This window comes from Dipteris shenzhenensis, chromosome 26 (genome assembly GCF_047967505.1).
Source record: "Dipteris shenzhenensis isolate YYH24624 ecotype China chromosome 26, Dip_SZ_1.0, whole genome shotgun sequence".
NCBI lineage: Eukaryota > Viridiplantae > Streptophyta > Polypodiopsida > Gleicheniales > Dipteridaceae > Dipteris > Dipteris shenzhenensis.
Window position 1 is genome coordinate 28,844,058 of NC_141621.1, and position 72,089 is coordinate 28,916,146.

The 72,089-nt window shown below is 41.3% G+C and overlaps 1 protein-coding gene and 1 pseudogene across 1 annotated transcript; both read right to left on the reverse strand.

Moving 5' to 3' along the window:
- Positions 1-22,423: 22,423 nt before the first annotated feature.
- LOC147884921 (uncharacterized) lies at positions 22,424-23,122 on the reverse strand (annotated as a pseudogene).
- Positions 23,123-32,882: 9,760 nt separating this feature from the next.
- LOC147884922 (DEA(D/H)-box RNA helicase family protein) lies at positions 32,883-36,989 on the reverse strand. Its single transcript, XM_087397772.1, has 8 exons — positions 36,439-36,989; positions 35,065-35,504; positions 34,730-34,924; positions 34,435-34,622; positions 34,108-34,321; positions 33,862-33,987; positions 33,232-33,404; positions 32,883-33,130 (listed from the first exon to the last, which is right to left on the reverse strand). Exons 1-8 carry the CDS (start codon positions 36,815-36,817, stop codon positions 32,905-32,907), a joined length of 1,941 nt encoding a protein of 646 aa, XP_087253898.1. The 5' UTR covers positions 36,818-36,989; the 3' UTR covers positions 32,883-32,904.
- Positions 36,990-72,089: the final 35,100 nt, after the last annotated feature.

The following is a 72,089-nucleotide window of genomic DNA, read 5'->3' on the forward strand; positions in this document are numbered from 1 at the left end:
GCCCTTAACTTTTTAGGCTTGGGAAGAGTAGAAGCCCGTTTCCCATGCCACTTGGACATGACGCTGTTGGCAAAATTCCTCAAGACATACGATAGCAACACCAACATTGGTGTCTTGGGTGATGCAGTCGGTAATCTCCACCACTACCAGATCAATGAAGACACAGTGCGGGCAATATTCAACCTACTAGTGGTGGCAGAGAAATATTCCAAGAAAAAGAAGAAGCTCAACTCCCTAAAGACGGTCTGTCCCTACTACGACCACCACAAGTGCAAAGGCTGCATCCAATTCACCACCATCTACAAGCCTGAGGTAGAGCGCCTAGCAAATATCCCTACAATGGCTCACTCAAGTGAAGCACATGGATGATCATCAATCCATTGTGCCCAATATCTTGCTGTGAATGGTGAACTTTTAGGAGACAAACTGGGCTAACTACTACTGCAGCCAGATGAGAGATGATCTCAACACCACAGGGACATCATCGAGAATCCCATGTTGTACATGCCGGTCCTCTATTACCTAAAAAGTCAGCATCTGCTAATCGGCTTCGGACTCGCCAAGAAATCCACCATTGGCAGACCGAGTAGGAAGAGATAGAAATAAGGCCCAAGAGAGCAAGGACAATGCCAAGTGCCACTCTGGCCACCCAGGTGCAACTGAAACCAAGACTGCTGCTCAACCAATATGACAAAAGCTAGTTGCATGAATTTGTGCAAGGACAACTACGCATGCAGTGGTTAGGTCCTCAGTATAAGGGAAAACAAGTGCAAGGAGGGCCTATTGTCATTGAAGACCTCGAGGGCGATGACACCATTGAAATCAGCCTCCATACAAGAGCCAAAACTACACCGACAACCCTCGCTACACCCTTCGTCTCAATCTCCACCACCCCTCAGAAGACATCATCCTTCACCACAGGCACCTCTTCCACGCCATGAGTAGGCCTAGCAGAGGCTATACAATTTTGCAGTGTGCCCCAGTACAAGGCAATGGGAGGCTATAGCCATATGATGGCAGAACAGTTGTCACGCACCAACGTCATGGAGATGAACCTCTTTGAAGCCATGGCACAACTACCGCAAGTCGCCCGCACAATCTTACAATGGAGGCAAGAGCAGGCCTCACAACTCTCCTCCAATCTCATCCAAGCTCAGCTCTCGACACATGAAAGCGAGTCAACAATGGTCACAGCTCAAGCAATGGGCCATGTCACACTAAATTGAGCGAATGAATATCGAGCAAAGGTGGAAGAGCTCAAGCTCACTCTAATGAACATCAAAGATGACCTCGCCACCAATGAATCCTGAGTCTAGATGTTTATGGAACAGGTGGAAAAGGCAGAATCAGCCCTACACACGACACTAGAGTAGTAAGCACAGGCAGAGTAGTGGTATGCCCGCACCCAAGCTCCACCCAAGAGACCCACAACCAATAGATCCTCTCCCTATAGGATCTCTTGGCACAAGAAAGGAGTCTCACGGTCTCCCTCCAAGAGGAAATCGAAAGACAGTGCGCCACTGGCCACTCGGAGGAGTCAGGGTTGGAAGACCACGAGCAGTAGGAGTTCAAGATGTACCGAGAGGTGTCTGCACAGTTAGCCACGTATACATTTGCACCACACACCATCACCCAAACCCTGCATATGCACTTCAATGCACTCTGCACACAAAACCTTACTTTCCACCTAGACCTCACTAATCCACTACCACCTAACGCCCTTCAAACTATTCTCTGTTGTAATCCTGACCACTGCCACCCCATCTTAGCCATGTCTTATTTTTCTCTTGACCTTCAACACACCTCCCTATCTCTTCTCTGCCCCTACAATCTCCAAACCCTATCCACCCATACCATTCTTCTCAATTTTCAAGGCTAGTGCCGGGTCATCACTAAGTCCCTTAATTATCCTGCGAATGATGAAGTGATGCAACTCGCAAAGCCCAGGGATCTCATGCCATGGATCTACACTCCTGAAAGTCTGCATGCAAACATAACTTGGATGCAGATCTACGACTGAGCCTCCGCAGTCCAAGCTCAAGGACACCTTACGGCCTACCAGTCCACCACCTACCAACCCTTCGAATAATAATACTCTTTAATCGGGTGCTACAAGCTCTCCAAGACTCACTTGAGTCCTTGGTGAGCAATTTTGAAACAATTTACGTAGCATACCCTAAGGAAATAATCGAGGTGAGGAACAAAATGCAATCACCCTCTTTCATACCACCGCCCCCCCTCAAGATATTCCATTAACATTAACGCCTTCGCTAGATCCCGCCCAATCCACCCAACAACCTACCCAGCCTCCTCTCCCTCGGACAACATTGCCCAAGTACTCGTCCAATGCCTCCAACAGCACCATCGACAGCACGGGCCGTCCCCATCCATCACCTCCAACGCTTCGGTCGCCCTCCCTGACGAGGCCTTCAACATGTTGCTCAAAGCAACACACTTTGTACAAAGCACCGATGCTGCAACTCCTACCGACCCACCAAAGACAGAGCCAATGCGGCTTGCCGATGATGAAACTCCGCCATCCCCACCAAGGTCTCCTCCTGAATATGTTCATTAGCATCCAGACTTATAGTCCTTCTCAGAGTTACCGAACAGTGCACTAATGCACCATTGAAAGCACCAGCTCAAGGGCTCCATCTCCACCTCTACGAAATTCTTGAGGTGCGCCCTCACACAGTTCATAGTGTAGTCATTGGATGACTGGCGCCGAGCGCATCCCAAGTGAACAAGAGGAGGATACAACCTTGCCCCCGACACCCCTGCTCCTGCGACCGATCCAGATACTGGTCTACAACCAAATTGGCAGCTCCCATTTTTTAAGCTAGAGAAATTTTGGTGCTACTACTGCAGTGCATCCATCGATCATCGAGTCCACCCACTCTACATGCCCATGGAATGACATTGGACTTGGGCTGCCTTTTGAGCTCTCCAGCAACAGGACGCCAATGTGTTGTACAATTTCCTAAGTACAACTTCCCAAAAGAAATGATGCAGGAAGGTTTTTGCTTTTGCCTCCAGTCATTCAATGACACCTACGGCTTAGTCCTAGATCTCGCCATCGTATCTCCACCATCCACTTTAATCACCTCATCCTCTTACTCCTTTGCGATCTTCTTGTCCACAGCCACCCCATCGACGATCGCATCCACAATCTGACCAACCAAATTGTCTTCAACCTCGATGTTGATCCAACTCACCAGGACCTCCGCTTCTACCTCCACATCCGCAATCTCCACGGGCATCACCTCCTCACTTACAAGGATATGCATGCCACCCATCTTTGGAAGTACCACCCGTACCTACCCATCGCCTCATGCCCAGATAGTTGGACCGCTACGCCATCCTACAATCAGTCCTCTCCACCATGCGACTGACCCAAGGACAAATCAGCAACAGGGGAAAGAGGGCATGTTAGTTCATCCACAGAGTACAACCACCAAATGCAGGGTAATCGATGAGTAAAGGTGACCAAGCCGAATGATCTACCGAATGATCTACTTCAACAAGACAAGCTCAAGGGAGTTTGATACCCAAATAGACCAAGGTCAATGATTACAAGCAATGTGCACACGGAAGGAGTATAGCTCAAACTCAGGGAGTTTGATCCCCAAATACCCTAAGCCCGCCCCAAAGTCCAAAGATTCCTGGCAATGTGCACAGGCTGTATGTTCTAGCTGCCCCCGCCCGGAACAAGGAGATGCACACTTCTGGGCCATGAAGAGTGCATGCGCCTTGCACTTTTTAGCTCCACATCCACAAGAAATAGTGACACCAATGAAAATAGCCATGAAAGGAGCACAACTCAAACTCAGGGAGTTTGTTCCCCAAATATCATCCCTAGACAGGGTTACCATTGAGTGTCTCGACGAAGCTGCTATTCCAAGTCTGAGTCTCATGCATCATGCATGACCACAAACAGATGAAGGTGCGAGGCCCTCAGGGAGTTTGAGCCCCAAATCACCCAAGCATAGGAGTGGCGAGGCTAACACAAGCACTATTTGGGAACCACTGGTTAGGACCACCTCCTAATACTAGGTTTGTCCCAAGCACTTTAATATGGTTGACACAAGCGCTATTTCCACTAGTAGGGAGAGTTGGTAAGAATAGCAATATGCCTTGGTGCCCTACGAGCCCAAGAGCCCATGGTTGTAAAGTGAGGGAGAGTACTAAAAAGGAAAAGGGTTGGCCCTCCCTTCAAAAGCTGACTTGTATAAAAGGCCAAATGTTTGACTTTGGTCTTCATTGTTATTTGCACAAGTTTGAATACAAGCTCCCTCTTCTCTTACAAGAGAGTGTTTTGGGTGTTCTCTTGTTTCCATTGTAGTGCCTTTGTGGTTCTCACTCCATCCCCCTTCACTCCCTTCTCCTTCTTCCCTCCCTCCTCCTTCCTTCTCCCTCTTCTCCCTCTCCTCTCCCCTCTTCCCCTTCCCTCTTCCTCACATGAAACCACACTGCAACAATCCAGAGGCCGCTTGAGTGACACTTGCGGATGACTCATGCTATGCATTTCTCCCATAGGGAGTAGCTAGGAGTGGAAGCTCCATCGGCATATATTCAACTACCCCACGACATGTGAGTCACCGCAGAGACCAGGCTATAGCTAGTTGTAAGAACACAGGTCAAAGCATCTCATACCTTGCATATGTTGTGTCCTCTTTTTCTGTTGGCTCTCAAAGGTTTTTTGCCCCCTTTTTTTCTTCTTTAAACATTGCGTCTCAATTTGTTTATCGAATGGATCAAGTGTCGTCAAGGCGCATTCTAGTTGTGGCACAACACCTTGCCTTGGCCATTTTCTCCAAGTGGAAAGTGTGCCAATGAGCCTTTGTCATGGTGGTCACGGTCCTAAATTTGCAACAACTACGTAGTGATCACAGTTTCGATGATGAAGAAAACCACATGCATCCTGAGGAAACATGATGCAACATATTTTGGAGGCTATGATCAGACAGTTCAAGAAGAAATAGTCCTCTCCCAAGCTTTAGGGTGTCATCATAGGATTGTTTACAAGATTTCATCCTCTTGAGATCGGGTGAGTGACGTTCTAAACGGATGCTATGCATCGCATGTGTAGAGCAAAAATCATCATTTGTTAGAATTGTTGTGTGGATGCCACTATTGGCAAGGGGGGTAGAGTGTCCATTATTAGGAGAAACCAATTTCACAAGTTCTTTGTTATGTTCTCAGCCCAAATTTCTTGGAGAAGTTGTTTGTGATTTCTATCTAAATTTCTTAGCGAAAGGCATTTGTGTGAAGAAATCTATGCATATTGTAATCCTAGATTCATCAACTTGGGGCCAGGACTGCATGTATGCATCATTTTTGTATATCAAGTCTATGTTGTGGGAAAGTTCTTTCTACATTGCTTATGACTCTGACTTTGCCACCTCCTTCTACTTCATGTTTTGGACAAGTAAGAAGTGGTTGGTACACATCCTGTCAAAAGTTGTAGCCGAAACTGCAGCTGGCTATGGCATCCAGGTGAGCTTGCTTTTACGTGGCATTTTTGTATTTACTATCTACTGAAGCTAGAGCAACTATCATTGCAATAGAGAAGATGTGTTCTATGGAGCATTTCCTATAATTCAAGTCTTACAAATTGCATGGCAGGACAAAATATTTACTGGCCCATTACAATCAAGTATGAAAGAGATTTCAGGTTTTTTTTCTATAACATTGCATAGAGGAGCTACTTATTTTTACTTGCTCTATTGAAAATTATGACTTTCTATAGGTTATGGGATTAGAAGAATGTCGAGCATATCACTTGACAAGATGAGGTTTACTTCATATGATTTAGCTTTCTAGAAAGTAAGCTCTTACTAGTTGTTGTGGCAATTGGAGTAGTTGGCAAGATTCTTTTGGGGATGAGCATGATTTGGATGCTTGGCTACTTCAATAGTACCACAATTGGAAAATACCCAGGCCACATGGTGATGGGACTTCTAATAACATTGACAAGCCGTATCCAAAACAACACATACCTGATTGTCAAGACACGGAGATGAGACTACTTTCACTCCATGTGGTGGATTTACTACCCAAAGTCAAGACAGAGTTATGTAGATTTATCCAATGAATGCAGAGGCTTGAATGCTAATAGGGTTTCTCTCATGGATTTGTAGAAGCCACTAAGGATACTTCTTATAACTTAATCCTTCCATATGAGTAAGGCAACATCATCAATATTATGACCACAGCACGCTGATCATGCCAATTTCATCAAGTTGAATAACTTATTGGATTGGCTGCCCAAAAACTGGCCATCTAGCCTAAAGAGCAGTACTTCAAATGATGCAACCCCCATGATGCATGCTATTGAAGTAAACAACGCTTGCATATATAAACTTTGTTATCTCAGATCTCATATGATACCAATCCTCTCATTATTTTGTTGATTTCAATGATTACTTGTATGTTTTACATAATATAATTTTTAGCAAGTATTCAATGTTTATGGACACATGGGCTTATCATGGCTTGGATGCTATCATGGTTTGCATACATGGGCTTGTGGCTTGCCATGGCTTGGATGCTATTTGATCACATGAGCTAGTGGCCTATCATAGCCTATTAGAGATAATGGTGGCTTGGCGTATCCTAGGACCCATTTTTTGAACTTTGATGGACACGTCGGCTGGTGGCATGTCATGGTTTAGACACATGGGGTGGTGGCTTGTCATGGGTTCTAAGAGATAATAGTGTCTTGTCATATCCTAGGTCCCTAGTTTTTCTTGGACACGGGGGCTGGTCATTGGTGGCTTGTCATTGTTGGGATCCCCACTGCTTAAGATGTTTTTTGGGTGTGGAAATGTTAGAATTACAGATATGGTGGGATGCATTTGGATGCTTGTTCATGAGCTAGTGGTTTTATGTCCACTTCTTTGGATGTTGTTTGAGAGCAGATATGAGATTTTCACACATATGTTGGGCTTCATTTAGATGGTTGGCTTTTATGTGCAAGTTTTTTTCTAGAGCCAAAATGTAAACCCTCTTTTCCTTTCCTATAAGAAGTAGTCATCGAGGCATTTCCCTTCAATACCAGAGCTATTATTTGGTTTCCTTGAATTTGGTAAGGCATCGGGAGCTCTTTTCTTCTTCTACAAACTATTTTGAAGGGATCAAGCCTTTGTTGAGAGTTCATGCTCAACGTCATGTGATCATGTGTGCATAGCACCATCAGGTGATCATATGTGCATAGCACTAACCTTATAGAGTGCTATAAAGGAAAGGGTTAGATCCCTTAACCCTAACCCTAAAAGGGTTTGTATATATTCTATTTTTTCAACGAAATCTAGTGTACAGTTAGTCATTTGTGGTGCACTCTCTAGCTGTGCCCTCTCTCCTCATGTCCACTCTTCTCCTCTCCTCTCTTCATATTTTGTCATGGTATCAGAGCTCCCTTGCCTTCCGCTGATGCATTGTGATTCTTGAGAGTGTGAGAGAGATTGTGAGATTGAGAGTTCTCTTGAGTGATCATGAGTTTCTTCTGTTCACTTCCGTTGAGAGAATTTCCGTCCACTTTGAGAGAATTTCAATTCATCTCCTTCGAGAGTTTGTGAGAGATGACACAATTCTTCCTTGTTCGAGTGAGAAAAATCTTGTTGAGAGATAGTTCATTTGTTGGACTTCATTCTTTGTTTGGAGAGAGAGTTGTGTTATAGGAACTCTCAACACCTTCCCTCAAGATCAACATCATGAAGTAGGTGGTATCAGAGCAACCCCAGGTCAAGTTAACTCTGGGTCAAGTTAACCCCTGGCTGGGTCACCACGTGGTGAACATTGTGACATGTGGCAACCGATTGCCACATCATCTTATCCACTGGACACGTCATCAGCTTATCTCCAACTGCCACATCAGTAGTCCAGCTCAATTGCCACATCATCAGTGCCACATCACCTTGCTGACATCATCATTTGTGCCACCTCAACTATCCAGTCAGCACTGACCCTCTACAAGCATAGTCCCTTGTCAGGCACATTGTGTACATAGTTGCCACCTCAGCACAGGGCTTCACATGCACACCTCCACACGCACACCTCTTGCTAGGCACAGTGCCACATCATCACTACATGTGACTCACAGTGACACATCATCATTGAGCACCATTTGCACTCCTTTTGCCCCTTCATCTAGATCAAGTCATATCTCTTGATCCAGGAAGAATTTGAGGGTGCTCCAAAAAGGAAAGTCGCTCATTTTTTTGTGTTCTTCGCACTCATCACATCATGCACACATTTTGGTGCAACTTACATTCACATTTGAGCCTCGCCGACAAAACCACTTCTTTCATGCACATTTTCCTCTACATCGATGCATTTGACCCAGTACTTAAAAAGAATAAAAGAAAAGGAATTATTTGATGTTCTTTCATCGATCGATGGTTGGTTTAGATCTAGATCAGAGTAGACTAGATCGCCATAAAGGGGATGCTTTGAATTTCCCCAAGTTGCCAATCTAAGCCATGCCCAAAATTCCCGACTAGTACCTACTCGGATTCAGTCCATACACTCACATACGGTTTCACATCATTACATTACCTAAAACCTTACATTCATCAGTTCAGTGAGCAGACTTCGGAGTTCAGAGGCATTGCAGATTGTTTCAGTGGGCATATAGCATTTGATTTCACACACACATGCCACCATTGTAAAGCCTATTCGGCTATCTCACGGCATCGTGCACATCATTTCAGCCTTATAAAGCCTCTTGGCTATTCCCGGCATCATTGCCACAAGCCTTGTAATACATATGAGATTTTATATACTGCAGTTCTATCTTCACCGACGGTTCAGAGATTTCACTTGGCATAGTCATTGTATTTGTAGTTGATTCATACAGAGATTTTCACGACACTTTTGAGTACATTTCTTGCACCATGTCGACTAGCAACCTCAATCTGCAGGCATCTGCTAAGTTAGACAACTCCAATTACGAGACATGGAAATACCGAATGGAGACCATTCTTGTACTTCAGGACAAATGGGAGTATGTCGATGGGTCTACACCTAGACCATTGGCTGATCTAGCTGCCAGTAGCTTACTCCATCTGTTGTCACAGCACTAGCAACGGGATCTACATCAGGATCTACATCTACACAAACAGTTTTCGCACCAGTAGCAGATCCTACCATTGCCTGAGCTCAAGCAGAATGGGATAAGAAAAACAAGTACGCCTATCACCTGATCAAGCGGAATGTGCAAGATGTCATGCTAGGACAACTCAACACAGTCAAGACATCAAAAGAAGCATGGGAGATGTTCACAGCTCTCTACAAGTCCAAGAACACATCCATGATTCTCACCCTAAGAAACCAGATTAACCAGAGTTTTTGCAACAGCAGTGAGACCAGTCATGCTTATGTACTCCGCATAAAAGACTACAACAATCAACTTGCAGCAGCAGGAGAGACTATGAACCCCGCAGAAATGGTTCAAGTAATTCTGAATGGACTAGGAGAGGGATACAAGAATCTAGTCCAGAGTATTGCCATCCAATGGCAAATTCCAACACTGGAAGAACTTCAATCAATTCTACTTGGTGAAGAACTCAGGACTCAGGCCATTCAAGCACGTAAAGGTCATTCTAATGATCAGGCATTCACAGCTTCAGAAAGAAGCAGAGGCAGAGGCAAAGGCAGAGGCAAATCATATCAAAAAAGTGGTCATCAACAACAAAATCAAAGTCAGAATCAGCATCAGCATCAGCATCATCCTCAGCAGCATCAGAATCAGCGAAGAGAAAATCATTCCAACCGAGGAAGATTCCAAGGATGAGGGAATGCATCCACCAATGTGTCAAACATTCAGCGCAACTACTATCACAAGTTTGGACACTATGAAAGAGATTGCCTTAAGAAGCCGTACGACCAAGGCATTCAATCCAGCAGTAATCGAGGGAATTCCCAAGGAAGAGGAAATCATTGTAGTGAACATTCTAGTCACAGTCATTTTGCAAATGAACATGGGAATATGTTTCTTGCAAGCGAGAAATTGCATCAGACTGATACAGTGTACCTAGACATGTACCTAGACACTGATTTCGATCCCAAAGAGGATTTTAGTTATCAAGTCGATCAAGTGGAACAGGATCCTTAGTACATCGACAGCGGTGCATCATCTCACATGACAAATCATCAAGAATGGTTCACAAAAATGAAGCCATTAGAAGGTCAGCAGAATGTCATCTACACAGTAGACAATACACCAAATCCAGTTCAAGGGACAGGTGTTATGCCTATGAACAATTTCACTGGTACAAAAGGATTGGTCAAAGATGTGCTCTATGTTCCGAACCTCAGCAAGAACCTTTTGTCAGTAGGTCAAATGACAGAACACAACTACAAAATCATCTTCGACAGTGATGAATGCACTATCAAAGACAAATCCAAAAGATGTCAGCTAGTAGCAAAAGGTGTCAAAGAAGGACGCTTATACAGAATCCTAGCTACAGCACCAGATAAGCATGCCATGTCAGCTCAACCACAACAGATGCCACTATCTGCGAAATGGCACAAGAGATATGGTCATGTCAACTTCAAGTACTTGTTAGATCTTAGGAATCAGAATATGGCAATTGGGATTCCGAAGCTACAGTCTCTTGAGAAGGTTTGTGAAGCATGCTGCTTCGGCAAACAAAAGTGAACCAACTTTGTCAGAAGTACCTCTCGTGCATGAGGTATTCTTGATTTGATACATACACATGTATGGGGTTATGCCCAGACCCGCAGCATCAATGGTTCGCTTTACTACTTGACCTTCATCGACGACTATAGCAGATATTGTTGGGTCTACTTTCTGAAAGAGAAATCTGAAGTGTTTTCTAGATTTCAAGAATTCAAAGCCATGGTAAAAAACCAAACAAGCAGAAAGATCAAGGTCATGAGATCATATAGAGGAGGTGAATACATGTCTTCAGCATTCATGAACTTTTGCAAAAGTCACGGCATATGAAGACAATTCACATGTGCAAATACTCCTCAATAGAATCCAAGAGCTGAAAGGAAGAATGGGACTTTAGCAGACAGTGCTAGAGCAATGCTTAGTGAAAAGCATCTTCCAAATCAGTATTGGGTAGAAGCAATAGCTACAACTAACTACTTGCTTAATCGGCTTCCTACCGAACTGATACAGGGTATGACTCCTTATGAAGCATTCACTAGACAAAAGCCACACATTGGGCATCTCCACATATTTGGTTGCATAGCATATGCCCACATACATGATGACCATCGTAGAAAATTGGATGCAAAGTCACGCAAATGCATCATGGTTGGCTATAGTGAAGAAAGCAAAGCATACAACTTGTATGATCCCATCAACCGCAAAGTCATTATCTCCAAAGATGTAATCTTTGATGAGGAATCAAAATGGAAAATCTCACCTACACAGGAGATAGAAGCATCGACTTCACAGTCATCTTCAGAACAGGTTGATGAAGAAGAGCAAGAATTGCCAGCAACACCCCAAGCAGAGCCACAGCAGCTCAGACGGTCTACTAGGGAAAGCAGACCACCAGCCAGATTGACATATGCTTAGAAAGGCAAAGCAATTCAGGTGGAAACCACCAACTATGCTCTTATGACTACCATCATGGCTACAGAAGAGCCAGTGTGCTTCGAAGATGCAGTAGACAAGCCAGAATGGCAAACTGCTATGAATGAAGAAATGGATGCTTTGTATCAGAATAATACTTGGGAATTATGCGACCTTCCACAAGGAAAGAAGGCCATAGCAAACAAATGGGTATACAAAGTGAAGTACAATCCAGATGGTAGTATTCAAAGATACAAAGCCAGACTAGTTGCATAAGGATTTGCACAACAATATGGTCAAGACTATGATGAGATTTATGCTCCAGTAGCAAAGATGGATTCCATACGGTTCTTGATATCACTAGCGACACTCAGCAAATGGAATGCGTATCAGCTTGATGTCAAGAATGCATTTCTCAATAGTTATCTAGACGAGGAAGTATACATGCAACAACCAACAGGTTATGTTGAACCAGGAAAGGAGAATCACGTTTGACATCTCAAGAAAAGTCTCTACGACTTAAAGCAAGCACCCAAAAGTTGGTACAGCAGAATTGACAAGTATTTTGCTGATCTAGGATACATGAAGTCCAATGCAAATCATACTCTCTACTACCAAGTTCAAGGGGAAGACATTACTATTGCACTTTTGTACGTAGATGATCTGATTGTGATAGGAAGCAAGGATAGCTTCATCAAAAAATTGAAACAAGACTTATCTGTAGAGTTCGACATGAAAGATCTTGGACTTATGCACTATTGTCTTGGAATTGAGTTCTGGAGAGATTCAGATAGCACATTCATGAGTCAGCTCAAGTATGTTGACAGTCTCCTGAAGAAGTTTCATATGGCAGATTGCAAGATTGCAGCCACTCCCATGGAACAGAGTTTGAAACTTATTAAAGATTCAGAAAAGCCTACAGTCAATGACAGATACTACAGGCAGCTCATCGGATCTCTTATATATCTAACAATCACATGACCAGATATTTGTTATGTAGTAAGCTCACTAGCATAGTTTATGGCAAATCCAAAACAGTCTCATTGGAATGTAGCCAAAAGAGTCTTGAGATACATCAGAGGTACAAGAAAGTTTGGGATAGAATACAGAGGAAGTCATCCACGGTTGCATGGGATACTGTGATAGTGACTATGCCGGAGATCATGAGACTGGGAGATCGACACAAGGATATGAATTTTTCCTTGGTCAAGGTGCTATATCGTGGTTGTCAAACAAACAGCCAACTGTTTCTTTGTCTTTGATTGAAGCAGAATATAGAGCACTCACTACAGGTGCATGTGAGGCTTTATGGCTCAGAAGACTATTGTCAAAAATAGATTACTTTGATGAGTCAAAGCCAACAACAATATACTGTGATAATCAATCGGCTCAAGCATTGGCCAAAAATCTAGTATATCACTCCAGGACAAAGCACATTGACGTTAGAGAGCACTTCATTAGAGAAAGAGTGTTACTTGGTGGCATCACATCGTAGCATTATGATGGCAAAGAAAATGTTGCAGACATCTTTACCAAACCACTCGGTAAAGAGCTATTCGAGAAACACCGACTAGCTCTTGGTTTGACGCAGAGGAAGGACATTCCCATTAAAGGGTTGTGATGGAATGTAATGCTCAGTCCTTCTTCGATTCCCCAGAATCATCATCTTGAGGGAAGGCCTACTTCATGATGTTGATCTTGAGGGAAGGTATTGAGAGTTCACGCTCAACATCATGTGATGATGTGTGCATAGCACCATCATGTGATCATATGTGCATAGCACTAACCTTATAGAGTGCTATAAAGGAAAGGGGTAGATCCCCTAACCCTAACCCTAAAAGGGTTTGTATATATTCTATTTTTTCAACTAAATCTAGTGTACAGTTAGTCATTTGTGGTGTGCTCTCTAGCTGTGCCCTCTCTCCTCATCTCCACTCTTCTCCTCTCCTGTCTTCATATTTTGTCAACCTTAGGACTAGTATATCCAACAATATGCTTGGAATTGACACAGCATTAGGCCTTATGCAAAAGAGGTAAGCTCTTTAAGTTGCATCACTTTGTAGGGAGCCTATGCCAAAGGGGTAATCTCTTTAAGTTGCATCATTGAACAAGAGAGGGAATGGAACACAACTCCTATGCATGTGTTCTACTGGAAAGTAATAAGACATTTGGATCTCAAAGAGTACACAGATGTACAACCAAAAGAATACTTTAGAATCAATCTCTAAGATAAGGCACCAGACAAGAATACTTTGGAATCAATCTCTGAGATAAGGCACCAAAGAAGACATTGTTTGCTATTGCCTCTAATGAGAACAACTCCTCTTGCTATGTGCATTTCTATGTAGGCTTTAGTAACAGCTTAAGTCTAAGCACAGTTTCAAAGTTATGCTATTCAGTGGACAAAGCTCCATCTGTAGCACCATGTTATGCTCTCCTTTAAGGTGAAGCTCTGCACCTATGTGTGCTCTAAACTTGTGGATCTTGTCCTATTGGAACTGTTCTAATGGTGCCTCCTTCTTCTCTGAACAATTTCTACGATGGTTTTAGGGTGCAGACGTGCTCCACCCTGCCTCTGATGGTTGCTAGCTATTCCATACCAGATCTTTCCTCCAAGAGAGCTTCCATTTCCAGGTACTCCTTCAAACCTACTGCCCACGTGGCAGCCCATGTGCTGCCCATGTGGTAGCCACATGCTTCCATGGCTAGGTGTGAGCTTGCTGCCCGCATGGTAGCCAAAGCTCTACCAATGTGTTAGCCACATCACCCCTCCATGCTCTCTTCATATGGGTGACTTACAGATGGAGAGGTGACCATTCAAATTCCACCTTCGCCTTAGTAATTTTGTCTTAAGGGAAATAAATATTTTGGGTGAAAGAATGACAAAAACGTAATGTACATGATGTAATATTTCCATGATGATTATGGCTTGGCTTTTATGCTTGACTTCTAGCTTATCAATGAGCTAGGGGTTGCAGGGCATCAGAGCTAAGTTGCAATCATTCAAGTAATTTAAAATAACATTGTCTTACATATTGTGGTTTTCATGGGGATTATGGCTTTGCCTTTATGCTTGACTTCTAGCTTATCAATGAGCTAGGAGTTGTGGGGCATTAGGGTAAAGTTGCAATCCTTCTACTTGCTAAAATCTCTCCATGGGATTATGGCTTGGACTTTATGGAATAATTTTTTTTGGGTGAAATAATGACAAAAACATGATGCACTTGCCATTTCTTACACAGTTGGTCTCAAATGTAGTGCCATTTCATGCATTAAAATAGCAAAAATGTACGGTACTTTTGGTTTCCATTTCGATTATGGAAATGGAAAAACTATATGGCACTTTTAGTTGCCATTTCATACGTAAAAATGGCAAAATATATGGCACTTTTGGTTGCCGTTTTAGACATCAAAATGGCAAAAATATATGGCACTTTTGGTTGCCATTTCATACAAAAAATGGCAAAATATATGGCACTTTTGGTTGCCATTTAAGACATAAAATGGCAAAAATATATGGCACTTTTGGTTGCCATTTTGCATGTGGAAATGGCAAAACTATATGGCACTTTTAGTTGCCATTTAATACGTAAAAATGGCAAAATATATGGCACTTTTGGTTGCCATTTTAGACACAAAAATGGTAGAAACAAAAATGGCATAACTATATGGGACTTTTAGTTGCCATTTCATACGTAAAAATGGAAAATATATGGCACTTTTGGTTGCCATTATGGACATAGAAATGGCAAAAATATATGGCACTTTTGGTTGCCATTTCAAAAAAATGGCACATGTGGAAATGGCGGCAAGAAAGTGCCATTTAATAAATTAAATGTAAAAATGTCACTTTTGGGCTGCCATTTCTACCTAGTTTTATAGTAGTGTGCAAGCTCTGAATGACTTGAGATCTGGTTGTATTAGAGCATTGCTCCATGGGAATCGATGCACATGTCTCCCCAATGAATGTGCAATCTATAGGCCACCTAGAACCTCATCATGTGTCACAAGAAAGGCAACATGGATCCTCATCATGTGTCTTAAACAACCACCGCACTTGTTTTTGTCCAAACGATAGATTAACCCCACACTTGTTTTTAGTATATCCCAAACAACCACTGTGCTTGTTTTTAGTCATCTAATTGCATGTCATGGAATCCAATTGCATTTTCCTTGGTTATACACAAGGAAAACAGCTCCCACAAATAGGTTGGTTCTCTTTAACTATTGTCAGATTTCAACCACTAGGCTGGTGAAATATTAGAAAATGCAACTTTTTATGGCATCCCCTTTAGGCTGGTTCTCTTTAACTAATGTCAAATTTCAACCACCGGGATGTGACCACGAATCCATAGGTGACCACAAATCCTAAACGAATGAATTGCATGCCATTCATCTTGTAATTATAGAAGCAAACCACCTTGTTGGGGGCATAATATATCCTAGTGTGCAACCAACCCTATTGCACTGGCGACTAGTTATCCTGCACTACCGCCTTGCTATCCTAAAATGGATCGTATTGTTGCAAAGTGCTACACTAAATCAATCTTTTTTAGGATGGTTCTCTTTATCTATTATTAGAATTCAACCACCGAGCTGGTGACCACAAATCCTAAATGAATTGCAAGCTATAGAATTGTACTGTATTATTGGAAAATGTCCATCAAATTATAAAGTCCAACTCAGGGAAACATTTTGAAATTATAAAGCCCAATTGAGTGAGGCAGTCACATAAGAAAATAGAACCTTCGAATCCAACTAAATTCAACATTTTCAAATTATAAAGTCCATCTGAGTGAAGTAGTCATATCCAAGGATGGATAAATGGTGAATTATTGCTTTAAAACTGAAATTATATAGAAAAGCCAAATGTATAGTCAGTCCCTAAAATTATATACTTGGGAAGTATACGACCAAGTTTTACTCTTCTACGTTTTGAAGAGAGACCACCATTGTATCTAAGGATGGATAAATACAAAGACAATTTATTACTTCCTTTTTTTTTCAAAGAGGACAATTTACTACTTAACTCAAGTTCTATTAAAAAGCCGACTGTATTAGAGGGGTGGTCAGCCCCTAAAAAAGTCTGGATCCATAATATATTTCCAAAACTCCAAGAGATCAAGTCTGAGATATTTGAAGGACTTTATATCTTTGCAAGGATTCCAGGACAAGGGCTCAACACTTCACACAATGGGAGCTTCAGCAACATACTTTGCAAACTATGGGTTTTTATAATATTGAAGGCCTTCCCACTGTTCCTCCTACAATATGACCATCTTGTAAATTACACTCTTGGGAACTCTATGTTCCTCCTCCAAGTGATCAATCTCATCTACAACAATCTTGGGTTACCGAGGGACCCCTTGCGAAATGGCTTCAGCAAGCTCAGGACAAGCGGCAAAAAAAATGTCATTGTTGTCGTGGCTTTCCATCCCTGTTCCTTCAATGTTCCTTCACTCGAGACCTATCACGTTTTTAAACTAGTTTGCTCTGCTACTATACAATCTATAATTGTTCACATATTCTAATCTATCAAATCAATCCGTCTTGACATGCTCAACGATATAATCTAGTGAGATATTTGTCATCTTTGAAGACTCGTGTACCTAAAGACTCGTGTATCGATAGATTCCCCACACATTACATTGATGAATATGATAGGTTAGTTGTATGATAGTTAAGGCTAGAGGAGGTAGGCAATGGTCATTAGGGGAGAATCGGCGTCTCCAAAAGGGCCCCCTTAGGGTTTCCTAATTTCAAGAGATTAGTGAGGTATTTGAGGTGTACCAATGGGAGTGCTCCTTTTGGTGGGGCAATGCCATGTTGAGGTGGAGGGTGGGCAAACCTGCAAACAACCCCTATTAGCTACTCCTCTTACACCGGGGACCACTCAAACCATCTCCGCCCTCCCCCCTCAACCCATGCTTCACCCTCCTCCCATATGCACCTCCCCCAGACAATCCTACAATTCATTGAAGAAGTGATGGGCCCTTCTGGGTGAGAATTTCCCCCCTCTCAGCTTATTGTAGGCCTGCCCCCTCTGTTGAGAGTTCACGGTCAACATCATGTGATCACGTGTGCATAGCACCATCATGTGATCATATGTGCATAGCACTAACCCAATAGAGTGCTATAAAGGAAAGGGTTAGATCCATTAACCCTAACCCTAAATGGGTTTGTATATATTCTACATTTTCAACCAAATCTAGTGTACAGTTAGTCATTTGTGGTGTGCTCTCTAGTTGTGCCCTCTCTCCTCATCTCCACTCTTCTCCTCTCCCCTCTTCATATTTTATCATGGTATCAAGCATGGTTCTGCCTTCCACTAAGGCACCATCCTTCTTGTGAGAAAGAGATTGAGTGATTGAGAGATTGAGAGATCGAGAGTTCTTTCACTTCTGATGAGTGATAGAATTTCCATCCATTTGAAAAGTTTCCATCCATATTTCTGTTCATTGTGATTGAGAGATTTCTATTGAGAGACCAATTGAGAGAGATTCACTCTGAGAGATTGTGTGAAAGAGAGAGAGAGATCATTGAGAGATTTGTTTGATGAATAGAGAGAACACTCTCTGAGAGAGAATAGAGAGATTGGCTTCCTTCTTAACAAGCCTCAAACCTAATAGAACTCTGCACCTAAGGAGAGACCTAAGGAGATCTCGGCTCCTTCAAGTTCACAAGCCTCAGCTCTCCAGACAACCGCCTTGCTCTATAGTCCAACAGAAAGGAACAGCCTCCCTCTTCAATGACAAACTCCAAGCCACCCCATAGCAATGAGGACCTCCAACAACATCGGCTTTATAACCTTGGCCAAAAGTGTCCAACAGCAATAGCATCAGCTCGCCCTCATGATTGATATGGTTTCGTTGAGGAAGTGAGTTCCTCGGTCCCTGACTAACTCCAACAGACATCCAAACCACGTAATGACTAGTTCATATAATAATTTGGCAATGGATCTTGCATCAGCCTTTACCATGGCTCTTCCTTCCACCCACTTGGTGAAGTAATCGGTGGCCAAGATGATGGATCATGCCCTGGTCCTCGAAAACTGCCAGTACTTGGCCAATGGACTACCCCTAAGACAAGACCTTAAGAAGGATAGAGCCCATAAACTCATTAAGGACACATCACCATATCAGCTGTGATAGTAGGACAACTATACCGCATGGGCAAGGATGGCATACTGCAAAGATGCATGTGCGAACACAAATACACCGGGCGGTGGGATAGATGTATTGCAACAACAATCGGTGTGATAAATATTTCCACGTGTTCAGCGCGAACAGTCGCAAGGGCTATCCCCACAGGCATAGGGATGCGAAATAATAGCGAGCAGTGGGATAAGGAATCAATGGGATCTTACTAACGCATCAGTTGGCAAGATAGTATCGCGACGGGCATGGGGATCAAAATGGCGATGATTGGTGGAATAAATGTATCATGATTGATGACAACAGAGTAAGTGTAAAAAACCGAACAACAGGATCAAAACAACGATGGTCGACTGAATGAAAACAACGATGGGCGACATGATGGGAGTAACGCGATGAGCGGAGGGGAATGATTATGACCACGTGCGTGGGGGTGGGTTCACCACACCAGCAGTGGAGTAATAGGATAGCAACGATCAGTGAGGTAACTCTACAACGCCGCTCAATGGCTATCAAATTGGCACGGAAGTAACTCTGACACGCATTCAATCAGTGATGTGGGATAGACCGTGGTCAAAGGTTAGGTCGATGGGTAGCTCTACGGAATTGGGTCAATGCACGTTGATCGGCGGGATACAGCTAACGCACCAGTTGATAGGGTATTTGGTCGGTGCGATAGGGCTACAGCACCGACTCAGTGGGATAGTCACACACAGTGTCATCGACTGAGTTTTGATGATTTTTGAAGATTTTGCAGTTTGTGTTCATGATTTTTTGTGATGGGGGGATGCTACACTACCTAATCTACCTACTCAATGAAAAAAACTTGAAAAAAAAACACTTTTTGAAAGCCAAAATTCAAAATTTCAGAAACTTGGGTGAGTTCTAAGACACAAAACTACTTCAAAACTTGGCAAGAATCCTTATTTTTGTTGTTTTTTTAGGTGTTTGGACCTCACACACACCTTAGCAATCAAGCCCACTAAGTTTCTATCAACTTGAAATACCAAAAAACATCAAAGACAAGCTTCCAATGCTCACAAATGACTTTCCTACAAGAAAAAACGGTTTTCCGTACTCTCTCTCACTTTCCACCTCTCTTCTCTCCTACAACACTAACAAGCTCCAAGGTATGCTTGAAGATTTGTGCAATGGGAATATATCAAAGGAAGACACGCATAAGTGCAAAAGCATACCTTTTTTCCTTGGTAGTAGTGCCAAAAATGTAATGGGCTGTGATATGCGTTGAACTTAACTTTTCTTCTAGTGGATATGGAAATCATAATTTTATTGTTGGTGCTTCATTTAGATTGTGAAGGGATAGTAAATTGCTTTTTATAACTTGGATTGTATAAATTTTTTGAAATATGCTTCATTTCGATTGTGGAGAGAGACAATAAATTGCTTTTCATAACTTGGTTTTGTGTAACTTATTGAAGTTGCAAGGGCTAGCAAGAAGGAGAGAAATGATAAAATTGAGCTAGCAAGTGTTCCAAGGATGTCTTTTGTAAAAACAACAGTCCCGTTGAAGGGGAAGACATTAAAAGAAGTGCAAAAGCCTACAGATTTGTTACTTTTTTATTTCCTTGAGAAGTGTGATGCTCAGCAAGATTACCATTTGTTTTATGACATGTGGAATAAAGAGCTCGATTATGCTACAATTTTGGAGAAGCCACAAAGATTTTTTAGCAGACGAGCTAGAAGAATTTCAAAAATTTTCAAAGAAACAGAAAGTAACCATATCTGGGAAGTTGTGAGGAAGTTGTATGTCCATGCCAAGGATTTGATTACATACAAAAAGCTTCGGATTCCCATCAATAGGAGGTTTGATAGCTTTCCAGAAAAATACAAAGCGGTTTGTAACATTCCTAGTGAAGGATGCAGGCTATTGGAGGTAAGCCTTGCTTTTGCTATGTTTTTAAATCTTTGTCATGAAGGTATGGAAGACATGGCAGAAGAGGCCATGGAAGATCCTGGGGAAGAACCTGATATTGAAGACAAAGGCAAAAATATAGAAGAGGCACAAGAACTAGATGAGGAGGATATTAATCTTGAGGAAGAGAGCAAGGAGGCTGTAGCCTTGGATCTTGTAGCCTGAAAGTCACAAACAATAAATGTATCTATGTCTACTGAAGGACTAGATTTTGAGACATGTAGTCTAGCTATACCTATATTTCCTTCCTTCAGTATTAAAGGTCGAGAGTATTATCTGCTCTTAGATATACACGTCATCTTTGACCTTAGAGAAGATTATGCCTTGGCCTTAATTGCTCAAATATGTAGCATAGATAAGGATGTTGGAATTGAAGATGATGAATTAATGGTACTAGAAGATACATTTAATCCCAAGGAGGCACTCTCAATGTGCTTTAAGAAAACTTTAGATGAGAAGGATATGGATGATGAGACCTTTAACAAGATCAAAACACAAAAGTTGGAGGAGGAGAAGGATATTCAGCCAAAGGTGAAGGAGAAAAGGAAAAGACAAAGTAGAGCGGAAAGAAGCACTGATCTTTGGACCGATAAAATTTTCGAGGATGATGAGAATATGAAGGTACGCCATCTTACTATTTTATCTGCTAGATCTTTTTTATCATGACTCGTATATATTTCTCATTGCTTCTTTTTTTATACTATCTCACTATTTTCTCTGCTAGATCTTTTTTATCATGACTTGTATATATTTCTCATTACCTCTTTTTTGATACTGTATCTCTATATTGAAGATGACATTTTTTTTAGAAGGTCCTATGGGAGCCGAGAAAGGGGACTTGGACAATCGTCTTCCCTTCCATAGTACATGAATAAGATGTCATCTGCCAAGACTCTAATATACCACAAACAATTAAGTAACAATGAAGAGACAGCTATCTACTTTTTTAAATGTTTGTCAAAGTTTTTTGGTGGGTACCAAGTAAATTGGCGGAATGACAAAGTTATATTAATTGAGAAATTATCTGCTTTGGACATTTTTGGGTATGGCCCTGGCAAACAATGCTCAAGGGAAGGGTACTTTTTAACATACACTGCTTACGCTTTAGCACTTGGAATCAAAGGTCCTAGCCAATTAGATGGTTATGGAAAGCATCATTTGATTACGTTTAGAGATCCGCTTCTTCTAGATTCTAACGCTAAATAGATCGAAGGAGAGAAGCTCAATGTAAAAGAAGTATAAGAGTAAACTCAAGTATATTGTATTGTCAAAAGTTACAAAGAATTTGTACTGATTTTTTTTTTAATATTACAAAGTCTCTTCTTTATTGTTATAAATCTCCATAAGGTTTCCAACTCTATCAATCCACTTATGATTCACAAAGACCTTTGACTGCCTCCACTCTGTGTGTTTCTGTGCAGCTGTTGAATTATCAAGAATCAGCCTTCTTCTTTTCTTTTGTGCCATATTAAAGGCAAGTTTAACCTTAGACAATGAAACTTTTTAGGGATTTGCAACCTTCGAAGTATACCTCTAAAAAACCATTGAAATACTTCTTTGAGACTATTTGCCTTATGTGCTCCTCCAAAATGATGTGTATGTCGAAAAAAAGCATTTCTTGCTGTGAAATGAGACTTTTCCATTCCTTGTGTGGACCATATTTCAGGGCATCCATCCTTTTTAACAAAATATGGAAGGTGGTTGTATAAAATATGCCAAAATATTACGTCAAAATTTTGTAAACCATGTTTGAAAGCACAAACTATGCATACAAAACGAATTAATTCAACTTACCATGTAGTGTGTTATATTGCAGCTTGTCCATGCTTGTTTCATTGATTTTCCAAAAATTTTAAGCTCCTCTTCTAACACACGATGATCGTTCTTGGTCCATGTCTTTTTGTCACAAAGTTGGAAAAGCTTGTCTAAGGATTTCCATACCTCTGCTTTAACATTTTGAGAAACACCATCTGCCATATCATCTTTAACCGCATTATGCACATGCTTCTAAAGGCCGTATCTCACTCTGGAAACATATCTTGATCGTTTACCAAGTTTCCCTTCTCTTTGTGGTTCTCATAAAAATCTTCTTGCTTTGACTCCACCAATTGATGGTTTGATAGGAACATCCTTTCCATTTCAGGACTTCTTAATATTTGTTACGATATGAACATCTCCTCCATGGAGACCCATGTCCGATAATACTTTTTCTAATGCACCAATTGATTTTTTCCTTTTTTTTCTGGTCGAAGCTTCCAAGAATCCAATATACAAAAAGACCAACTTTTCGATGATTCTACATAAAGCATGCAATGTGCATATATGTACATTGCACAAAGGAATATCAAGAACTGCTTTGAATTCAGGATCAATCTTGTCCCTATTAGAAGCTTTTCTCCACCATTTAGGATCCATGACATGGGCTGGCTCCTTGCAGTAAAGGCATGGAGATTTTGAATTACCTCCTTTGTTTATGTTGAACATACATTTGAGGGTCTTGAGGTCCCTTGCCATATGCCAATCAACTTGGAAATCACCCTTTCCTTCAACATGAAGTTGCCCTCCTTGCACCTAGTTTTTTAAGACTTCTAGTATTTTGGTATGGTGAAACACCCAAAACAAGGTTTGGTGGTCCTCTGTCTATACCTGCCATCAAGAAGAAACTATATTGAAGCATCTAGATCTAATAAATGAAATCAAATAGCAATAGATTTGAAAAATGAAAGTTCACACTTACCTCAAATGCTCCCAACCACCAAATGTGCTTCTCTGATTGTACAGTGAAATGCTTTGAGTTTTCTTTAGTGATTGATGGTTTCTCTGATTGTACACTGAAATGTTTTGAGTTTTCTTTAGTGATTGATGTATCGCGTGCCCTATTCATAAGTGTGATGGTCACTCTTTCAATCTTTTTCTTATTCACAATTTCACATTCATCCAACTTTATGACAAATATAAGCTGTCCCTGATACTCTTCAAATGTGATTCCATAGAATTCAACCATCCTTTTTTATAATTGTTCAAGATCAACAAAAATATTATTCCAAGGATTATACACAGTGGTCCCCTTACTACCTTCAAATACATTCTCAATATGCAACCACTGACCAATAAAATCATCTACTTGTTCGTTGAGTGGCGCTCTTAAATTCCATGCTCTGATACCATGACAAAATATGAAGAGGGGAGAGGAGAAGAGTGGAGATGAGGAGAGAGGGCACAGCTAGAGAGTACACCACAAATGACTAACTATACACTAGATTTAGTTCAAAATGTGGAATACATACAAACCCATTTAGGGTTAGGATTAGGGTTAGTGCATCTAACCCTTTCCTTTATAGCACTATATATGTGTTAGTGCTATGCACATGTGATCACATGATGTTGAGTGTGGTCTCTCAATGGCAAGTGTAAATCCTCCTTGCATGGTTTCTTTGATTCCGCCATGTTCATGAGGCCCGCAAACATAATGAAAACCTTAGAATGGAACCAAAAGATGGATTCAAAATTAGAAAGGAATCACAAAAAACCGTACGAATTGAGACCTCTCGATTGAAGGCCATTTTTATACCACAATCTCAAGACTCCTATTTTGGGAAGGATATGGGTCTAGCCATCCATCTTGACATGCTTCTGCCAATGTGATCAAGTCCCTGCCTTATCGAGAACGTACGACCTCCACAAAAATATCACACAATTACCTGAGACAATCTTCCATGCATAGAGGTAAGAAAGACTACCAAAAACGATGAATTTAGACTAGAGACTTGCTCGACAAATGCAACCAATGCATCTTGCTTTCCATGAACCGCCGGCCATGAACTACGAGGCTACAAAACCAAGCCCAATCACCTCACTATTTCAAGATCCACTTACGAGCTTCTCCCAATCTTTCCCATGAAGATCACGTGCTATGGCTCTCTGCTATTACAAACTTGTCTTGTGTAAAATGCCCTCCACCACCGATTCCCGATGAACCAAGAGTCAAGCCCAAAGCTACAGGGTTCGAGGGGTACTGATTCCTCGTAGCGAACCAATGTGGACGTGCACCTACAATGATGTTAATGCAGTTTTGTGAATATTAACAACGGTTGAGTAGATTTCAAAAACCTCAGATCTAGAATTCTTGGAATATTAGAGATGCTTCCTAATGAACAAAATGAAATGTGGGAGCTACGATTCCACGATCCTGAAGTAGACAACAACTGTATATTATGGAGGTTCTTAGGTAGGATCAGAGATCAAATGCAAATGGAGAAATCAAGGTGAGCAGGAGAAGGATAAATTGCAAATGGAGAGATGAGGATGAGCCGGAGAAGGAACTGTGCAAGGTGCAAATTTGTATAAACGTGAATTTCAAGTGGGTAACAACCATTTAAACACAATCACAAGAAAACTATTCCCGATCCAAGCTGCAGCCACCAGTAGAACAATCCATCATTCGCAAGGCCTCACCATGGAGTCGCTCGCATTTGACCCTTCAGGAATAAAAACACATGGCCTCATATACACTACTCTATCGAGGGTCCGAAACCCAAACAACCTTTTCTTTCTCTCAAAATTAGAAAAGAAACACATAAAAGTAGACCAGTAGGTACTACACGAACTATCAAGGTTAAGAACAGAATGCAAATGAGAATGCAAACAAGCCACCTTTGGACATGAACAAAACTGCGACAAAACACTGCAAAGCCTAAATACAAGATCAATAGAGAGTCACAAATCAGATTTTCTATCCTCAAGGAGCATTATCATGGCATCCATCTCATGCTTACAAGAAACACATAATCAAACAAAAACACCGATTGAACTACTCGGGTTTCATAACATCACAACAACGACAGGCCTAGCCACATATTACAACAACACACTCACACTACTGGAACAAGAAAGCTTTTACAGATGACGGGTGTGAATCGCTACTCACACAATTCGAAATGGGATAAAAGCAACAAACAATAATTATAAACACATACAAATCACCAAAAGCCAAAACACAAACTTTGAAAAGAACAATCCACAAATTATTAGATGCAATACCATCTAAAACACAAACATATATTGCAAGGGACTTCAACATTAAGTACAACTCCAAAGCAAAACCAAAGCAAAAGATACAGGAAACAATGGAAATCTACAGCATGGAACAACTTATCACAACACCGACAACAACATACGGATCCACAATTGACCAAATATGGACCAACCACAACACACAAGATCCAAAGCATGGAACGAACTACGTTTACTGGCCAGACCATTCCCTACTCTACACAATGATACCGGCATAGTAAGACAAGAAAAACAGGACCAAATTACGAGCTAAACATACCCTATCTAGGCAGGCCCAATAAAGATACTTCATCTTGTTACGGCAGGCAGCCTAGGGAGAAGTTTGGGTTTTTTGTGCTCTACTTGAACCACTTGTCACAATCTTGAGCGTTGATTTGACTCAAATCTAATGGTGTGAATTTTTTACCCAAATTTAAATATTTTAAGATGAAATGCATAGATGCTTTTTTAGGATTTTCATGTGAGTTTTCCCCATGGAGTTAGGTAGTGGTGGCAGCCATTATCAAGAATTCAGTTGTTGGTAGTATCCATACGCGAGCTTTACGAGGTATAGTGTTCTTAATCTTTTTGTGAAATTCTCCAAGATTGCTTTATTTCTTTCAAAATGATGTTCTTCCTAAAGTTTAACGTTCTCAGTGAAAGTAGCACACAGTAGTGGTAACTCAATTCCGCTATAATTGTGATCACTTCTCTAAGTGGGAACGGCTAGAAACTTTGGCTTTGGTTTGTCCAAATCATGATCTTCTTCTCTTTTGAGCATTGCAAGAGAAGTTTGAGTGGTCGGTTTGTGTCAGCCTGAATCAATGTCAAACCTTTACGATATTGTGATGGCTATGAGTCCATAACCCGCAAGGGCAATTTCTAGTGGTTGAAAATCGTCGAACATAAGTTGTTCGTCTGTTGGCATGGGTAAAGGATATGGCAATGAATTAGTGCTGCTCCTCAGAGACAACGAATTGTGTAACCATGAACACCAATCCAAAGTACAAGAAGATCCTTAGAAATCTGCCAGAATGAGAACAAGATCAATATTTACAACATGTACCACGAAGCAAAATGAGAAGAGTGTATGCTGCCATGATGGCACATGGTTGCGAAATTCCTAGAGACATATCACCAATCTGTTCTCTTGAAATTTGAGGAGTTTTCCCTAGGAGACCCCCTTGGATGAGATATCGGCTAAAGTAACTTGTCCTCATAGGTTCAAAGGGACACCAATGGCATCAGGAGGCGAAAGGTTAGACATGGGTTCTTGTGATGGGATGGTAACCTGCTTATTGGGTGAATTTGTAAAGAAAAAAGAGTACTCTGTAGTTGAAATTGGATAATCATTTGCAGCATGACTAGATCTGATCATTCAGCATGGACTGGTACCAACCTTTGTAGATCAAGCAAGTATTTCTTTGAATTGGGCAAGTAGGCGAGCGATTGTGATCCCTCTGTCTAACATCAATCCAAGAGTTGTGTGGTCCATGTCCCTCAAGCAATATACAAAGCTCCTAAATGGCACAAGAAAAGAACAAATGTAGCCATCGAACACACAAAAGCAAAGATATAGCATTCCAAGGCCGAAACTTGTGAAGTAGACCGCATCCAGCTATAGCCCATGGAACGATGGAGAAGCAGAACCTGCCCAGCAAAGGCCGCATCAACCGAACATAGATATGACAATGCTCGCAGGCCCTAGGCAATGGATCTTGGAACTAGGCAAAATGGCCAAATCCAACAAAGACCTTCCAAACCAAAATAGCACAAAGTAGAAGACAAGCCAGAACCTCCATGGAACAACATGAATGTGGAGGCAAAAGCATAAGTCATCAAATTGACTAGTAACTGTCTCTATAAGGCAAGGAAAACAAATTATGTTGTAGCTCGTCTCCATGAAAGTGGAGGTTTATGGTCGTGAAGGGAGGAGGCCATCCTTCACGTAATTTTGCTTAGAGGCACATAACACTAGCTAAGTGGAGTGAGAATGTTATGTGCTTTACTTCTTCCTCTAATGATTGTTGTCTTTTTGTGCTATCCAGAGTCTACTAACCAATCTGAGAATGTTGGAATCATCCCACTCAAGAACACATGCAGATTCTCTCGGACTCACATTGGCAAGATTTTAGGATATTGTCTCTAAGATCAAAGAAATTGCCAAAAGACGACGAGAATTTGAATTTTTCCTATTACGCAACTCGTAGTGATTTTACCAACGTTCGACTACTGCGATTATGACTATTGACATTAAGGTAATATGCCACTTTCTTATCCATTCGCGAGACTTATCCTCAGCGCTAATATTCTTGGTGTTTATATTCTCGACGTTATCTTGGCACCCAGGGAAGGGACCACTCTCGGATTATAACTCTTTGGGGAAGGAAGCACGCCACCTCCCCGTCCTACACTATGTATGGTTATAATAATTATATATTATATATTATCATATAAATATTTTCAATTGCTCACCATTCAAAATTGCTTGTTTTCAATCTGAATTCTTATAACATTCCTCTCTTTTAATGCATGTTATCAATGCGAGGGAGCAACGAAATCCAAGATGGATGCAAGATCGAAAGATGACGACACCTTTGTCACATGGTTGTAGTCCATGTGACAATATTGTATAAATTGTTTTTGTATCGCCTTATTCATGTATTTGATGGACTGCAGCTTCCAAAATATGGACATCACGAAATCAATAATAAATTACTATTCCTAACAATTTGCAGGGAGGATCAGGTCCTAACGGACCCTGTGTCGTGTCTCATGTCCACGATTTTACTCATTCTCTTTTTTCCTTTTAAAATTGATAAAATACTAGGCTGCCTGCCGCAAATCCACTTTCTATGATAAGCTTTAGGCATCTCCACATCCACCACCCTTGCTTCTTGGAAATCGGCCATCGGCTCCCCTCTAGGCATGTATCACACTTGCAACGTTGATTCTAGACCTCATCTCTCGATGTCTCGGAGGCTGATTCCATAGGATGACCCTCTAGCGATGCCTTATTGCATCGGTCGGTCGTGGGTCATCGTCCACGTCCACCACCATGGCTTTCCCCATCCGACCCACTTCCTTCCAGGGTTCTTGAGTGTATGCAACTGTGTTATCAATTTCACTAGGCTTCCTTGACGCACCACATTCCCTTCCTCCGACATATGTTGACACTTTTTAGCCTCGACCTTTGAGTCACCTTCTTCCTGATTCTCTTTCTGAGATTGCTGAGAAAGTCGTTGTTATCTCCACTAGCCATGGATGCCTTCCATGAACAGTTCCGGGCAAAGTGCGTAGTCGCTTTGCAAATGAAAGAAGCATTAGGAAACGTACCAAACGTGACCTCATGTTGTCATGGATGCCGCGTGTCATCTCTCCATGAAGAACGTCGCGTGTCCATCACATTGTCCCTGTCCATGTGGCAGCACCTGACCACACCATTAAGAGCTAATTTTGCATGCACATGGCAACCCTTGACCTCGCTCTAACAGTGACCTTGCACGACTGTGAGAGCGGGCAGATGATCTATGCTCTGACATGTGGCGAGTGAGCAGCCTGGGGCACATAGGCAAACTGTTGACACGTGGCATGACGGTGCCTTTGCAGTATGACATCACGCCTTTAAAGTAGCAAATCCCCTCTGACCCCTCTCATTCTGTGGCACGTTGCTCGACCTACCCGGGTAAGCCATCCCAACTCCCAGCATCTTGGAGCGCGACACATGGCAGGTAAGCCATCCCGAACCGCCTCCTCCTTCCGTGGCACTCCTCCGATCCTCAGCGTATGCCCGAACCACCCGCGAAGCTCCTTGGCTCATCCCAAACCTCCATAAATCCTCCACGTGGATTCTCTCCTTAAAGGATAGTGTAGAAGAGGGAGGATGTAAAAGGCCCTATGGATGGAATTGTGCTGAGAGCTAGCACACTTGATCAATATCATCTTATCTCAAAGGCTCTGAATGACATGCAAGAGAAGACAAGGTCTGGCGGGTCAATTAAGGCTGCTCCAAAGTCGGGGGAGGATTCTTGGAATATTTCGAGATGGAAGTGGAAGGTCACCACTTGAATGCATGATGATCCTAGTTGGATCGGGCAAGCCAAAGATCCTCCTCTGGCCATCCATCAAGATCTGCAACAAGTGAGCACTTCTGGTGATACTCAACATGTCTCGAATGATGAGGAACAGATAGCTAGTCTATTGGAGAAACAAAGTCCATAGAGTCTCAAGCACGCACTAAAGCTCCTACAAAGACAACTGAGGTGGATCATGGGTAGAATTAGTCACAAGAAGAAGATTTTCTAGAAGCATATCACCCAAAAAGGTTGCTCAAAGATAAATCTCAAGAGAAGATACCCTTATCCCAGCCAACAGTTGATAAGGAAGAGGCCCGTAATGCACTCCGGACTGGTAAAGTTATTTCCAAAATGCAAAAACAGCCTACAAGTAGGGGACTGGAAACCCATCTCCATGCTAAACATGCCTTATAAAGTGATGGCTAAGTCATTAGCATTAAGGATCAGAGAGGTGTATGAAGGAGCAATGTGGGTTTGTGAAAGCAAGACACTTAAAAATATTTTGAAGGTTTTGGCAACTGATGCTTCTCCCAAGGACGGAATGCTCCCCTAGCGATGTATTTCGATATCTCACATCTTTAGCAGAGGGAGGTTACATATCTTCCAACAAACTCTCTAGCTAACATCCATGTAGGCATAGTGGCATGGTCATTCAAAGACCAAAAGGTGGGTTGAACTCTCTTTATTAGTACTCTATCTTTCATTTTATTTCTTCTACTCTTTTGGAGCAAAATATTTGGCTACATAGATGAATTATTCTTCATTTTTCTTTTTTAATTTTCTTTTATGGTGAAGTCAAACGTTCAAAAGAGGGCTGGTCATCGATTCACATCTTCTATTGAGAACGTTTCTATTAGCTATGGGGATATTAATGGCAAGAACAACATGAACATGTAATGATCAATCATATGGAATATTTCTTTGTTAATTCGAATCAAATAATATCCATAGTGAGAAAAACTTCAAAATACATCAAGGGATATGGGGAGTTAGTCCATCCTTATTAAAATCCACAAATGTTGACTAATAAGCTTTCCAATTATTTTTCCAAAGAAAATGAATGGGTAGTGGATCACTTTATCCCAATACTAAACAAATGGAGAAATATGATTACCATAAAGAGATCTTTTATGAAGCAAACGATTGTGAGCCTTGATGCATTGTCTAAGGAGCAATAAGCACTACGAGATTAGACTTCCTCTTGGTCTTAAAAATGACTCTCCGTTAGAATTCAAGTGAAATCCTCCAAAAGAATTGAGGCTTGAATATCAGAAGTCCTAAGAATGTGGAATGGAATGCAAAGTGATTGAAGTGATCTACATTACGATCACATTAAAGTTAGAACAATGATGATACACCTAGAAGCTATGACAACAATGCCAACTAGGACAATGTAAACTAAGGCTATTTTAATGGTGACCTTAGGATAAGACTCCACCCACCATTTGGCCTACATGAACTAATCTACTACCATGTGGCACCGGATTAACAAACTCCAAGATAGATAACATACAAAAACAAGCCATCAATCAAACAAGAGCTAGCTAGCTGATCTCATAGCCAAACGCTCTATATGTCAAGACATCCCTTAGAGCCTAAGGATGAGCTAGGATGGTATAGACCCTAGAAACCTTTTTATTAGAGATGCAAGTGTTATATCCCCAAAGGATGTAAGCATGGTCTAACCAAGGATAGACCCAATACTTAGGTTGAGACATGCGTAACACGAGATGAAGTCTAGACATATTTGACATGCCTGTCATAACATTGACAATGCACTATAGAAGTTGGGACTAGGGCAACTAGGACGAATGAGACTATCATAAGTTGAGACTATCTCAATATTGGCCCTACGGAAAGGACTCCACACACCATCCACCCTGCGTGTACCGACAAATGGCAGCAGCTAAGATTACCAAGGCCCAAATATAGATTAGCATGCCTTGCATGCACTGCGTCTCCGAGCAATTTGACGTCAAGAGTAGGGACATTTTGTGATGTCACATATAGGGAGCCACCTGGATGAAGGCCTTCTAGACCGCACGCTCGGTACCAAGGTCTATGTATACTAGGGAGACAAACTTCATAAGCTGAGACTGGTCTGTATGCATGGTTATATTTATAGTGGCTCAGGGTGTACTACGGTCTTATTTATAGCGGGAGAGACTTCACTGTGAAAATGCCTTGGATGGACTATCACAAAGCAGTTTGGCCTCACAAACAGGGACACCTTGTGATATCACCCTCACGGGTGAGGGCCTATGGTATGGAATACAGGCTTTTACTGTAGGAAGCCACCAGGCTCAGGATGGTCTAGACACCAGCAGGCTCGGGTTGGGTCGACATAAGAACCTATGGCTGGGAGGTGAGTCAGATAGCTCACATCTTAAGTGGCATAGTATCGGTCTACCCTTGGTTAGACCCTGTTCCATCCTTCCCTTCAATGCGATACACAAACACCTTGTCAGGTGCAACTCTTCACTCTATATTATAAGAGAGGCTATTGTATGGAACAATCCTTCAACATACTTATCATGCAAATTCAATCTCTGTTCGTGTTATCATTACAATCTCCTGCTCCCCTGATAGTAGATAACTAGGATTTATCTGGCGAAACCAATCATATTCTCCTTCCAAACTGATCTTATAGAATCTGCAGGCTCCTCCATCTCTAGCATAACACTTGTATGCTTACAATACAGTTTGCATCAACTGATATTTTCTGTTCTCTTAATTAGACGTGCTATCCCACATATGTTTCCTTTGATAAACAAACATTAGTGCTCCCTACTCTCTCTGAGAGAAAACTACGAAACATTAGTACTCTCTGCCTTTGTTGAGTGCACCAGAAAACCTGGAATTGGGGTTCTTATGTTCCCAGAGAGACAACTCCACCCAAAAACATATGATACACAGCCCAGTTTGAGCATGAACTGTTCCACCACGGGGAATGCATTACTTACACTGTACACTCCAGTGTTCAGGGCTCAAAAAGGAGATACAACAGCAAGGGTTTCTGCCTTCAAAAATTTAGCATCCTTGTACAAGAGCCCAACAGCTTTTAACAAAACTAGGAAAACTACAGGAGCATGTCACAGCAGGTCATGTCTACCGTTTCTGCACACTGTCACAATTCAGTTAGTAAGAATGAGAGGGTACAGTGTGTATAGGATGGCCTTTCTCGTTGCGCACCATTATCTTCCGTGCTAGCGTGACTTGTTTACCAACAACAAAGACAAACGCTTTTCCCATACCACCAGCACGTGCAGTTCGGCCCACCCTACGGACATATTCACTTGGATCTCGCGGGAAATCAAAAAGAACCACATGCTCCACGTCAACCAGGTCCAAACCTCTAGATGCTCTGCTTATTCAACCACATCCCAACAAGAATATGTCACCATGGGAAAACAAGCTTATTGCTACAAACAGACACATTTCACATTGGGTTAGAACTGCCTGGACCTGTCTGTGCAAACCAAATACATTGGCTTCTCAGAGTTTGAACGCATAAATTGATGCAGATTCTCCAGACGTGCTTCAACTGACAAAGCAGCATGGTAGGGAAAGACACAGAGTTTTTCACCTCTCCTGTCAAAACGTTTCAACACATTCTCAACCTTTCTACACGTTTCAATCTGCACATCCACAAATAACAATTAGTAACTGGCACAATTAACAAAAAACCAAAATTCACACATGGAACACTGTCAACCAAACAACAGTATATATTGAGGCCCCAGGTTCCTTCCAGAAATCTCTTCCAAAACGTCAAGCAATAAACTTCATTATGCATAGCTGTGACATTTGCTTAGTCATCAGCAATCAAATGATTCTCTGAATATTAAATTGGATTCGCATAAGGATACATCCGCTTTATATTCAAGGATCCATTGTATTTCACAAGAGTATGTTCAGAGAAGTTGTATAAAATGATAAATTGGTATTATTAATATAAACCCTCATTTTGGGAAAAAAACCAAAAACAAATCAACATGCTGAGCTTCTTTCAATTCTCAAGAGGTGAAGCACAGACTCAGCTAACAAAGGCTGACACCACAGAGCAAAGTATATTCATTCAAGAACAAGGGAAACCTTATTGCAAAAAACAAGAGTCTTGGAGACAGGTTGCTGTTCTATGAGCTGCAGTATAGCATTTTTCTTGTTCTCAAATGCTGCTTCAGGTGTCTTTTCTCCATCACCACTACAGTCGACCAGCACCTGAGAAAATTGAATAAGACTGAGTAAGCATGCATATAAAGACTGAACCCATTTGTCATGTGTGGCCTACTTTGTAGCTTAACCAATCATATTGGGCAATATAGGCGCATTTGTTTCTACCTCCTGAAGGCCTGTGGCAGTACAATGTAGCCCCGGCCCCAATAAAGGAATGGAATCAGGATGCTTTTCCAGAAGAGCATCACACACGTCGACTGGCAGCGTTGCAGTTACATGAATATATTGTGTTTTCACAGACACTAAATTTTCAATCTTTTCCAAGACCTCTGAGAACTCCGGATCATCAAATAATATATCCACTTCATCTAAAATGACACTGCAAACATGCGAGGAAACCCATTAGGGTCCCACAACACGATAAACTGAAAAGATAAGATCAGGCAAAGGAAAGCAAAGCGTGCAAAGGCAAAAATAGTTTGTGATGTACACCTCACAAGATTGTCAAGTGCCAAGCTTCCTGAGCTCAAGAGCTGGAGAAAACGGCCAGGTGTAGCTATCAAAAAATCTGGACTATCCTCCAAACCATCCACCTGTGTCTTCAGCCTGAATCCACCAGTTGCAACCATAGCCTTCAGAGGAGCTCCTCCTTTTGAAAATGACCTGCACACACTGAGCACCTGCGATACGTTCGCAGCACCATTTAACACATTTCAAAACAATGTCAAGCCATAAAGATGTGTAAAGGCATATAACCTCAAGCCTTCAAGCATAGAAAGTAAAAAACCTGTGCAGCAAGCTCTCCGGTAGGGACCACAATTAGACCCCGTGGCCTCTTTGGAAGAGAACGATTAGATCCCTGTTCCTCTTCAAGCAGGAAACGCTGAAAGAGGGGGGCTAAATATGCCAAAGTCTTTCCTGAACCAGTTTGATCTGCAAGTATGCAACTACGGCCTTCACAAACATGCTTGTACGCCATGGCCTGCAGGAAGTCCCACTCTTTGTCAATTACAGCTATGTGCTGAGGAAAAGAAGAAACACTTCTCATAACATGCCCTATTGAATGTTGGAAAGCCCAACTGTTCAAGTAATAGACGACAACGACATAAAGGAAAAAACTACCTGAATTTGAGAAGGCAGTTTCAGTTGCATAGAATTGAGTGCCTGAATTATCTTCTCACTGGCCCCTACATCTTTGAATGATCTCATGCTGAAAAAATCATCAGACACAATTGTCTTTGATGATTTCACACCTTTTTGCGCTTTTGGAACCCTATTATTCCTCACCTGCTCTGTGTCTGATATGGAACTCGAAGCTTCCGAATCTTTCTGCCTCGACAACATACTGTCTTTGGTGATATCAGAACCTGAGACATTCCCTGATCCTGGCCTCTGCCGGCTTCCTGATGTCATCACTTTCAACCTGCTAAAAAGACCTTTACTTGCAATGGAAGTACCCTTAGAGGTGGCTTCAGATTTATTCAGCTTCTTTGATAAGAGACCATTGCTCTTACTTTCAGGAGTGGTATCATCACCATCCTTAGAAAAACTGGGCCCCCTGCCTGCAACCTTGGGCATAAGACAAAGAAGTCAATTTCATTAAAAATCAACTCTATTGATGGCACTTCGTAAGCTTAATTTACAAAAATATAGAACGACCAATCAGCTCTACTCTCCAGATTCGTCAGTCTACGTAGCAGCCATAGTCATGAGATCAATTATCTAGGCCGTGCCACCAATCATCTGGCAACAATCACCTATGACAGTCTCTCTGGGGCCTTTGGTTGTGGTAAAACGTTCAATTGTCAATTTTGATCTTGTTCCCAATATCTCAATAAAGTCAGTAGAAGAGACTTGTTTTGTGTCAAGCAAGCATCGATGCAGTTGCACTCTTATGTCAAATCTGAGGTCCCTATGAACCGATGTATTGGATACGAGTCCAAAAGAAAAACCACAATTCTTCATAACATTGCCACGAAAAGATGCTAGTTTCATATGTAAAACTCACACTAGTCAATTGGGCATGATATTCGAAAGTCACATTATTAACAGGAGGAAAGCACCTATTTCAGCAGCTGAAAGACAAAACTCTTTATGAAATTTTCAAGGCAGGAACTTCAAGAGTTTCCATCTTCCACTCCTCTATTATAGACAAGACAATTCACATGAGCTCCCGTGACAAGACAAGGCATCGTCATGTGGATCAAAAGGCATCGTCATTTCTCAGTTAAACGCAGCAAGCAAAGTCATAGGTCCTGCTCGGAACTTTAAAAATTCAATTGATTGCTCAGGATCAACCAAAAAGTCGCAATTCATGAGTAGGAAAGAACATTAGAATCGCCCATCTGCATTGCAAGCCCTTTATCAATTAAGCCCAACAATATTTGTACTTATCAGTACAATACAAGAACAGCTCGTGATATTAGCCAAAGTTTCAAATCGTCTCAGAGAATGCGATCAACGCCTTTAGCGAAGAACAGATGAGGAGGCACTGACCTGGCCCGGTATTTGCTTTCAGAAGCCTATACCAAGCGTCCTCGGATATCTCTCCAGGCCTTGCATACTTGGTAGGCTTCCACCGGAGCTCCTCATCAGAAGGGGTGGGCATGTCAAGGCCTTCGACGCCCCAAACGATGACCTTTTCGCCAGTGTGGTCATCGACCATTTCGTAAGCCCCAGGGTGAAGGTCCTTCGACTCCTGCCTCCTGAAAGCCGGAGTGAGGAAGCGGTCTTTGGAAGCAAGGGAGTGTATACAAAAACCGGAGTTAGCATATTTAGAGAATGAAGAGCAGAGGTGGGTGTGGGTAGGGGAGAAATCTAGAGAAACAGGATGTGGGCATTGAAGGAAGCCTGATCTCAAGACCAGGGACGCCATGGCCTCAATTGTTGTTGCTTCACAGAATCACAACAACATTTTAATACCCATGTGCCCTAGCCTAAACTTTATACATGAAGAGCTCATGCATTCGTCCAGCAAGAGGCACTGGGTGCCCTGTGGCGCGCACTGCCGGTCGCTGCTCACATCTCTAGAAAGAGGGACAAGGGGCGAGAAAGTGGAGGGAGACGAGGGACACAAAGAAGAGCGCAGAAATTGCAACTTTCTTTATGAGGACATGGTTATCCTGCTTAGACGGGAATCCACCTCGATGATATAGCCTGCCCCTAGCGGCGCAGTGCTAATAAACAAGGTGGACAATCCACAAGTGCCCTACCCCAAACGTTTTAGAGAGCTCATGCGGTTTGGGAATGCCCGCCTCGAGAAGCTCCTCTGCTAGGTGTGTGAGTGGCTCTGTGTGGGGGAAAAGAAATACGACCTTAAAATAATAACTTTTTCTTCAAGAAAAAGAAAAAGTCAAACACCAGTGTTTTTTTCCATAAGAGTTTAAAACTAGGTATGCAGAACCCTATTTGACCTAATGACTGGGTTTACATAGTTTTTTGCATTCGATCAGATTTTAGCAAGGGTTTATGGAGATGGCGGTGAGGTGTTTTTTCTCGATGGTCCAGGAGGGTCTAGAAAGACCTTTCTCTATAATTTCTTGCTCTCTAGGTTGCGTGGTGAGGGGCACATCGCTTTGGCATGTGCATCTTCTGGGATTGTAGCATTGCTACTAGCCAATGGACGCACAGCACACACTCACGATTCCAGATACCGTTGGAGCTGGATGGTACTTCCAGCTATAATATTAAGGTTAATAGTCACTTCGCAGATGTTTTGAAGATGGCTAGGCTGATAATATGGGATGAGGCACCCATGACTCATCAATTTGCTTTCAAGACACTAGACCGAATATTGCAAGATATCAGGTCAAATGAGCAACTTTTTGGTGGGAAGGTGTTGTTGGGGGGGGATTTAGGCAAGTCTTGCCAGTGCTTGCAAAGGCAAGACGAGAGGACATTGTCAACGCTACCTTATGCCACTTAAGGATTTGGGATTGCACTACAGTATTGAAGCTGATGCAAAATTTGCGGGTCCTTCAAAATGGTGATAACTCTGCTGAGCAAGAGTTTACACAATGGGTTTTGGACATTGGTAATGGGATAAACAGATGTACAAAAGAAGATACTATTGTGATTCCATTGCAGATGCTTTTAGAGACAAAGTCCATGGAAGGCCTCATTGGACGGGTGTGTAGAGGGCTTGTAGCTGCTGTTTTGGATTGTGCCCCACCATACTTTCGAGAGCGTGTAATTCTTACACCACGAAACCTTGAGGTTGATGCAATTAATGCTACGGCATTGAAGGCAATGCCCGGTGAGGAAAGGGAGTACCTAAGTGCAAACTCAGTGGTGGACAACTCAGGAGGAGATTCTTTTTTGTTTGTAGTCGAGTATTTGAACAGTCTGGATCTTGGTGGTGGATACCCCCTGCATCGATTGGTTTTGAAAAGGAATGCTCCTATAATTTTGTTGCATAATCTGAATCCTCGCCAAGGTTTGTGCAAGGGGACACAATTGATATGCAAAGAGTTTCACATAAAAGTGTTAGAAGTTGAAATCATTACCGGTACCAATGCTAGTGATAGAACGTTCATTCCAAGGATAACGTTCATTCCGACCAACCTTAAACCTCCGTTTGACATGAGTAGACAGTAATTTCCTACCCGATTGGCATTCAGCATGACAATCAACAAGTCACAAGGCCAAACATTGTCTGTTTTGGGGGTGTACTTGGTGACACCGTTGTTCAATCATAGCCAGCTATACGTGGCATTTTCACGTATCTAAGCATCAAACGCTGCTAAGGTTTTCATTCCGGAGAGTGTGTCTGATGCCAGCGGCGAGGAGGTGGATAATACTTCTACCACAAATGTTGTGTACAGGGAAGTTTTGCAATTGACAACAGCAAAAGCCTTGGAGTATGCCATTGCTCTTTCAAGCCCTCCTAAGACTTTCTTGGGTGGCAAATCTTCATTTGGCAATCTTTGTATAGCTTTTTTTAAGTTCATTCAATATTCCATCCAGGAACTATCATGTGTCTTGGGGAATGCTAGCTATATACACAAATATTAAGTGAGACGTAATATTTCATGATTTTGTCCTTGATAATGTTTGGATTTTATGAGTTTTGTGTGTACTCTGTGAAATTTTATTTTCCATTTGAGTTGTGGGTTTGCAATATACTACAGGCTATTTTCTCTTGAAAGTCTATTGTTTTCTCCTGTATATGTAGATTGACACAAGCATTTCGTTTTTACAATGCGATAGGATGTCTAGGCAATTCATGTTTCTCACCGAAATAGGAGCGCAGGTGCAAGGTACATAATTGCTTGACAGCCATGTTTTATGTTGACCTGTTTAATAGTAGAGTCATTGACTTTGCAAATCCTGCGGGCTGGAGATCTCTAGAGAGCACACAGCTGTTGTTGGATCTACTTGAGCTAGAGAGCTACCTTGGGTAGGAAGTGTGTACATTGTTTGTTGCTTTATCTTTGTTAAAACAAAAGTTTATTTGGATTGTATATGAGTGGGGAAACATGCTATTGTTTGTCTTTTGGGACTGTTCCTGATTCAAGGTTTATAATGAATCTCCACGTCCATCGTCCTTTGGAGGGACAAGTCCACTTGGGATATTACGTTGTCCTGACTCACCGACTTCATGGGGATGATGGACCACAGACCATCACTGTCTACTACTGGTTGGGATACTATGCATGTGTGCGGACACGAATTTTCTATCAAGGGCAAAATGGGGACTATACATACACCTTTGTCTGCATTATTCATAGCACTTTGTGTCTGAGTAAGCATTGTAATGAATGAGTTGGGTTTACCAACATACAGTTATAAAAGTTTTATGGATAAATAATTATAGTCCTTAAATTATCTTTTTGTGTGATATTGGTCCATATACGATTGTCGGTAGTCCACTATATGTTCGTAGCCGGCATGGACATGGTAGGCGTGGAGTACATGGCCGCAAGCTTTTCCCTGTAGTACCTGACCCGTAAGCTTTTCCCTGCAATACCTTACAAGGCGAAAAATCCGCAAGCTCCCTACCCCAAATGTTATAAAGAGCTCATGCGGTTTGGGAATGGTCGCCTCGAGAAGCTCCTCTGCTACTTGTCAGCATAGCCACTCCTTCATAGTTGGCCCCAGGTGTAGGGGAAAAGAAATACGACTTTAAAATGATAACTTTTTCTTCAAGAAAAAGTTAAACTCAAACACTAGTGCTTTTTTCCAAAAGAGTTTAAAACTAGGTATGCGGAAACACCCTATTTGAGCTAATAATTGGGTTTAGTTTTTTTTTCAATTCACCTAATGGTAATGCCTTCTCAAAGTTCTTGATAAAATGGCTCATTCAATATATCGTATATATCCAAGCCTTCAATTATTTTTGTGTATGTGTATGTGTATATGCATACACGTATGTGTATACATGCATATGCGTATGTATATACGTATGCGTATGTGCATGTGCATGTGCATGTGTATGTGCATGTGTATGTGCATGTGTATGTGTATGTGTATGTGTATGTGTATGTGTATGTGTATGTGTATGTGTATGTGTATGTGTATGTGTATGTGTATGTATGTATGTATGTGTAAATGTTTATGTATGTGTGTAGTGAAATATGTGCACAAACACACACACATGTATGAATGTATGTACGTACTTATGTATGTATGTATTATGTATATGCATGCATACGTACATACGTGCTTGCATGCATTCATGCTGCATGCATGTCTTCGTGCTTGCATACATACATGTGTGTGTGTGTGTATACATTGTATATATTCTATGTGTGTGTGTGTGTGTGTGTGTGTGTGTGTAGATTGTATATATTCTATATGTATCAATGTATGGAAGGTCCAATTAGCTAAAAGGAGCAAAGGTAGCCAAGCTCAAAAAGTTACAAATATAAGAAGATGACGTTTTCCTTGTTGGATTGCAACTAGGTGGCTTTGGGTGCTCATACTGAATGTGGCACAAAATGATCTTGGGCCCATTTAAGGTCTTATTTGATGAGCTTAAATCTACTATGCCTTAAAGCATTGGGTAACATGCTCAAGAGGTCTATTGGATACTTGCTCCTATCCCTTCTATATCAACATAGCTTTTGGCATCAAAACCATGCAATCCAAAGAAAATTCATGCATCAACTGTGACCACCTAGTAGAGCACCAAATTGAGCAATGAGTGTGATCAAGGAGAAGCAGCCCTAGGAGTAGCAATCCCAACAAAAGACCCAAGTTCCACCTCAAGCTCAATAGGATGAGCATTTGGAGACATGCTGTGATAACCTACATTAAGACTCCTTACCCACAAATCAAGCAACTGAGCAGCGCTAAGCCACCTCCCAAGGATGAAATTCCCCAAGAGGAACAAGAAATCAAGTTCATAAGTCTTGGAATCATCCACTTGGATGTTACCCACGTGATTGAGCAATGCAAGGGGGAAGTTGGCCATGTATCTTGATGCACCTCTAGAAATTAATGCTCTTTACCCTTGGCCTCCTAATGTCACCTCCGTGGATGCATATATCCTATAGCCCCATTCCTTACCTCTGAGCTAACCATCATCGTCACATTCTTCTTCACCTAAATTGTAGCATGAACAAGTGGGTTATGTTGAACTATTTTCCCTCCCATGAGTGCATGCATTTTTGCCACAAGTGACTAGGATAAATCCATCAATGAGCACTTACTTGCATATATGTGTAGAATACCTTTTGGACGTTTTTCCATGCATCACAATGCCCTATATAGTCTAAAAGATATGCTTTACTTTCAAAGATTTTAGATGATATTCAAAGCGGAAATTATATAATGGTCCAGTTGTTGAGATATCGAGCTCCACTCGTGATATGCCAAGGTGACCGTTGTGCATTTATGTCACCGGCTTGTTAGCTGTAGATGCGGTTGGTACACCGCCCATGAATAATAGCTGGATGACAGCTATCCTTATCTTCTCTAGTTTGTGGCTCAGTTAGTATGCCACCTTAGTTAGCTAAGTTTGGTTTGAGACCCACATAGCCCTCTCGGTGACTTTATTTTTCTGATTCGAGGCCATTTTGGGGCCCGTTTTGGAGGCAGAAGTTCTCCACAAACACTGAGAAAAAGGCCCTGTTTTTGCTGTGCGACCACTGCTCTGCAGGTGGGTGAAAAGTTGCCGCATAAATTGCATCGTATGCCTGTGCGCAGAGACACTGGGAGTTACAGAATCATCCTTATTGCCTGTTGATGCAAAATCGTCACTAGGAAGTGACTGTGTGGTCAAATACCACTTTCATCAGTTTTGCAGATTTGCCCGTGTGAGGCAGAAGCTGTGTTTTTTGTAGTGACAGAATATTTTGTAGTGTTCTGTAATGGCGTCTGATTCTCTTTCACAGATTCTCACTGAAAAGCTTGACAAGAACAACTTCCAAGCATGGAAGTTTAGAATGACGAATTTCCTTATGGAAAAAGGCTATTGGGAGTTCATTACAGGAAATGAAGAAGAACCAGTTCTTCCTAATGTTCCCAATCAACAGGAAATGCAGGCATTTAAAGGATGGCATGAGAGAGCCAGAAAAGTTATCTACTGGCTGTCTATTAGTATTTCAGATTCTATGATTGTGCATATTCAAGATGCAAGTACGCCAAAGGAGGCGTGGGATACTTTGGCAAAAATGTACAGCACAAATACGCAAGCTCAAATCAGAATATGCAGCAAACTCAAGAAAACCAGTCCTTTGAAGGTGGAAGTGGTAACTCTAGAGGCAGGGGGAGCCAAAGAGGTCATGGTGGATGGCAGAGAGGCCAAAATGCAAATAGCAATGTTGAATGCTACTACTGTGGTAAAATGGGTCATATGGCTAAAGACTACTACAAAAAGCAGAATGACATTATGAATGGAAAATTGCAGCAAGGCAATTATGCATCTTCTAGTAGACAGGGTGATGACAGAAATCAGCATCTATTTATGGTGCAGCACATGACCAATTCTATGACAAGTACAGAAGAAAGAAATGATGTGTGGTATGTTGACTCAGGTGCATCAAACCACATGATAGGTCATGCAGAATGGATGTAGGATGCAAGGAAAATGGAAAGACCATTATTTGTGGAGACTGGTGATGATACTGCACATCCTATTGTGCAGATTGGTAAAATTCCTTTGTCTATGCAGGATGGGAAAAAGAAATACTTGTCTAATGTATTTCATGTCCCAAATATCACCAAGAACCTAGTTTTTGTTGGTCAAATGGTTGAGCAGGGCTTGCAGGTCAGATTTAATCCTCATGGATGCTTTGTTGAGGATATGAAAAATAACAGTTGCTTGATAGCAACGCTTGATAGCAAAAGGAAAGAAGAAGGGCAGGATGTTTACGTTGAATGCGGGCATGCTTGAATTGAGTGCAGCAATGTTTGCACATGGGACCGATGTAGTTGGAGATATTGATATCTGGCATAAACGCATTTGTCATGTTAATGTACAGTGACGTAAATCAATGCAGGCCCAAAATATTATTGTAAGATTGCCTAAATTCAAGGTTGCGAAGACGCATAAGGTATGTGAAGCCTGTCAATTTGGAAAACAGGCAAGGAAACCATTTCCTAGACATGTTCAAGAGAGTAAGAAGCCATTGGAATTAATCCATTCTGATGTGTGGACTACTAAAGCTGCATCTATTGGAGGCTGTCATTATTTTGTAACTTTTATTGATGACTACAGCAGAAAAGTTTGGGTGCATTTTAGGAAAAAGAAAAGTGAAGTGTTTGGGCATTTCAAAGCTTTTAAAGTTATGGTTGAAAAAGAAATAGGCTTGCAAATAAAATGCCTAAGGTTAGATGGAGGGGGAGAGTACCTCTCAAAAGAGTTTGCAAGGTTCCTACAGGAGCATGGCATAAAGCAGCAATATTCATGCAGTCATACCCCATAGCAAAATGGGCTTGCAGAAAGGAAAAACAGGCATATTGGAGAGGTATCTCGGGCCATGCTAAATGAAAAAGACCTACCAGATTATTATTGGGCTGAAGCAGTTGCTACAGCAGTTTACATAATGAACAGGACTCCCACTGCAACAATACATGGCATGACGCCAGAGGAGATGTATACTGATAGGAAACCAGATATTTCTCATTTGAAAATTTTTGGTTGCATTGCCTATGTTCATGTGCTAGATGAGTTGAGGTCCAAGTTGGATCCAAAAGTTGAGAAGTGCATCTTTATTGGTTATTCTCTGCAGCAGAAAGGGTATAGATGCTATAACCCTTCTACTCGTAAGTTTACAGTGAGCAGAGATGTTGTTTTTGATGAGATGAGCAGCTAGTATAAACCAGTAAATGTGATTGATGATATAGATGCACAAAATGGTAATGCTGCACAGAATTCACAGCAGCAATCACAAAACATTAGTGGACCTGCAGTGTCCTCTAGCAGTGGTTCACATACTTCGCCATGGACAGGCAGATTGAGATCAGGAGAATCTCCTTAAAGCAATGCAGATAGTGATATGCAGGTATCATGAAAAGGAAAAGAGAAGGTAGATCAGCCCATGTTTGATGTGAATGTAGGTCACTCTTATGTGGATGGTGAATCCAATGGCTTAGAATAGAGCATTGATGATGAGTTGGGTATTCCTTCTATTGTTACACCTGGAGTAAGGAAGACCAGGGATGTTTTGAGAGCCCCTGGTAGTGAGCCTCTTTTGCGCAAGTCTACTAGAGTCAAGTATCCTGTGGATAGGCTGAAATATGATGGATTTACAGCCATTCACTATGCCTATATGGTCAAAGTGATACAAGAACCAGAACCCACTTCTTTTGAGCAAGCCATGGGAAAAGAAAAATGGGAGAAAGCCATGGATGAAGAAATGGATGCCTTGGAAGCAAATGCTACATGGGAATTGGTGCCTTTACCTAAAGACAAGAATGCAATTGGCTGTAAGTGCATTTATACGGTGAAGCACAATGCAGATGGCTTTGTGAACAGATACAAGGCAAGATTAGTTGTCAAAGGGAATGCACAGACATACGGCATTCAGTCCAGTTGCAAGGATGGCGACCGTAAGAGCAGTTATTGCTATGGCTGCATCAAAGGGATGGTCTTTACATCAGATGGATGTAAAGAATGCCTTCTTGCATGGTGATTTGCAAGAAGAGGTCTTTATGGAGCAGCCACCAGGTTATGTTCATGCTGTTCATCCTGAGTTTGTTTGCAGGTTGAAGAAAGCCTTGTATGGCTTGAAGCAAGCACCTAGAGCATGGTCTGACAAGATAGGACAGTATCTTGTCACTATTGGGTTTCAGATTTCCAAGACAGATTTCTCACTTTATGTGAGAAAAATAGAGAAAGGTATTATGCTGCTTGTCATTTATGTTGATGATTTGATCATCACAGGTGATAGTGATGAAGATATCCTTCATGTGAAGATGCTATTGAAGCAGAAGTTTGAGATGAAGGATTTGGGAGAGCTGCGTTATTTCTTGGGCATTGAGGTGATTAGATCACCAAGTGGGATACGGCTCTTGCAGAGGCAGTATGGATTGGACATGCTGTCCAAATATGGGATGACAGGCTGTAAGCCTATTTCAGTTCCTTTGGAGCAGAATGTGAAGCTGAGTGCAGATGCAGGTGAGCTTCTGGAAGACCCTACTATGTATAGACGCATAGTAGGAAGCTTGCTTTATATGACTATTACTAGGCCAGATTTGAGCTATGCTGTTGGATTGGTAAGTCAGTTTATGCACGCTCCAAGGAAACCGCATTTGGATGCGGCTAGATGCATACTCAGGTATGTGAAGTCCACAGTATGGACTATTTTATGAGGCTGGGGTTCAAATACAGTTGCATGGATACACTGATGCTGATTGGGCTAGTAGTATTTTTGATAGACTATCTACCAGTGGATATGTGTTCTCTTTTGGGAGTGCTGCAGTCACTTGGAGCAGCAAGAAACAGCCTACAGTTGCCTTGTCGAGCACAGAGGCTGAGTACAGGGGTGCAGCAATGGTTGCATGTGAGGTAGCTTGGTTGCATAAGCTACTCTATGATATGCATCAGTCTACAGATGGGCCAGTTGTCATTTATTGTGACAACATGAGCAGTATACACTTGGCAAATAACCCAGTCTATCATGCTAGAACAAAGCACATTGAGGTGCATTATCACTATGTGCAGGAGAAGGTTTTACTAGGTCTTATTGTTCTAGTTTATGTCAGCACAGAGGATCAGGTAGTTGACATATTCACAAAGGCATTGGGCACAGAGAAGCTGCACAAGTTCAGAGACCTGCTTGGTGTGTAGGAATTGGGATTGAGCTCAAGGGGGAGTGTTGAGATATAGAGCTCCACTCGTGATATGCTAGGGTGACCGTTGTGCATTTATGTTACCGACTTGTTAGCTGCAGATGCGCTTGGTACATCGCCCATGAATAATAGCTAGATGATAGCTATCCTTATCTACTCTAGTTCGTGGCTCAGTTAGTATGCCACCTTAGTTAGCTGAGTTTGGTTTGAGACCCACATATAGGGTTCTTCTATTTCTTTGTACTAGAGTTCTTTTGGCTTTCACAACTAAGATGAGGAAAACTGTTTTCAGCCTCCACCTTTGTGTGTATTCCCCCATTGTGTATGGGAGAAAGCCGCAAGTGAGACTCCTTCCCTCTCTCCCACTATCTTCACACCAGTTTCATATAAGAGTTTGGACTGTGTAGATTAGTTTAGACATCAAGTTTGTTAAAATTCATTAAATGATGTAGAAGTGTCCACTAACTTGTTCTTTTTTATAAAGGTGAGTACCAAATTTGCAGCGATTCTAGCATTTGGCGCACCCCTTTAGATGCATCAAGAAATAGGAGTAGAAGGACATTGTCCAATCAACTACACACTTGACCTAGCTGCAGACATTTTGGGCACGAAGGCCCTAGAAACATTCTGGGGCACAAAGGTCCTATACTCTTCTTTAAATCGTATGCGAACAAGAATTTGAAGTGTGGATGCATCGCCTCATGTAGCCTGCAACTAATGAGATATCATTGAGACAATAGAAGCCACCGAGAAGGAAAAAAACGACTCACTATGCTAGGATGGGGTTAGGATGCTTATTTGTTTGCTGTGGAAAGGAGTTGAAATGCTTCTTAAATAAACTTCTTACTCATTGACAACTTTCATCCCTAAATTATGAAAATTGTGTCCTAGCCATTGTAGTTGATTAGTGCTTCTGCAACTTTTGCATTGAAATATGCTTCCCATCGAAGCCATGCAAATGAATCTAGCAAGTTGCTATGCAACAAATTCTCACTCCTTGGCATCGATTGGATGAGGGGTCAAAATGCATGAGTTGTTGGCATGGTCACTTATTTTGTGTTATGAATAGGGGGCAGGTGTCTAATGAGGCCATGTGTTAATCCCCAAGATCTAAATGCATGGCCTTGCATGTGGTGATTCCTTAGCATCCAGCCTCCATCTTCTGTTTCCAGCTCGCCATCGAAGCTTCTTTCACAGGAGCGCACGGCTGGGAGGCAGTGCCATTTATTATATCAGTTCTATAGTAATCAAATTTTTGATTCTCCATACTATCTGCTTTTCTCTCTTGTGTACGAGATCCTGTTATCTGTTGAGCACAGACATTGTATTGTTTTCTTACAAAGTTTTGTACCCTTGACTCGCGATGTCTCAATAAATTCTTGGTCATCATTTTTGGGTTTTAATTATCAATTGAATATGTTTGATAATGTAGACATGCAAGATGCATGGAGTTGCATTGTATATGCTTTTATTATCCATTGAATATGTTTGATAATGTAGACATGCAAGATGCATGGAATTGCATTGCATGATATGGTGCAAGTTTCAAACTTCCTACTTATAATGCCTTGTAGACAACATACGAGACAAAGCATATTTTGAGCAAAAATTTCACATCAACCGTAGTATTTTCCAGCTCTTACATAACATAGGATGCATGGATTTTTTGGAGAGATGGACACATATAAAAAGACGCCCATTATTGAATGCAATGATTGTATCATAGAGAGGAGAGACCTTTCATAAGTCTACTGATTCAAAAATGAAAGAAACTTGGGGTTTACATAGCAAGCATTTTGGCAAAAACCATTATGGAGATAATGAGGAGGTAGGCCAATACAAAGTTGTGTAGATTATCCTGGACAATGCAAAGAGTTGTAAAAAGGCTCGTAGACTATTACAAAGAGAGTCTAAACTTTTGTACACATTAGCGTGATGCAACCACCCCTTGAACTTGTTGTGAAAGATTGGCACAAGCATTTGCCATGGTATAAGGATATTACAAACTATGGTCATGAAATTGTTAAGTTTGTATGATCTCATCAATGGCTCGAGACAATATACAGTTCATGGGTTGGGCCCACAATGTTACAATTGCCTACAAGAACAAGCTTTTGCATGGACTTTTACACATTACAATCATTGACAAAAAATTTAAAAAAATTATTGAGACACTTTTCAAGATGGGAGTCTAAGCTAGGGAGTAGAGTGGTTAGAGATGAATGGATAATATGAAAGAAAAGATAATATCACCAGCATTATCAGAGTCTTTTGAGAATGCAATGAGGATAATGTTGCCTATGATGATTGCACTAAGAGCTCTAGACTCAAAGGTGCCAACCATTGGAAAAGCGACCTTAGGAGATGCGAGATATAAGGAGTAAGCTCCAAAATGGACATACAATGTCATTCTTGATTCCACCCCTTGTATAGAGGTTCCTCCCATCATGGAAAATGGCATTACAATTCAAAACAAATGAGGAGAAACACAAGATATAAGGTGACACTACTAATGAGGATGATGATGAAGACCTTATTGTCTTTCTAAGATGAGCAAGATGATGATGGCTCTTATGTTTAGAGCCTTAATGATTTGTAAAAATTGAGTAAACTTTTGAACTTTTTTGATAAGTGAGATAAATGTTTTGAAAGGTAATTTAGCTTTGGGAATTATTGGCTCTTTTTTTTTTCAGTGAAAATTTTAGAGTTTAATTTTCAAAATAGTACATCTTATTGTATTTAACAATTTAAGAGATAGATGTTTTAATGTAGCATGGTGTCCAATACAAAATTGATTTTATTGCACTGTGTAACTAAGGATAACCTTGTGACTTGCAAATAGTATTTCAAAGAGTTAGGTGGCAATATTGAGATAATGTTTTCAAGGCACAAGGGTTTCTCTAGTGATGATTTTGTGTGCTACTCCTTGTGGGAGAAATGCAAGCATGTATGGGCTTTTTGAGTTGTTGCAATGTGAATCCTCATACGAAGAGGGGGGAAGCGATAAGGGAGTTTGAAGAGGGAGAGGGAGTGGGAATGGGGAGAATGAAACAAGAGAAGGGAAGGGGGATGAGAGGCATTTACAAATGTAAGAGCAAGAAGAACATAAACAACACTCTTGAAAGAAGAGAGAGCTTCTTTTACTCAAACTTGCAAGTAACAACTGAAGACCAAAGTAAAAGTTTTGGCCTTTTATACAAGTCACCTTTTGAAGGGAGGGCCAACCCTATGCTTTCACTCCTCTTCCTACCATTCTACTATCTTATTCCTAGTATTACATTTCTCTTGGGCCACTACAGGTCCAAGGCATCTTCTAACAACATTCATGAGCGAAATTGTGCATATTTGTAAGAGTTTGTGGGAAGGTGCAAAATGTGACAATGTTAAACCAGACAGTTAACATGTCCCCCCTTCCTATAGTTGATCCTTCCTTGGAGCAACATTTTTTGAGTAGGCCAAAAGATTGTTTTTCTTGGAGGATGAGGGAATGCTGGTCGAGTAGTCATTGGAATAGAAAAATGGAAAATGGAGCTCCTAGGAATGAGTGTCATGGAAATATCCTCAAAAGTTCGTATGTGTTGAGCGTGAATGTTGCAATCTCGGAGTACATGCAGGTTACTAGCTTATAGGAGGGGCCTTCATTCGGATCGAAGACTAACTCTTGGTAGATATTTAGCTTCTATTCTTTAATGGTGGGAGGTTTTTCAAGCATGTCATAGAGAAAACTAATAAGCAGTCATCACAAAAGGTGGAAGGAAGCAATGACTACTATAGGATTTGGAACGTCCCCATACATGTCAATAAAATCCTGAATCTGATAGGTGAGACCATAGGCTATTTCCACCTTCAAAAAGTCAACATGAAGGAAATTATAGACCACATTAGGGTCACCTACTTGGATTTGTTAGAATAGGCTCCATTTGTGAAGATAGTGGGAGAGAAGGAAGGAGTCTCACTTGCAACTTTCTCACATACACAATGGGGGAATACACACACAGGTGGAGGCTGAAAACAGTTTTCCTCATCTTAGTTGTGAAAGCCAAAAGAACTCTAGTACAAAGAAATAGAAGAACCCTATATGTGGGTCTCAAACCAAACTCAGCTAACTAAGGTGGCATACTAAGTGAGCCACGAACTAGAGTACATACGGATAGCTGTCATCCAACTATTATTCATGGGTAGTGTACCAAGCGCATCTGCAGCTAACAAGTTGGTAACATAAATGCACAACGGTCACCCTAGCATATCGCGAGTGGAGCTCGATATCTCAACACTCCCCTTCGAGCTCAATCCCAATTCCTGCAAACCAAGAAGGTCTCTAAACTTGTGCAGCTTTTCTGCACCCAATGCCTTCATGAATATGTCAGCTACCTGATCCTCTATGCTGACATAAACTAGATCAATAAGACCTAGTAAAACCTGCTCCCACACATAGTGATAATGCACCTCAATGTGCTTTGTTCTAGCATGATAGAATGGGTTATTTGCCAAGTGTACATACTGCTCATGTTGTCACAATAAATGACAACTGGCCCTGATGCATATCATAAAGTAGCTTATGTAACCAAGCTACCTCACATGCAGCCATTGCTACACCCCTGTACTCAGCCTCTGTGCTCGACAAGGCAAATGTAGGCTGTTTCTTGCTACTCCAAGTGACTGCAGCACTCCCAAAAGAGAACACATATCCACTGGTAGATCGTCTATCAGAAATACTACCAGCCCAATCAGCATCAATGTATCCATGCAACTGTATCTGAACCCCAGCCTCATAAAATAGTCCATACTATAATGTGGACTTCACATACCTGAGTATGCGTCTAGCCGCATCTGAATGCGGTTTCCTTGGAGCATGCATAAACTGACTTACCAATCCAACAGCATAGCTCAAATCTGGCCTGGTAATAGTCATATAAATCAAACTTCCTACTATGGATCTGTACATAGTAGGGTCTTCCAGAAGCTCACCTGCATGTGTGCTCAGCTTCACATTCTGCTCCAAAGGAGCTGAAATAGGCTTACAGCCTGTCATCCCATATTTGGACAGCATGTCCAATCCATATTGCCTCTACAAGAGCCGTATCCCACTTGGTGATCTAATCACCTCAATGCCCAAGAAATAACGCAGCTCTCCCAAATCCTTCATCTCAAACTTTTGCTTCAATAGCATTTTCACATGAAGGATATCTTCATCACTATCACCTGTGATGATCAAATCATCAACATAAATGACAAGCAGCATAATACCTTTCTTTGTTTTTCTCACATAAAGTGAGAAATTTGCCTTGGAAATTTGAAAGGCAATAGTGACAAGATACTATCCTATCTTGTCAGACCATGCTCTAGGTGCTTGCTTCAAGCCATACAAGGCTTTCTTCAACCTGCAAACAAACTCAGGATGAATAGCATGAACATAACCTGGTGGCTGCTCCATAAAGACCTCTTATTAAACATGGGCTGATCTACCTTCTCTTTTCCTTTTCGTGATACTTGCATACCACTATCTGCATTGCTTTGAGGAGATTCTCTTGATCTCAATCTGCCTGTCCATGGCAAAGTATGTGAACCACTGCTAGAGGACACTCCAGGTCCACTAATATTTTGTGATTGCTGCTGTGAATTCTGTGCAGCATTACCATTTTGTGCATCTACATCATCAATCACATTTACTGGTTTATACCAGTTGCTCATCTCATAAAAAACATCTCTGCTCACTATAAACTTATGAGTAGAAGGGTTATAGCATCTATACCCTTTCTGCTACAGAGAATAACCAATAAAGATGCACTTCTTAGCTTTTGGATCCAACTTGGACCTCAACTCATCTGGCACATGAACATAGGCAATGCAACCAAAAAATTTCAAATGAGAAATATCTGGTTTGCTACCAGTATACATCTTCTTTGGCATTGTGCCATGTATTGCTGCAGTGGGAGTCCTATTCATTATGTAAACTGTTACTTGCCTGTTTTCCAAATTGACAAGCTTCACATACCTTATGCATTTCTACAACCTTGAATTTAGGCAATCCTGCAACAATATTTTGGGCCTGCATTGATTTAAGTCACTGTACATTAACATGACCAATGCATTTATGCCAGATATTAATATCTGCAACTACATCGGTCCCATGTGCAAACATTGCTGCACTCAATTCAGGCATGCTCGCATCCAACGTAAACATCCTGCCCTTCTTCTTTCCTTTTGCTATCAAGCGACCATTATTTTTCATATCCTCAACAAAGCATCCATGAGGATTAAATCTCACCTGCAAGCCTTGTTGAACCATTTGACCAATAGAAACTAGGTTCTTGGTGATATTCGGGACATGAAATACATCAGACAAGCATTTCTTTTTCCCATCCTGCATAGACAAAGGAATTTTACCAATCTACACAATAGGATGTGTAGTATCATCACCAGTCTCCACAAATCCTAGTCTTTCCATTTTCCTTGCATCATCCTGCATCCATTCTGCTGTGGTTTGATGCACCTGAGTCAACATACCACACATCATTGCTTTCTTCTGCACTTGTCACAGAATTGGTCATGTGCTGCACCATAAACAAATGCTCATTTCTATCATCACCCTGTTTACTAGAGGATGCATAATTGCCTTGTTGCAATTTTCTATTCATAATGTTATTTGCTTTTTGTAGCAGTCTTTAGCCATATGATCCATTTTACCACAATAGTAGCATTCAACATTGCTATTCACATTTTGGCCTCTCTGCCATCCACCACGACCTCTTTGGCTCCCCCTACCTTTAGAGTTACCACATCCTCCTACATAGGACTGGTTTTCTTGAGTTTGCTGCATATTCTGATTTCTACCACGGCCTCCAGATCGGCCTCCTCTACCTTTGTCTCTACCTCTTCTAGCATTTGAGTAGATGCACCACCATTTCTCTGATCTTGAGAAATTAGAAGAGTGAACAACTCCTCAAAATCAAGAAATTTTTCACAGACGGTAATGGATGTCCGAAACTGTGCATAATCCTTTCCTAGACCATTCAAGGTCACAGAAACTAAATCATCATCTTCCATTGGCGACCCAATGGAAGCAAATGCATCTGCAATTTTCTTCACCTTCATGTGGTAGTCATTGATGCTCATATTTTCTCTCTGCACATTGTGCAACTCCCGCTTGAGCTGCATTTTCCTGCCTTGTGTATTTGTGCTGTACATTTTTGCCAAAGTATCCCATGGCTCCTTTGGCATACTTGCATCTTGAATATGCACAATCATAGAATTTGAAATACTGATAGATAGCCAGTACATAACTCTTCTGGCTCTCTCATGCCATCCGTTAAATGCCTGCATTTCTGTTGATTGGAAACATTAGGAAGAACTAGTTCTTCTTCATTTCCTATAGTGAACTCCCAATAGCCTTTTCCCATAAGGAAATTCGTCATTCTAAACTTCCATGCTTGGAAGTTGTTCTTGTCAAGCTTTTCAGTTACAATCTATGAAAGAGAATCAAACGCCATTATAGAACATAGCAAAATATTCTGTCACTGCAAAAAACACAGCTTCTACCTCACAAGGGCAAATCTACAAAATTGACAAAAGTGGTATTTGACCATAGGCTGCCATTGTGATGCTTTCTCTTTAGCCCTTTCCACCATGTGTTCAGCCCATTTGGCCATGGCCTTGGACACCTCTTATTGCCATTGGTATTCAGCCTTGTCTTCTATAGTGGAGGAGTTTTTCTGAGCTCCAGTAGAGAAGCTTGTGCCAAACACTCTCAAGGACTAGGGCAATTTGATGTTCTACTGTAATATCAATACCCACCTAGCATACGAGGTATCTCTCTATTTGTCCCCATGATATCCAGCTGTTGAAGCCAAAGGCACTCCCCCACTCTCAAATCTTATGTGTCTCCTCAGAGCCATGAAGAAATGGATGGATTTTGTTTAGTTGATCTGTGCACTGGTCTCTCTCCAAGCTCACTGTGGTGCCCTCTACATACAAGGTTGTATCATCTACAAACTATGAATCTAATAGCTCGTCCTCCTATCTAATTGGGATCCTCAATCCTATGAGGCCCACAACTTGCGATCTCAAGTAGCAGTCCAATGCCTCCAAAAGGAAACATGGGCTCAAAGTTCTACTACAATTAATTGTGACTAATGATATGTAAAGTGTTTGGCCATGGCTTATGGACGTTGTCTAGCAGGAAGTTGATAGGATGTTTCATGGAGGAGTCAACAACATGTTTTTTGTGTATGATTAATTCATGAGGGCAGGTTGTAATATCATAAAAGGGAATTCCTTCATTTTACCTATGGCTATCCTAGTTGACCAATGGTATGATCTTTTGTTCCAAGTGGCTCACCTTCATGAATGGCTTGACCATCACGGGGAAACCAAAAATTTCCCTAATGGCATCAATGCTGAGCTCAAAGTGATGAGTTTGGCCTATCTGTAAAGAATGTGACCCTAGTTTTCTCTTTTTGTAGAGAAAGGAACCTTCTATTAATGCTTGAAAACTTCATACAAAACAATAGCCCCGAAGGTGTTATGGAATAAACCAATAAAGGCTGAAAGAAGAAACCAACCTATTCTAGAGAAACCCAGGTCACTACCTAGGGAATCTCTAGTACAAGGGCTAATAGCCGGGTGTGGGACTATAAAACCAGTGAATCCCTCATGGAGTGAATATGTGGAAAACTCCTGCAAGCCAAGCCTTACAAAAATGTGTGCACCTTGCAATAGTCACCCTAGATCCTAGGGTCCCACGCACCTAGGTGGAGTGTAGGGTGTAAATGATATCCTACCATACGTTGACCAAGGTAGCATCGGGTGGAACCGGTTGCTCACCCATCACCAAATTACAATGAGCAACCCAAATGTTCCACGCCATGACACTGGTTACTACCTCCCAAACACTTTCCTCTGAAGGGGAATTTGGATTCAAGCTAGAAGGAGGAACCGCCTCATGGAGCTCTGTCCTTTGAATTCTCTAATCTTGTATTTATTAAGCTGGAGAGACCTCATCAATCTGGAAAGCATGACGTCCCTCAGTCAACCATGCCACCGTCCCCCAAGTGTAGTCCCTCTGAACGCTCTACATGTAGGTCATAATCCTGAGGGCTCCCATCTGGATCCTCACTGCACTACGATAGCTCCAAAGGCAATGAGGGATCATCTCCAAACTCCAACAGAGCATCAGTGACACTACCCCCCCACTGCATCTGCTCCAACCATGGACCTATGGGCAAACCTCCGTGGGCGACCAACCAAAAGAAGTAGGAAATCTTCCTTGGCTACAAACTAGACCATAGGCACATCCAAAGACCTAACAGACCGCCTCGGGAATCCTCTAAGCCACCCAATGTCTCTCCCTCAAAGGGGTCCATTTTGAAGAGTCCATTGAACGCCTCCCACCAATCTAGGTGGTATAGGAAAAGAAGGGCACCTCGTCCTCTTGCTCCGTGAGGCCAATCATGGAAGGCAATAACCACTCTCTCAGATCCTACTAGAACTCCCTCAGGGACCTACCTTCCACTAGTCCTGTCTAATGATGCTACTAATTAGTAATGCTACTTCTACTAATTAGTGATGCTACATAGTGCTGTTACTAGTGCTGTTACAAATTGGTGCTACTAAAAAGTGGTGTATATAGTGCTGCTAGTCCTGCCCAGTGATGCTACTAATTAGAAATGCTACTAATACTAATTAGTGATGCTACAAATTGTTGTTACTAGTGCTGTTACAAATTGATAGTACTAAAAGGTGGTGTATATAGTGTTGCTAGTCCTGCCTAGTGATGCTACTAATTAGTAATGATGCTACTACTAATTAGTGATGCTACTAATTAGTGCTACTAGTGCTATTACAAATTGGTAATGCTACTAAGTAGTGCTGCTACTGCAACTAATTAGTGCTGTAGCTGCTAGTTGTTAGTGTTGTTGCAAGTGGTTGGTGCTGTTGCAGTGCCAGTAAGTATTGCTAGTAGTGGTACTCAGTGCTTGGCTTAGATTAGTGGTAAGATCTGGTAGTTGGTGCTACTAGTGCTACTAGTTGGTGTTGCTACTACATAGTGCTACTAAAAAGTGGTGTATATACTCCTACCCAGTGATGCTACTAATTAGTGTTGCAGCTGCTAGTTGTTAGTGCTACTACAAGTGGTTGGTGTTGTTGTAGTAGTGCTAGTAAGTACTACTAGTAGTGGTACTCAGTGCTCAATATAGTCAGTGTCTTCCATCACATTGCAAAAAGGATTTCAATGCTACGTACCTCCCAAGGACATTCTATTAATTTTAAGCACATTACAATTTAAAAACACAAAGAAGGAGTTGAAATAAGAACACTATGAATGAGTCTTTGTTTCAACTAGAAAAGGAATCCAATTAGTCTTCCATCTCCAAAAAGGCAACATACAGGCAAAAATGAATGATTTTTATAAAAGTTATTAATGATGTACAAAAAAGGTTGGTATACCACTACATGCATCTGCTTCCATCTTCAATACTCTTTCCAACAGTTGTGTCTTATCATATACTCCATAATGTCAATGGACTCCTCATTATGGAAGAGGTCGTGCTTAAAATGTGCCATATAGGACTGGTGATCCTCCATTTGTAGCCACACAAACAATCATGGGACGACATTGTCCATCAAATAGGAGCACATTTCTTCATCACTTTGCATCTCAAACTTTGGAAGCACTCTCCAGGTTCTAGCTAGGTTTCTGCAAATCTTGTATAAGGAGTCATCCAAAATAATAGTATTGCCTGTCGACAAGTGAGTGAAGTTGTTCCAGATGGTCGGCAAGTCCTTGAATATAACGGGCTTTGAACTCAATAATTTTCCTTGAGAATTCATCATGAATCTAGCATTGTGATAGTCTTCTTGTGCCAAGACTGTTATATTTCAAAATAGGTCGCTTAGGATGTTGGTTACTTTTGTTCTTCTAGGTGTGCTCCAAATAAAAACTTTGAACCATGACAAACAAAATTCCAAGAAGGCAGTAACATCTTTACGAATAAACACGATCTTTCCCATGTGCCCACCATTGCTTTCCATCAAGTGTGCATAGGATGGGGGTGCATTGCCATGATACGACTCAATGACCTTCACTAGTAGGCCGCTCAAATCTAAGATTACAGTTCTTCTTTCTTAATGGAGAGGCATTGGTACCACTATCAGTGGAATCACTGGAGGTGGAGGTAGGGACAACAGCTGCTGGTGATCCATCAAAGGGATGTCTACAGGTCTTGAACGCTTTGTCTTTATATGTCCAGACACCTCTTGTGAATCTGATCCCATTTTTTTTCTTCCCTCCTCTATTGCCTCTTCTTTGTCCTAGTGATATGTTTTTGGCATGCCTTCTTTTCATGGTAGTTGCTGATGTGGATGTCCAACTGCAAGCCTACTTCCCTTTCTGCCACATACATCGAATCTTGGACCACATTGTCTGGCTAAAATACATATGGATAGATAAACATGACAGGTTTAAGTACAGGATTCCAATAGTCAATCACATTTTAAATACAGTTTTCAAAAACAGTATATCTGGACAAAAATTAAATACAGGTTTAAGTCTAGAATTTAAAATCGATTTTAAATACAAATTATAAATAAATTTTAGGAACACATGTTGAAATACCTATTTTAACTATTCTGGAATCATTCAAATCTAGGCATTTTAGTTTGAAGGACACTTGAACAACTCAAATCATCCACATTGACATTGATGGTGAACTAGTTCAAATCTTACTACATGCAAGACAAGCTCAATGACAAATAAATCCACAGCAATGTGCTAACACTCTTAATTGAAAGCACATGTAAAGCAAAGATGGAATTTCAATTGTGTAACCACAAAATCATACAAATCCTAATTTGAAGCATTTTGTGATTCCATCACTGATAAACTGTGCATAGATCCATACAAGTCTCAGAATACTAAGTTTTTGTCAAAGCTCTTGATATTGATCATGCCCAATAATAGATACAATGTAAGCTATAAGTCTTCACTGCCCATAGGGCCATTTGGGGCTACCACTTCTTGCAGGCTCTGGGCTTTAAGTTGGGTCCATGTGAGGGTCGCTTTTGCTTTTGGACCAACAACACTACCTTGTGGAGGCATCAGTGTGCTCTGCTTTTCTACCAGGACATCTGCAGGCTTGGCATTGGAGCTTGCAACAATTGCATGACTTTTTTTCTTTTGCTCCCTGCTAGCAGCTCTACTCTTGGTCTCTAGGGTTCTTCTGTACCCCCTGAGACATGTGAAGGCACAGACTGTAAATTTTACGCACATGTTCATCTCTCGACTCTAAAATTAGTGAAAAGCCAAAACTGTCTCATCTTTCTCCAATGCGTCCATCTTTCATTTCTTTCTGTCCGTCTTTCGTTTCTTTGCTCTTTTACCAACAAAATTCTGCAGTAGTAGTAGGTCATCCTCCTCTATAGAAACATCCAACCCTGAAGGTTCATCCTCCCCTGCAGGGAATTTCTCTTTCTCTTTTAGTTCAGCTGGAAAGGAATTCCCTTGTCCACTACTGTGCATTTCACTTATAACCTCCTTCCCTATGAAGGAGTCAAGTGGAGACAAACGGTCACACTCAGACCGCTTCTGTGACGAACTTGCTTGAGACATTTGTTTCCCTGCAAGTAACAACAGTCAAGTGACTGAACGTTAACAAGACATAAATGCAGGAAATAGTCTCTAATAATGCTTATGTTATTTGCAACTCTTGTTTGAGCTCTAATAGTGCTCTACTAGTCCTACTTCATGCTATACTTATGCTTTTTATTGCAAGTTAGTATTCAATTACTGCTTTAATAGTGCTCTAATAGAGCTTTCTACATTTATTGCAAGTTAGTATTCAATTAGTGCTATAATAGTGCTCTAATAGAGCTTTCTACATTTTAGTACTCTAACAATGCTCAATTAGTACTTACTTGAGTTCCAGTACCTATTAGTCCTCTAATAATGGTGAAATAGTGCTTCTTTATGCACTGATAGCTGGTTTGATCTATGCTACAACTTATTAGAGTTCCAGTACCCATTAGTCCTCTAATAGTGCTATAGTAGTGTTATAATAGTGTCCTCCAAGGCTATGCTATAACTTGATATAGTCCAAGTGCCTAGTACTACTCTATTAGTGCTCTAATAGTGCTCTAATAGTGCTTGTTAGTACACTATTAGTGTTGGTTAGAGCTACACTAGAACTTTTGAAGAGTTCAAGTACATGTTAGTCCTGTAATAGTGCTCTAACAGTGTTGTAATAGTATTATCCATGGCTATGCTATAATTTGATATAGTGCAAGTGCTTGGTACTAATGTAATAGTTCTCTATTAGTGTACTATTAGTGTTGGTCAGAGCTACACTAGAACTTCTCAAGGGTTCAAGTACATGTTAGTCCTCTAATAGTGCTCTAATAGTGTTCTAATAGTGTTCTTCAAGGCTATGCTAGAGCCACACTAGAACTTCTCAAGAGTTCAAGTACATGTTAGTCCTCTAATAGTGCTACAATAGTGTTATGTTCATCATGTGCAAGTGTTGATCATGGTCCGAAAGATTGCTATACATACTTGTGCAAGCATTGCAAGCAACTAGGTCATCAGAGGAAGTATTGCACTGATCTTTTGGAGCAAAAGTTCTATAAAATATTTCCAGATTTATGTGAAGAAAAAGCAATCCAAAAAGTCACAAACCTCTTCGATAAGCTTTCAAAATATTCAGTTTTGCTTGATAATGCAAAGGATTGGTATGCCAAATTTCATAAAGATGATTGCAAATCTTTTAATATTGTTGATATCTTGGAACTTCAAGAAACAGTTCAGACTTTGTAGTCCAAATATTCTCATGAGGAAAATGATGATTTTGATTCCAATTTAGATTTTGAAGATGATTCCAAAGATGAGCAAGGTATTTGCTGTGTTTATTCAGATATTTCAGTTTCTAATCAAATTATAGATGTTTCAAATTAGATCATATTAAAAAGTCATTCCAAATAGTTCGAAAGCAGTTTCGGACATTTTGAAAGCAAGTATGGATAGCCAAAGAAGTCAAGTATGTGTGAGGATTATCCAATGCCAATCAGTTCTGGATTTTTTCATAGACAAATGGAGAAACATGATAAAGATGATTGCTTTCTGACAAAGAATGATGAGAATATTGAAGATTCATATGATGATTGTGCATGCTATGCATTTGCACCAACTTTTGCTATTGATGTGATGTGGAAGCAAGAGAAGATCAATCTGAATGCATTCTTTGAGGAGCCTGACTATAGAAGCCCTTACAACAAAGAAGGTTTGGGATATGTTTCTAATTCTAAAGCAAGTTAAAGCAATGAAGTTGATATTGTTTTTGATAGCTATGGAATTGATTATTTGAAGATCTCATCTTTCATGTGTGATGATGATGATGGAGCTCTTGAGGAGTATGCAGAAAGCTCAAGTCCGAATGTTTTTTCTATGTTCAATGAGCAAATGGATAAACAACCAAAGATAAAAGAGTACCAAAGGTTTGATGCCAATGTTCAAGATAATGGTTCATCTCATGATGTGTTTGAGGCTGATGTTCCTATTGATGAGCATATGTGTCAAGAAGGTGTAGCTATTCAGCAATTTCTATTGTCCTTTGAGGATGAGTATGCCTTGTTGGAAGGATTTGTTCAAGCACAAAGACAACTGGAAGGAGTTGAGAAGATAGTGATGCAAAGAGGAGAAAAAGAAGAGCAGCCCGAGAGCCAACGAAGCCAAGAGGAGCCCTCTCTATCCATAAACCTCACACTAAGAAGACTCAATGGTTTGCAAGATGCTGATCTACTTGAATCCATAAGAGGTACGGCATAATGCATGATGCTAATGGCTTTATTTGCAAATTGTCAAGTAGCTAATAAGGTTGAGCTGAAGCAAAAGAATCCTAACATACAACAACATGATGTCATGGATGAGGTGTTATGCTTCAATGATAAGCATATGAATGAAGAGGATGAAGTGGTGGATCAGTTCCTACTTTCTCTTGAAGATGAAGATGATGTATCTAATCAGGTTCATGCTTTAATGGATACATACACTATGCAAGAAAGACATGAATCATGCAGTCCATGTCTATGTCAGGAGGCAAATTCAGCTTTCATTTTGAGTGACCTAAATATGTATTCTTCTCAAGTGGTATTATGTATTTCAAGACAAATGTATGGATAGAAATATCATCAACTTGGATCGTATTTTGAATATCAATTGGGTGTGTTTCAATCTATGCCAAAATGTTGACCTAGTTGGGAGCAACAATGCAGTCTACCAGTTGGCAATTTTGAGGAGATTCAAAATCAGGACAAATGGACTGATTTGATTGATGTTAGATGGCTGAGAGTTAGTCATGTATATGGTTTATACACACCTAAAATAGTTTTTGATTTGGATAAGTCTAACCCATTCATCCGAGTGTGTGTTTTCAGCAAGAAAGTTGATTTTCTGCAATTCACAGGTGAATGCATGGCAAAGTGATGATCCAATTGAGGGTCAGATAAAGAAAGAAAAGAAGTCAAATAAAGATAAATCTGAAGATCAACTCTTTCAAGATTTCAAAATGCAAATAAGTTCAGTTCAATCATTGGGTGAAGAGAATGGTAAGCTTAGACAATGTTCCAGAGGGATCAGTCATTGAAGTGGTTTCCCAAATGGAAATTTCCACTTTAAAGGATGATATATATGAAATGTTTTATGATGCTTTTACTGAGTTTAAGGATGAATTCTATGATGCAAAAGATGATATTTTGCAATCATAATTTGGTTTACATTCAGATTTGAATGATGTTACAGTTTTCAGCCTTTAGCAAGATGCAAGTGCAAGAGCACAATGTGAAAAATCAAATGCAAATGCAACAATAAGAAAATCAAAAGATGAGAATGTTGATGTTGATGTTGATGATGAAGAAGTACAAAAGGTGAAAGAAGAGGGTAAGTGGAAGAGCCTAAACCAGATCCAAAAGAGCCCAAAAAGGAGCCAGAAGAGACCAGAGGAGTTCCAAAATCACCTCTACTTCATACCACAAATATGCAGACACTTGGCAAGTGTTCAAGGTCAAAATATATAGCAAATGAAAGGTTGGAATCATGAAAATAGCAAACAAAAATTCATCAAATAGTTTGGAAGTATGTCCGACAACAGAAAGCAGTTTTGGCATGTTTCAGACAGTCCGAAAGTCCGGTTATCAATCTGATTTCAAAGAGAGGAATTTTCGAAAGTCTAAATGATAGAAAAGCAGTAATTTTTGTGTTCTTTAATTCACAACATATGTTGTTCAAACATTCCTAATAATTCATTCCAAATTTCAAAATGTTCGAATGTGGTGGATTTCATTTCGAAATTAGAATTGTCATTGAAATCAATGAAATTTAGAATTCAGATTTTCAGTGGTGGTGTGATGAATGGAATTTAATTCAGATTTTTCAAAGAAAAATGAATGATTTCTTTGATGACTCTACACCGACATGTGTTGCGGATGCTGAAGCTTCATTGACGCATTCTTATTTGCTTGATCGAAGTGATATATCCATTCTGTGCCAATGGAATGTGAACATACTTATTCATGCATGGTTCTATTTATTCAGTTTGTATGACATCGCATGGATGACATTATATTTTATGGACTCCCAGCCCTGGCATGTTGCCATAAAATGATAGCACTGTATTTACACTCACATAATGATGGTATGCACTATAGCTTACCTATACTTTATTGCATAATAATCTCTTTCTTTTGGAGATTAGTGGACAACTATGTATGGGGGTGGTTTGAACCTTGGTACTGCACCAAGCTCTTCACTCTACTAATCGCATGGTCTTAAATTGATGTGATGTTTACATCATGAATGGGGTCTAATAACTTCCATTAGATTGAACCTAAAAATAAATCCGTGGGTTCTAGTCTTGGAATTTTTCAAATTCCAACCATCGGGTGTGCCAGTGTGAGGGGATAACTAGGCACCTAGAATAAGGTTAGTGAATAGTCACATGGGGGGTTGTGAAGGGGTGTGAATGGACCCTTGAGGTTCCAACTACCCATAACTTCCCTCAATCTTCTATCTTGAGAAACTCAATTAGGGATTGCATGTATGCAGAATGACAATGATTCCTCTACTTGTATTTTTAAAATTCTAAAATTCTATTCCAGTTCCAAAGTTCCGAATGAGGAAAGTCTGTTTATCACATTTGAGTTCCTATAATCTAATAGGTAGAATTCTAGAATAAGTCTCTACCTATTACACCAGTACATGCTATTCCTCTAATAATGGTCTACTAGTGCTATAATAGTCCCTGTCAATGTAGTAACACTGCAAGTCAATGGTGTGTTGGTACTTGTTATGTGCTCCAATGGTGCAAGTCAAAGATGTGCTACTACTGTAATAAATATTATATGTGCTATGTTAGAGCTCTAAACAATGGCCAAGGTAGCGTTGGTGAAAAATTACCTCCAAAGCCAATTGAAGCATGTAGTTTTGTGTCCTCATGTGGTGGTCGATGTACACCTACCACCAATGACCATGCAGCATCAGTTATTTGTTGTCCACAAATTGGATGCACGCACTCTTGCTCGATGGTGCATAATTGTGCAAAGAAAAATAGATGGTACGGGTGTTTGCATGCTATACCTCATCATCATGGCCAAGGCCAGCACCCAGCACAAGAACCATAAACTATCAAAGGGATTGGAATCCTAGCAGCTTGCTACCAGCATGGCACAAGAGGCTACAGAGTTGTAGAGGCTCTACTCTGCACATGTTGGACCATCTTCCAAGAAAACTCTACATGCACCTCACATTCCCTCAGATATCGGTGTGCTTCTTCCTACAAACACATGAATAATTGAAAAACCATCTCCCAAGTCTCTGAAAAAATCAAAGTGTTGCAAGCACCAAAGTTTGCACAGGGGAGACTAACATACCTCTGTAGAATCCATGGCAGCCTAAACATTGCCGGAGCTATCTACCTCCATGTAGGCAAGCATGGATTTCAAAGTTTCTATTCTGACCTGCAAATTTTTTTTTTTTGTTTCCGCTGCAGTCTGATATGCCTCCATGTCATTGGCCATATCATTCTTCACCTTCTAGGCTGCTGAGCTAATGCCTCGAGTTTCATGTAGCTAGCATTTTGCCTTCTCAAGAGACTCCGCTACCTTTTTGTATTCCTCCCTCGTCACAGCTAGCATCTTTTCTATGTCTTGCAACAGTACCACTGTAGATTTAAAATTCTCCAACCTGGCATCTTCTATGCCTAGGGTTGGCCACCCTTGGCTGCTCCCATTGAAACAAACACTTCCGCCGACAAAATCTTGGAAAGCCAGAGGAGATTCACATCTTCTCTAAATGTTAGCCTTCTTGTTCCTGCCCAGCCACTTGTCGAACTTTTGCTGAAGCTTGTCTTGATGTTGGACCAAGGAGATTATACTTTCAGCAAAATCTGCCGAAGCAATCAACCCTATGTTTGTATGACCATCCTGTCCATACTCATAAGCAAATCCTCTCGCAAACGAGAAGGACAACTCTAGGTTGATTAGAGGTTCTTGATAGACCTTTAGATGAAATTCTAGAGCTGGGAGTACACCTCGGGCCTGACAAATTGGCACTTTATTTTTTCTTTCCCCTGTCGAAGGTGGGAAAAAATAGTCAACTACGGACCATCAAGTTCTGTGAGTTGGCATGGCCCACCAAGCTCAAAACATATTCTACATGGAATTCCTCCTTGGTCTTTCAAAACACCTTCTGGCATGAAGTGTCATTGTGGGGTGCTTTAAACCTTAACATTGCCCCAAAAAGTGAACTGAATAATACTGATACTGCAAATTTAAATTACAGATAGTTAGATAAACATTTGATATGGACTGCAAAAAAGGAAAGAGATATACTATTAAAGACACAGTTAAAAACAGATATAGATTGTGTTACACACTTACAAATATAGATAGATAGAGAAATACACTTACAAAAATAGATTGATAGTGCTACACACTTACAAAAACATACAAACAAAAACACTTACAGAAACAAATAGACACACACACACTTAACAAAAACAGACAGACATAGAAACATTTATTACAGATATAGATATATTGAAAAAATACTTTGACAGGAGGTTCAAGCATAGGACTATCAATACTATAGTTCAGCATTTGTATACTGGGATTTGTTAGTGCAACTCGCTGGGATTTCTATACAATTCTCTTGATTCATAGTGTAAGTTAAGAAACAGTAAAGCTAATTTGTTGCTGCATTACATTCGACAATCCAATAGCTATGCTAAAGAGGATTCGAAAAGGCAAGACACAGAAGCTTCGTCACCAACCAAGCTCTTCTATGAAGTCTTTATCTAATAACATCCTATATTTGCAGCTCATTTTCATGCATGCGCAAGCTAAACATGCATTTGTGTTGATAGATTCTCTTCCTCTCGTCATTATAGAGGCCCTCACCATTAGTTTCTCACAATGGAGGGCTTTGAGCTCGTTTAAAAGAAACAATAGTTCTACATTTCGAAGCTTCACAAAGGATGCTACAAACAAATAAGGAGCTTGTTTTTATAGAAAGAAAAGTCCTACATTTGGAAGTTTCACAATCGATGGCTACTTCTGGACAAGCAAGGAGCTTGTTTAAAAAAAAGAACAGTCATGGAGCTATGTCATCTCACCTGGTCCACCTGATCATGCAAGAAGGATATCCCTGGTCTTTGTTTGCAACTCGCTCTAGCTGATGATGAAAAATAAAAGAAGTGAAATTTAGTAGAAGGAAGAAGAAGACCAGGAAGTTGCACATGGCTTGGTTCACATTGAAATTTTGTTTGGTCTACAGGTGTGTGTGAGAGAGGGAATCTACAATCAGTGTAGTACGTGTCACCAAAATCATAACAATCCATTAGGAAAAATCTTTTGGCGAGCTTTTTAATGTGAGCTTTTTTACCATTTCCTTTGTTTTTGCGAGCTTTTTTTAGAAATCCATACATGTTTTTGTTATAAGAAAGATGGGGAGGTTAGAAAGAGGGGGAGAGGATATAGGATATATTCATTTTCATAGCATGTGGAAGGGGTGGAAGAGTGTATACTATGCACAAGGGGGGGCGGATATGAGTGGCAGTAGGAGGCAAAAAATTATGGAAGATATGTCCATATTCAAAGTAGAAGGGAGGAACTATGGGAGATATGTTCATTTTAAAAGTGTATAATTTGAAATTTTTAACCTCATATTTGGATTCCTCATCGAATTCTGGTCATTTTGAGTACCAACATAACCATATTGCGATAAAATTTGGAAAAATGGTGTTTTTGTCATTTTGGCCTGTTTTGGGCCTATTTTGAGTCTGCGCTAGCGCATACTCAAAATAGGCCCAAAACAGGTCAAAATGAATTCATGACAAAAACACCATTTTTCCAATTTTTATCGGAATATGGTCATGTTGGTACTCAAAATGACCGGAATTCGACGAGGAATCCAAATATGAGGTCAAATCTATCAAATTATACAATTTGAAAATGAACAAATTTCCCATATGCTCTCCCTTTCCCTTTACATTTAGTAGATGAACATAACTTTCACATTCCTCATCCTCTCTCTCCTCCTTGCACTCCTTTTTGCATACCTTATAAGTTCCCCCTCTAACTATGATAACGAATATATGTTCCAACTCCCCTCCCCTCCCTTCTCCATGCCACTTTACCCATGTGCCCATCCCTCCCCTTTTCCTTTATCTCCCCTCCCCCCCCTCTCTCCTCTTAATTGCAACCACAACCCAAACTTTCCACCCACGCCACTCCATGACCCCCCCCCCTCTCTCTCTCTCAGGTGAATGAAAAGCTCACAATATTCATGAAAATTTAAAAAAAGCTCATGACAAAAAGCTCTCCAAAAAATCACACCCCCATCCATTACACCGAGCTAGTTAGTAAAGGCTTTCACTCATCCATGATTGAGTTACATGCTTTTTAGACTGAGAGGTAAGGAAGAAAAATGGCTGAGGTAATAAATAGGAGCAAAACTTTCTGATTGAAAACATCAAAGAGAGGGCTTGCTACTCCATTTCTTCATACCTTATTTCCACCTCTATAAGTTATTAGTAGCTGGCATAATAGATGGGTTGCATTCTACTTGCCTCTCCTTTTTGTAGCAATACAGCACCAATCGAATGCAAAGATACACTTGGATTTACATAAAAGTATTGAGACCAATCAAGGGGCTTCAATATTGGGCCCTTACTCATGGCCTCCTTAAGTTGCTGAAAAGACTCTTGTTGCTCCACACCCCATTGGAAAGAAACTCCTTTTCTTATCAACAAGTTCATGGGATGCACTATCTCTATGAAATCATCACAAAAGCATTGTTAATACGTGGTCTTTCCTAGAACTTTGTGAACACCAATGACACTCTCAAGACTTGGCAATGCCATGATTTCTTGAACCTTGTTAGGATCCATTTGCACGCCTTCTTCAGACACAATATGCCCCAACAAGGCTACTTTTGTTTGAGCCAAATGACACTTGCTAGGATTTAGACACCTTTTGCTTCATCAATCCTAGCTAAGGCCATCTTCAACTTCTCCATGTGATCTTTGTGCCGAGAATAAATGCAAAAATCATCCAAATACACCCTTATGAACTTTCCCAACTAAGGCTCAAGCACTTGACTCATGAACCTTTGAAATGTGGCTGGTGCATTAGTCCACCCAAAAGGCATCAGTCTATAAGCAAAAACTCCCCAAGGTGTGACAAATGATGTTTTCTTTTGATCTTCCCCCCGAATACGAATTTGAAAGTACCCTGAATACCCATCACATATAGAATACATCTCATGCCCTGCTACTTAGTGTAGTATTTCATCTTGGAATGGCAAAGGAAAATGATACCTCTTAGTGCATGCATTCAAAGGATGAAAGTCCACACAAACCCGCCACTTATTTCCTTTCTTTAGTGTGACAGCTACAAGAGATATCCATTCTGAATCATAAACAAGAAAGATGAATCCTGCCTCAAGTAGTTGTGTTATCTCTTTCTTTAGTGCCTTAGCTTGGATCACCCCCAATCGCCTTAAGTGTTGCACAACTGGCTTGCTTTCTGGCTTCAACTCAATCTTGTGCTCCACAAGAGAGACTGGTCGAACTTGTGAATAGCTTGTTGCAAAGAGACATGGAAAATCATCTAACATATCCAAGTACTAGAGCTTCTCACTATCTGATAGAGAATCACGAAGAAGCTCTTTATTGCATTGGCATCGTTTAGTGTGCTCCACATCCTCCACATGAAGTGTCTCTACAATATCTTCTTGTACCACCACCTTGTTTCCTCCTGACTCATGCACCAAGACAAAGGTCAAAGGCCACTCCTTCCACCTCACCCTTTGAGCTGGACTCCTTGGAGCTACACCCTGTCTTCTCTTCTTCATCGGTTAAGTCAGAGCTTGAACTCTCTGATGTTGAAGACTCCTTGACAACTTCCTTTTTGCAATTTTTGATGTTGTAGCGCACCTTCTTATCATTTCCCTACAAAATCAATTCTCCAATATCCCACTTTTGAATAGCCTTCACCTTGCATAGCCAGGGCCTTCCCAAAATCAATGGATATGCAAGTGCATCTGAGTTGGTAGGGATCACCTAAAAAGTAGTCAGCACAAAAATTCCCCACACATCCAATTCTAGATTCTTCACAACTCCCAAGGTCTTTACCTTAGTGTTGTCAGCCAATTTGATGTGATAAGGAGAGGTAGTACTAGAGTATTTTAAATCAGCATCTATCATGGTGAGAACTGATACCATGTTGGTAAACTGAAAAGAAAGAGTAGAGGGGACACAAACTCAGAATACTTGCATTATGGAATGAAGAAGAGTGAGGTCCTTAAGTAGGCACTTCATACATGCTCACTGACATCACTGATGACTTTAGAGCTCGACAATCATCTCCTCAATCTGCTCCTAGATTCTCTCAATCATCCTATGTGGCTTTCCACCACCTAACTGTGCTTGTGGGCACCTAACTGTGCCTCTAGCACTCACACATAGAAACCAAGGTGTGCCTGAGGCATACACCTTGAGATATCCCATCAGTAGGTCCCATGTGGCTCTTTCTTCCACTTAGGTACCATTCTGAGGCTTCATCAGTTAAGGCCATGGGGAACCATGCAAACTTGGTTTCATTTGATTGGTCTCCTCCAGCTTGGCATGAGGCATCAAAATGCTGGAGGAATTGGGCTAGATCGCCCCTACCATTGTATTTTGGAAGTTTGAGTCTGCCTAGGGGGTGCTTGCCTTGATTGTTATTATTGCAGTCAAAATTGTTGTAAGGGTTGAAGAAATTGTTTCCATCTGCTTTGAGTTCAAGGCCACCATCATCGCGGCAGGGCTCTGCCATGTCGTGTCATGGAGGAGTCAAAGGGATTTGCTGAATTTTAGGGGGGGAATTTAGGGCAGAGGGTTGTCAGAGGCGTTGGATGGTAGTTGCATGTAGATTTGGCAAGAGGTGGAACGGGTGCCTCTGCCGCAAGTGCGGGTGTTGATGTAGGTGTGTTAGGTGGGTTAGAGATGCATTAGTGTTGTAAGAACCATTGTGTTAATAATGTTCCTAGGATTGTCCCATGTGAGTAGGGAAATATGGTGGCCCAGATGGATCATCAATCAGAGGTCATGATAGAAATTTATGAGCGAATTAGTGCAAAAAGGGGCCCACACGAGAGTGCAAATTATGTGTGAAATCTTGGCTCAATCAGGGTCCAATTTGGGTCCCAAATGGATGAGCTACGATGGGTTAAAGTAAGGGTAAAATGGGGCCCTTTTTTTGGGGGGGGGCCTTTTGTCAACAGTTTGGTGTGAATGGGCTTTAGACCTTGAGGGAAGTGGACTAGGGTAGTTCCAGTTAGTCTAACTAACGTATTGCCCTAATTGTCCAGTTACTCAAACTAGCTATTATTATGACTATAAGTTGGTGTAACCTAACCTAATTGTGGTTAACACTAACTAAGATTAAAATGACCTAGGTTAATACTAACTTAACTACAGTTAACTAACCTAACCAGTTAGTCTAACCTAACCTATGTTAACTAACTAGGGCTACGGTTAGGGTAGGTTTTTTTTTTTGGCAAAAAAAACGAGGGGGGGGCATCGGGCAGCGGGTGGTTGGAGGAGGGGGAGGGGGGGGGGGCTGTCATGGTCAAGGAGGAGGGCCAGAGGGGTGTGGGGAGGGGAGAGAAGGGTGAGGGTAGAGGGGTGGTGAGGGTGGAGAGGGACGGGAGGGTTGGAGAGGGAGCTATGTGGAGGAGAGGTGAGCACCGAGTGGCACAAAGTGGAGTGCCATCGCAGGTGCTAGGCACCGCGGGTGGGCGATGGAGGTTGGGCAGGTGTAGTTGGCCAATCAGGGTGGGTGTGGAGGGCACAACTGGTGGAGCACCGACTGAATAAGCGACGCAGCCAGGGTGGGAGGATAGAGCCATTGTATGTAGGGCGGAGACGTCGACAGAAGGGGTGTCACTGCCGATGGAGGGGGCACCACCTAGGCCCGAGGGTTATGAAGGGGGGTGAACGGAAGTAGAAGGGGGTGCGTGGGGGGGGCGAAGGGGGGGGGGGCGTGTGGAGAGGGGGGCAGGGGGGGTGTTGGAGAGGGAGGATGGGGGGGGGTGTGGGAACATTGTGGACAATGAGGCAAATGATGACTCACAATGAACAAGTCTTTATTCATGAGTGGTTGCATATATAGGCAACTGCCTCCATGTTGGTAGATCCTAGATCCACAATCATCTCCATGATTAGCTCAATTAGTTACCTCCTATGATCACTCCAAATCCACACATCTCACCAACCTGACATACCTAATTGCCAAATCACTAGACTCACCTACTGAAGTGCTCACACAACTTCTCACACTGTCCTACATTCAATAATGTCTAGACCATATGCTAAGCCCATAATCAATTTGTTTTAACAGGGGGGTTGGTGGTGGGGGGAGAGGGAGGGGGGTGGAGAGGGAGGGTAGGGGGAGGGGTTGGAGAAGAGAGGGAGGGTGGGTGGAGGGGGGGTGGGGGGGGTGGGAGAGGGAGGGTTGGGGGGGGGGGGGTGAGGTGGTGGTGGAAACTTAACGAATGGAAAACTTTGATGGAAATTCAAAGGGAGGAGTAGATGGTTACCTACAACGCTCTCCCAAGTCTTTCTTGATGTAGAGGGTGAATGGACGGTGGGTGGATGGCTAGGTTATAGTTGCAAGAAGGGCTCAAAATAACTCACCATGTGAGGCTGGGCGTAGGGTGGTGGTCGATGGAGAGGGAGGAGGGTCTTGCATAGGGCTCAGAATGGGGAAAAGGATGGAGGTTAGATGTGGAAGTAGAAGAATGAGGGGGTGGAGTGCATTTTTATAAGAATGGATTTAGGGTTAGGGTGAAACCCTAAACTCCTCCCGAGCCATAACTTCTCATGGTTAGCTTAGCTTGCTCTTCTGCAAAAAAGTGAAATGTTTGAAATTGCGAGCTCTACCCATTGGTGTCCACTAATTAGCCTGATTTGTTCTTCAAGTGGATTATTTTGAGAAATGAAGAAACTTTCTTAAGGTAGTAACCCAAGGTTGATGCTTGGGGTTGATATGTTTGGCTAGAGTTGGGAAAATTTTTTACTCTCCTTGCCCTTGAGTGTTATGTTTGTGAAAGTTTGTAGTAGTTTGTTTTCACACGTACTTGCATTGTTACCTAAGATGCTAGTCTCCCCCCAGAAGCGGCACCACCAAATGGTGGCTCTTTCCCATGGCTTCTGCAGGAAGACCAGGGTATTTTCAGTATGTAGGGTTTCGAGTATTTTCGTCATGTACAAACATATTGGTGTTGTCGTTTGTGTTAGATATGCTCAATGCCCCACCCTCCTGGTAACCACCAGTGGTCCAAGGTGCTCAAGTTTAAGGCCCCCATATGAGGAGAAGCCATGTGT

Bases quoted from the DNA above. Each gene is read 5' to 3' on its own strand.
- LOC147884922 (XM_087397772.1), bottom strand. From the start codon at position 36,817: ATGGCGTCCCTGGTCTTGAGATCAGGCTTCCTTCAATGCCCACATCCT. The intron at 34,623-34,729 runs GTTTTTTACTTT...AACGTATCGCAG, and splicing joins CCGGAGAGCTTGCTGCACAG to GTGCTCAGTGTGTGCAGGTC. The intron at 33,405-33,861 runs GTTTCCCTTGTT...GTGGATGTGCAG, and splicing joins CTCTTGTTTTTTGCAATAAG to ATTGAAACGTGTAGAAAGGT.